A 57,372-nucleotide genomic window follows, 5' to 3' on the forward strand; every position below is an offset into this window, starting at 1 on the left:
TGCTTGGAGGAGAAATTCCTCCTCTCCTTTCTCTTCCTCTACTTCTACCTCTTGCATAACTGCATACAACTTAATGCCGTTGTAGGCTGAACACAAAAATGTGTCTCTACATGAGCAAGCAATAGGGGACACAGAAAACAAAGGGACTAGAAAACAAGGTATTCACAGCTCTAATTTGAGTCAAAACAATTCTTGCTATTGAAGGCAAAAAAGTAATGAAAAAGTCATAGGTATGCTCTACCAGGATGCAGCAGGTTGCCAATGCTCTGCAGAAAAATGAATCTAAGGTGGAAGAATGAAATAGAAATGCAGAAAACAAAATAAGGTGGAAAAGAGAGAGGGGTGAAGCTAGTGTGATTCTTACAGGATAAGAATTATCATACAGAGCCAGATCAAAGATTTTTTATCTTACTGATAGGTGTCTAGCTGTGGGCAATAGTAGATGTTGGAAGAGAATGCAAAAACACATATTACTACCTCTCCCAGACCATCTCTCAGATCAAAAAAAATAGTCAGAGGAGAGAGGTGGTTTTTAAGCATGTTTGCCTTCTTTTGTCTCCAACTAATTTTTCTTCCATTACTTTCTTCAGTCACTTTTTAAACTCATGTAGACCCTTATATTCCCAATACTCCATGTCAGGGAGTTGAATAGCTTAACCACAAGGACTGTTTTCTAGGTTTTTGGAATGTAACACCTGCTTATTTCTTTCCTTCACATTTGTATCTCTGCACCATTTGTGTGGGAAGATACTGTGAGTAACAGTGCACCTTTTACACTTGTTTACCTTCCTTACTAAAGATTGTAGGGACTTGCATCACATTTGTCCTCGGTCACCCTGTCTCCAATCTGAAGACTTCTACCATACCTCATCATTCCTTGAGCAGAGACACTTCAGGCCCTGGCCACCCTCCTCTGAACCTTACTCCTCTCCACCATGCCTGGTTTGAGACGGGGAACCAGAACTGTTCTCGGTAATCAAAATTTCTAGTATTCTATTTCCATTGTTTTCCCTGACATTTGAGCCAGTGTATTTGTACAGCTGTTGTGTACCGTGTCAGTGTTTAATTTCTGAATGACAATAGTCAGCTGAGATTCCCTTGTTTTCTGTGTGAAGTTAAGACCTTTCCTTCTGTGTACTATTTCAATCCACAGGTTTTTAGAGAATCTACAATAAAATTTGCTCATAAATGGATTTTTTTGCTGTATTAATTTGTATATATGGGTCTCTTCATACTGCACTTTCTCAAGGGTAGATATAATTATTGTATCTTTTATATCATGATCTGTTAGTAATAGAAAATGCCCACAGAGATCTGGCAAGAAATTTCCTAGTGGAAATAGCAATAGGGGGAAAGTAGCGATTTTCTAATATATTGAATAGAATATTCAATATATTAGAAAAAGAGTACTTTAACTTGTATTGATTTTATCCATTTCTCCCAGAAAAGTAAATTATATGAGTAGAATATTTTTGTGCCCATGTCAATTTTTATAACTCTGTCACTTATGTTTAGACAGAATGGAAATTTTGAGAATTAAGTCAACTGTACCAAACCACACTGAGAAACTGGCAATTCTTACCACCATAAATTGATCTTTATTATCAGACATATGGCCTGACAATGTAGGTGAAGATAATCTAATGACCTGGTTTTCATTTGGACACTACTATGAGAAAATAAGAATCTGTACCTTTCAAAAATATGATCAAACTTGCTGTAGGTGGTATGAGATGCCATCACATTACATAATTGTTTTCTGTAGAAAGTTCATCCAGGCAACTCACCCACCAAGGGAGCAGAAAGGATGGTAAATAATGTCCAGTGCTTAAAAGTAGGGACTGCTGTGCTTGTCCTTCTGAATGATATTGTGTAAATGAAATGTTATGTTGTTGTGATGTCCTTAATACTTCATTTCTGTATATTCACTGAGATCAGAACCTAGATGTTCTAGCAGAATCTATCTAGTGCTTTCATAGAAAATTTTCACAGCTTCAATTCCGGAAATATTTTTTATTCATTCCTCATGTTTTCATCCAGTTATTCTCTTTACTTGGTATGATTGCAGTTGTTTTTTATGAGTTTCAAAGGCCTAAAAAATAATTAAATATTGGTAATTTTAAAAGTAGCTTTTCATCGTCCCAGTGATTTTCTTATTCAGCATTAATGTTCCATTTCCTATTTTCTGATTGCCCTCAACTCATCACATCTATATATATCCTGTCCATGCAGTCCCAGGGCTTGAGTCTGGAGGACACGCACCTGCATGGGGGGAGCACCTTTCTGCATGCCAGATATGCTGGTTTAGATGTGTCGAGTCCTGCTTGGCATATCAGCAGAGGTGGAGAGTAAATTAACAACTAAAATGTCCAGTCATCATACACAAAATCCATTAAGACATAGAAATGAATAAAGCTCATTCAGAAGAAGAGGAGCTGGAAAGGGGGCAACTCATTCTCCCCTGAGCTTGCCCTTGCCCAAGGACAGCACAAGAACCTCAGAGATAAGTGTATATGTGTATTCAATGTACAAACCCATGCATATGTATGGATATTTGTAGGCATGCTAGAACATGCGTGTGCACACACATTTGTGTACATATGTATGCACAGCGTATATGTTTACATACAGTTTATATATAGACGTATGCATGCATGTACATGCTGGTATACCTATGGCCACGAAATCACCACTTAATTATCCTTCGGGAGGAGTTTCTAGCCGGAAACCCAGTCTCCCCACGGCCGGAGGGAAGTGTCCGCCGCCCCTCCCGCCGCGAAGGCGCTGCCGGGGCTGAGGAAGAGCCCAGGAGTTCCCCGATCTCCGAGGTGCTTCAGGAGAAGGGAGAGGGACCCCGAAAGGAGCACTGCTGCCCCTGGGGCTATTCTTGCTGGGTGTTCACACAGACACAGGTGTGTCAGGGACACTCCCACACATAGCCATCACAAGGCAAGGGTCCCTCCTAGGAGGGAGGGGAAAGACAGCAAGCCTTTCCCCCGTTTTTCTTTGTTTGTAATTGGGAAAGACTTCAAGCGCAAAGTCTTAAGAGCCTCCTGAGGTGCTTCAGAGCAAAGGTAAAGTCGTCTCACGATAGAACAGAGAGGTAAAACAGATTTGCTCGCGACACGAGTAAAGAAAGGGTCAGTGACCCGTTGGTCCCTGTGTTGATGTGTTGAGGCGCGTAAATAACCCCAGGGAATGGTCTCCACCAGCCCAGAGACGGGGCTGCCTTTGTCTCTGCCCCTCCGGGCGGCAGCGGGCTCTCGCCGAAGTGGCACAGGCAAGGGCGGCGAACAAAGGAAAGAAAGCTCTGTCACCGCAGCCCTGCCCGTACAGAAGATGCCCGACATCCCTGCCCGGCCCGAGCAGGCTCCCCTGAAGGGGACGCTAAATAATTGATTATCATCGATTGCCTGCATGCATTGGGTACCGAAAGCGGGCGCATCCCTTGCTTGCAGCCTGCTCCTTTCCCCATTTGCGCTGTAATCCTATTCCACCATGTGCAGATAGATGAAGGGACGTAATTCAGCCTTCAGGCCTGGGCGGGGTTCTCGCCGTTTAATCTTTTCCTTTCTCTTCCCTTCGCTGCTTTCTTCCCTTCCCCCCCCCCCCCCTCCCCCCCCCCCCCCCCCACCCCTTCCGTCTCCCAGGCCCAGTGAGGTCAGCTCATGAATATTGCTTCATTTTCCTGAGAGGCTCTGGCAGCGGCGGGTACCTCGTGTGCGGTGCCCGGCTCTCCGTGCATGCATTTCGCCAGCCGGGCAGCGGACAAAGTGGTGGTGAGTAATGCAGATGCTTTACATCCAAGCCTTTTTTTTTCCTTCTACTTTTTTTTTTTTTTTCCTTCTCCCCCAAAAGGAAATATTGTTCCTAATGCAGATGTAACAAACCCGCCAGGTATGATAGGGGGACCTTCAAAAATCCCCTCCGCTCCTTTAAACCAGGACAAAAGGCAGAAGCACTCCCAAATCTTAAGCCGCGTTTGCGAATTCTCGGTGGGGCAGAGGTGGGCGCCCGGTAGGACGAAAGGGCCAGGGCCAGGGGGATGCCCTGCCCGAAGTTCGGGGCACGGGAGAGTCCCGCGCTGGCCCGTGGAGCCCCCGGACTTGTCCCTTTTATTGCTTCCATTTATTTACCCTTTTCCGCCTGGACTGCTGTTCCCGACAGGAAAACCTGCGGAGACGCCGCGTCCCGGCGCCACGTGGGTTTGCCTCTTGGGAGAAGGTCGAGCTGTGGAGTTTTGTGAGGACAGATTTCGGACTTGGTCTCAAACAGGGCTTTCGTTGTGCCAGTTAAAAATGTATATAAATACATATACATATATATATATATATATATATATATATATATATATATATATATATATATATATATATATATGTAAAATCAGCCAGTTTAACCCCAGGCAGTAGCAGATCTTAGATTTTGGGGCATGCAGGGTAGGGGGTTGTGTTCTCGCAGGTCACAGTTGAGTATGATGTCTTAGTTGCAGTGAAAGTTCCCTAAAAGATTCAACATGGGGCTCCCGATTATTAATTTGAATTACCTCTTTTATATTTCATACCTGTATAGCTCCAAACAATGATAGGGTGGGAATTCTATTTGTGGTGGCTAATAGAAATGCAAGGAAATCTCTTATAAAGTCTTGTCATACAAGTTTTATAGCTCTATATGCCCGTGCTTTCTTTTTACTAATTAATGCTTGGAAAATGTCTGCCAAATTGTGTGATTTTGAGCATTAATTTCCAGAATATTGGTTTAAATCAGGTTATTAATGACAGTGCATTTGATGTCCTCCTGCCAGTGACAGCACAGCAAACACAGCCTCATTGTCTAGTATGAGAGGGAGTAAACCAATTGTCAGGGCACGTTACAGTCTCTACATTGATTTTGCCAGTGGTGTTTCTTTCTTTATTCCCTGCTCTAGCAGGGAATGATTAAGCCATGTTCTAGGAGGGAATGGGCAGGCCATGTTAGGAATTCTGTCATTTCTGCTGTTGCCCATGTTTTTTCCCTAAGGAGAGTTGAAAAAAGCCTGTGTGAAAACATTTTGTGGATCATAGACTATTATTTTCAGAATATACTGGGGACATTAGCAGCATGATATGGCTTTTAACAGCCTTTTTCATAATCTGTTGTTGTCATGAAAACTCTGGTTGTGTCATTATAGGGGCAAATTGTCAAGTGAGCATCCTTCAGAGAATGCCACATAACATTTTGTTCTGGGTGAGGGTGTATTCCTTGCTTCCTCTGTTTTGAAAATCTGCTGGAGTGATTATGTCTGAGTCCTCTATAACCTATCAATATGCATAACTGATAACAAATATGAATCGGTCTTACGTCTTGACAGCACCTCTGGATAACAAACTGGGGCAAATGTGTGTTTAGAAGCTGACTGCAAAACCCCTTTCCTTTATGACCCTCGATTCCCGAGTCACCTTGCCCCGGAAGAGTCGCTGTCAAAGCCGAAGGGAAATCTATAGTTGCTTCCACGTGTGCAGCCCTTTGTATGGTAGCTTTCCCCCACCCGGCTGTGATATAGACACTGGGACGAGGCCTTTTAGCAGGCAGACAGGTGCATTAGCAACCCAGGCTTAGTGGTGAGGACAAGGGAGAGGGAAGTTCGCGTGTGGGAGAAAATTCATCACTGGTGGGGAAGTCCGGCGAGGGAAGGCTCGGCATCGGGGCTGGGGAAACGCCCCTAGGTGCGGGCGGAGTGGGAACAGGTCTCAGCCTCAGCCGAGCCATTCGGACCCTTCCATGAGCCGCTCCGGTTGGCTCTGGGCTGCGGCCTCGGCTGGATTCTCCCCGGCCGCTCCGGGGGACCGCTCCGCCTGCAGGTGGGCGCGGGTCAGGGATGGGGGCCGGCGGGGCGCCGCGACGGCGGGGAGCGGGCAGGCTGGTCGCCGCCGTGGCCAGAAAGTCCGTGTCCCCGTCCTCCCCGTCCCCACCCCGACCGCTTCTCTGGTTCTCCTCCCCCAGCTCTCGGGGCGGCGGCGGCGGAGGAGGCGGAGGACACCGCCGGTGATGGACGCGTCCCCGAGATAGCCGCCGCCATGAGCCAGCCGCCTGCAGGGGGCGCCGCCGCCGAGCCGCGCCTGCATCCCGAGGGCAGCAGCGGCAGGAAGCAGCCGCGGGCATCCTCGCCGGCCCGGGCCCGCGACACCGCCCCGCGCCCGCCGCCCAACGCCGCCAAAGCCGCGCCCGCCGCCGCCAAAGCCACCTCGGCGCGGCCGCCGCCCGGCCAGGCCCCCCGAGCCGCCCGCGGCCGCGCCGCCGAGAAGCCGGCGCGGGGAGCTGTCCAGCCCGGTGCCGGTGCTGAACCGCCGCCCAGCGCCGCCGCCGGGAGAGGAGGAGCCGCTGCCGCCGCCGCCGCCGAGGAGCCGCTGCCGCCGCCGGGCGCCGCTGAGGAGGCGCCCCCTGCAGGGGGCAGCGGGGGCGAGCGGGAGGGGGCGGCGGCGCCGCCGCCCAAGCAGTGGCGGGGGAAAGCGGGGCGGTCCCCGCTGAAGGGCGCGGGGGAGGCGGCCCCGGCGCCTCCATCTTCCTCGGGCGCGGGGAAGGGCCGCGGTGCGGCGGCGGGCGGCGGCGGGTACTGGAAGGAGGGATGTCTGCAAAGTGAGCTCATCCAGTTCCACCTCAGGAAAGGGCTGGCGGCGGCCGCCCAGATGCAAACCAAGGGCACCAACCACAGCAGCAGCAGCGGCAGCGCTGCCTCCGCCGCCTCCGCGGCCGCCGCCCCGGCCGAGCCTCCCCCAGCCGCCTCCTCCTCCTCGCCCGCTGCCATGGCGGCGGCCGGGGCGGAGGAGCTGCGGCAGGGCGAGGCAGAAGGCGACGGCAGGAGCTGCGGCCCCGAAATCGCCCTGAGCCCCCACCTGCAGGAGGAGATGCAGGAAGAGATGGAGAAACTGCGGGAGGAGAACGAGAGCCTCAAGGTGAGGGGCCGGGGCGGCGGCGGGGGTGGGGGAGAACCAGGGCCGGGCGGGGACCGGGCTGCCTCCCGACGGGAGGACCTTCCCGGCCTCCCTCTCTTGCCGCAGGAGCGCTGGAAGCAGCGTTAAGATGGCTCTGTTGTGGGATGTGCGGGCAGTGCCTCTTCCCTGCTTCGTTGCGGGGCTTATAATGAGCTGGATTGTATTTACCTGCCCTCCCTGTGGGGCGGAGCTCCACTTTGGCTGCTTTCCCCTGTACGTGCTGACATTTGTGCTTTTGACCCACCTGTTGCATCCCTGTCCCCTTCTTGCCCCTGTGCCAGAATGAAATAGATGAGCTGAGGACAGAGATGGACGAGATGAGGGACAGTTTCTTTGAGGAGGATGCTTGTCAGCTTCAAGAAATGCGCCATGAACTGGAGCGAGCCAACAAGAACTGCCGGATCCTTCAGTACCGGCTGCGCAAGGCTGAGCGCAAGAGGCTGCGCTACGCCCAGACTGGCGAGATCGACAACGAGCTCATACGCAGCATGGAGCAGGACCTCAAGGTACAGACATGAGCAGGTGTCAAGGGGAAGGGAGCATCTCAGATGGAGACACAACACTGTGCTCTTGGTCCTCATGACTCAGGCATTTCCATCCATTCCACTGTGCACCCAGTACAGCTTGTGGAATAGCAGTGGCCAAGCTCTTCTTGGTAATAGGAGCCCTTGCTGTATGTAGATAGGCTATTTTCAGCTTCAGTCCTATCATTTTTTTATAAAGGTAATGTGCAAGCAGTTACTCAAAAGCAAATTAGATGCAAAAGGTTTTGGATGAATGCAAAACGTACCCTTCCACTGCAAAATTAAACTACCCTTCCATTTCCACTGCAAAATTAAACCAACCTCACCAAACAGCCCCATTGACTTTGACAGGATTTTGTTATTCTTTAGTGAAAGATTTTAGATGCTTATTGGTAAGCAGATTGAATACTTGCAGTCACAACACTAAATCCTTACTCTGTTTCTGTCAGTAAAAAAACTGCTGTCATATTCAATCAATCCGGGGTTTTTCACATCCACCTGAAACCGTAGACAAGACCCATCAAATTTCAGTGTGTCATCAACTGCATTTCATCCATAGGATCTGAATGAACCACAGCCTCTTGCTAAGGAAAAGTTTCAGTCCTTGTTTAAAGACTGTCATTGGTAAAATAGCCATCATCTCCATTCTAAATTGGTCCAATTACAGAGAAAACAACCTTTCTTGACACAGTTCAAAGTTTAATTTCTGCTTCCATTCACTAGATATTGAAGGACTCCTGCTGAATCAGGACACCTAAACATTTTCCAGTTTCCAGTTTTGACTAGTCTCCCAGACAACTGACCTTTTCTCATGGAAGTGCAGACCTCTGTATAACAAATGTGAGCTTATTGGCCACACTTCTGCCTAGGATTACCTATGGCACAATGGCTCTGTGGGCTGCAGTTTAAAATGTGAATTTAATTCACGATTACGAACAAGGTTATTTTTTAACTTCTTTCTGATAAATGTGATGGATTGAGAGTATGTTATTCTCAGGCCTGGTTTGGATCATCTTTTCTGAAAGTTTTCAAGCTTGTCATCACTATTATTAACATTTCTATTTGATATTCCTTTTCTGTGCATATTCGAAACCCACATTTTCTGTTGTGGCTGTGACAGCTCTATAAATACAGCTGCCCATGTGGTTCTTGGCAAAATAGTCTTCCTGATCAGAAGCAAAATCACCCCCTTCTCATGGGGATTTCTGTTTGAAACAAGGGGCATTTTGCACACGCAGAATGATGCTTAGGTGATCAGTTGAGACGCACATGTTTGCAGGTAGAATTTGAAGGTGGACCTTCATATCCCAAATGAATAGTGATTCCAGTTTATAGAGTTGGCTTCTTTGTTGGCTCGGTGTTACTTTTATTAGCAAGTCATGCACATGCAGACTGGGGAGGGAATTGTTAAGGGCACCTCTGCTGAGGTGCTTGTCTGCCAATACAGGAGATAGAAGCTAAGGCCTTGGATTTAGCTGGACAAAGAGCATGCTTTAATTAGTATTTGTCCCATGTGTTTCCCAGTGTGACTGACTCATTGGAAAGGAGCGGTGTTCTCACCCTTCATGAATGTGTTCTGCTTTGGAATAGGGATGAATGTCTAATGCCAAATTTCTGCCTAATAGAGTTCTGGGTGCTGGCTAACCATAATTATAACTCGTGTGGTTTTCTGTAGTGTTTTCAAGTCCTCTTCTGAAGAAAGACCATTTTGCATTGTTCATATTGCAATTACTAGGGAACTTGATCCTTCAGAGATACAGTCTTGCAGATAGCTGTGCTAAAACGTATCTTGCATATGACTGGATTAAAATGTATCTTGCATAAGTGAGTCCCATTTCCCATGTTATCTAGAATGCTCTGTATTTTTTCCTGCATTAATGGCAGGAAAATGGCATCAATTTTTGTGTCAAAAAATTAGCTACCAGTAATTATATTATGAATTGTTTTTATTTACTGATCCAGACTGTATCTATTGACTATAGGTTCCATTAGGGTGCTGTTTTAAGTATCCCCCATGATTTTCCATTTACTTTGGTTGGACAACAAGATGAGTAGTTTAATACTAAGTGTAGGAAAAGACATCAATCTAAAGCCCTGTGGTGTGTTTCTCAGCTCATTCTGCAGTCTCTTTGGACTATGGTTATAATTGAAATTCCCCTCCACTCACTCTTTCTGTTGGGCATTATGTGTCTTGAGTGCATGTGCAGTGGGGGAGGTTATTGAATGATCTTGTGCTACACTGCAGTGTTGTATCTGTAATTCACACACACTGGGTTTCTTGTCAAGGGAGGCTGAGTCACTAGCTGCTGCTGATTTCTGATACATTGGATCTTTCTAGATGCTTGCTTACCATTATTATTTCTTCTCTCGAATTTTAGTATGTCAAAGAACTTCTGACATACTAATGTAAAGATGGTTTGAGTGAAAGCCATGAAGGACAGCTCGCTGAACTCCCCTAGCTAATGCTAAGTTGGATTAATTATGCTTTCCAGTGTTCTAAATAAAGCAGGAAATGAGGCTTTTCAAACTATGTGTCTGTGTGTCTAAATCACCATCAACACAGTGATTAGTTTATATTTAAATATTATAGATGTGTGATTATAATTTCTGGTGGTTTCACAAAATATAGTGCAAGTGGCTTGCAGGGCAAGATTCTCATTACTTTTCCTGAGGAAGAGGAATTAGATCTTTTCATATGCCTTTTAACTCTATTAGTGTGAAAATGCATAAAGAACCCCCCAAACAACCAAAAAAACCTTAGTGTACATTTTAATTGAAAATATCAGGCATCATTTGTGTGAACCCAACATCAGTAATAATATTGTTTGTATTTTAATCTTCAAATGAGCTAATAAAATATTTTCATTAATTGTCCACCAAGGAGAGAGAATCTAGCAGAGTCAAAATAAACATGTATCCATGTGTGGTCACAGGTAGACACAGGTAGGGAAGGCCTGGAGAAGATGGGTCCTGCTTTTAGATGATGTTGCATGCCAAGTATTTGAAGGGCGTGTGTTTTAGTGCATTGAAAAGTATAAGCTAGCTATGGTTGAGAGAAGATAGATGATGCATTGTCTCCAGGAACAGTGAAATTCCTGTTTAACTGTTGATGAGACAGAACCTAAGAAGGAGCTGGGGTTTAATGTCTGATGTGGTTTCCAGTGAAGTCCGCAGGGATAATGTACCATTTATTGGAAGGAGTTGGCTTGAATTTGGAATTATTTAGAATTCTGTCTGTGTATGTTCTTGTCTACCTGGTTCCTTACATACCTCTTCCATCAAAACACCCAGAATTAACCTCTAAATGTTTGCTTAGGCACTAAGCACTACGGCAGTATTTTTTTTTTTAACCTTTCTTTTGATATACTATTTCATTTAGGTTGCAAAAGATGTATCGGTGAGACTTCATCACGAGTTGGAAAATGTGGAAGAAAAACGTACTATAACAGAAGATGAAAATGAAAAATTAAGACAGCAGCTTATAGAAGTTGAAATTGCCAAACAAGCACTACAGAATGAACTGGAAAAAATGAAAGAGGTTAGTATTGCTATTTATTTCTACATCAATTATTTGAAGATCTTAGATTCTTACTGATGAACTGTTTTTTTCTACAATTTGGTTTGTGGGCAAACAATATGGCAGTCAAAAGTTGAAAGTTGCAAGGAGTACTGAAGTACAGCTTGATGATTGTGAAGCTGAGAAGAAACTAAAATATTTGGTGTTTTCTAGGCAAAATAGGAACCAAGTGGTACCTTTTTTTTCTCTCTCTGCTAGGAGGGAAATGTGAAATTAGTGGTAACAAGAGTTCAGAGGCTTTGATACATTGTACTTAAATAAATATTCATATAGGAAGTGTGCTTAAGTGTGTTGGAGGCATCTAACTTTACAGATGATGTTTCCCACGAGCTTTTACAAAGACCAGTAGTTCTTCCCATGCTAACTCCTACTAGGGACTAGCAGGCACACTGAGACTGGGGATCTAGCCACGTCTCCTTCTTGTTCAGTCATGCTCTTTGGAGTACTGGAAAGTGAGAGACTCTACCTGGCTTTTAAATCTAAGCATAATTTTTCATTGTATCTAATTAATCTTCAAAATTACTCCAGCTGCCATTATATAGATGCAAGATACAGTGCCATTAAGTAAGCAGAAAATTGCATTACAGCAGTATTAGCCAGGCTGACAGAGATAACAAAGCAGCAGTAAAAGGAGAAGCTGTTGACTAAGAATGACTTCTCAGAAGAGATTTTAAAAACAGCTCTCCTATTTCCTCTTTAAGATTTAAAATTCAATGAATGCCCCTGATTTTCACTTTTAGGAATATACCCTAGTAGGAACACCAGTTTCTTCTTTGATCTTGTATGAAGCAGTTGTCAAAAAAGGCAGAAAATTTTCAGCTGTATGATGATAGGGTATTTTTAGGAACTGCAAATGAGTCCTTTAAGTGATGTAGTATTAAATATATTAAAATGTTTTCTTTACAGGAACTGAATTTCAAACATGTTAGTAGAGGTTAAACATGTGGTTTGTTCCACCTTCTGCTGCTTTTCCAGATAACTGCTAATTTTAAAAGGGCATGAAAAAAATCTGAGCCTTAGTCAGGTTTCCCCTCATCTCCCTGAAACTTTCCCCTTCTTTTTTCTCTCTGGTTACTGCCATTAAGTAGAGCTTGGTTTCTTGGACTAGCCTCTTGATAAGAGCGTGATCTTTCTGTAATTCTCCTTATAACTTGTCCTTAAGATTGGTTTTACTCCAAAGTTTTTGTTATTCTTGTCCATTCAGACTCTACTTTCTTTTATGTTCTCATCTCTGGTTCCCCCTTCTCTCTAATAGGTTATACTGCTGTAAAATTCTTTTGTCTTGCTTTTTTGAAGCATCCTCAGATTACAGTGATGTTTGGTGGCAATTTTATAGTTTGTGTTCTTTGATATTAAGCCAGTTAATGGACTTCTTCATCCCTGTCATCACTAGTCACTTTCTCCTTATTGTGGTTCTTCCCTCTGGCCCGCTATGTGGAACTATGATTCTGTTGCTCCCATACTGCTCTCCACTCCTTTCTTTGGCTTAAGTGTTTAGCCCTTTCTGGTTTTGCTCTTGGTATCAATGAAAGGGTGCTGGAGACTCCAGAAGAGATGGTGTCATGTTTAGGGTCTCTTGTTACACAATAATGGTTTTCATGAAGCTGAAGCAGATGGATGTTTCCCAGTGGCACAGAATGGGGGCACTGAGCCAGAATGAAAACATGAAATAAAACTTGACACCATAGTAGGGTTGGAGTGGACAAAGAGTCAGAAATACATCCTTATACTGAAGCAGGGAGAACTGTCTTGCACAGTCATTATATGTGTCATCATAATCGGCAGAATTTATGTATTTCAAATAGGCTGCTGAGTTGTTTTGAGCAGGTGAATGCTGATTTTCAGGCCAGGATTTTCAGCACAGAATGGGAGAATTTGGAGGATAGGTGAGGAGGTGCAAGTTAGAGGAAAAACAAGTTTGAAGCAAAGCCAAAATACTATACACTTTGCAAATATACCATGACTTGGGCAACCCATGGAAACATGCTTATAAATTACAGTAAATCTTACAGAATTGAAATTTAGAATCTGTGAAGAAGCTATTGAAATGTTAATTAAAAAAAAAAAAAGAAAACAACAGAAAGCGGTCTGCATTAGAATTTTTCTGTGACAAATAATTTTTCTTCTTCTCTGGCAATTGAAGGTTTCATGCATTTTAAATGTCATTGTCAGGTAGTCGTAATGTTAATTTTCTGTTTGCTTGTGAGTTATTTCCTCTAATTTCATGGATTTACAGCCCTTTCCATTTCAATGCAGCCATTATAACCTCCTGCTTAAGGGAGTTCTACTCAGCTTAAATTGAAATATGGATTTGTCTGGATTGTGATCTTTGCTTCATTGTGCGTAGAATAAGGGAAAGTATCTCTCTAAAGACAAAGAAATATTTTTGTTTCACAACATAGTAAAAAATGTAATGACTGATTTCTGTGCTTTGATAATTTATTTCTGTACTTCTGCATATGTACTGCAGACACTCCAACCTTTCCATTCTTAAAATCTATTTTAATAGATGCCATGTGAAATTTCTTGTTCTTTAATAATGAACAGTGTGAGATATCAGAGAATTAAAATACGACTTAATAGAAAATGTAAGAAAGAAAGCATAATGTTTTGGTAGGTAGTCTCTAGGGCAGGACCAAAGCCAAAGTTCTCTCTTTGTGGATTCTCTGTTGTTTCAAAAAGCATGGAGACTTGACTGAAAATATGTAGAAAAGATAAAAGCTAGCAGATGTGTTGGTTTAGAGTAAAATCTTGAGTTCTCCAGTGAACATTAGGGTGAATATAGACATGTGAATGTATTTGTCCATTAATATAAAGAGGTTATTGCAGTTTGCATTCTTGATTTGGAGCTTTTGGAGAAAATGAATTATAATAAATTCCACAACAAGTTAGAAATTATTGTTGATGGCAGCAGAAGCTTGCAAGCATCCAGGATTTGGAAGGTGTTCCAGCAATGCATACATTTTCTATCAGTTACTTTTGCTTTTAGTCCTCCAAACTGCAGCTATTTGATTGAAAGTTATTCCTGCATATATCCACAGAGACACACAAGATTTTTAATCTGTGTTGGTTTTATTTGTAGCAACGGCTGCTGATTTCTTCTTTAATATTGATTTCTATCAACTGTAATCCTTTTTGGGAAGCCAAAAACAAAGTAGAGAAATTGTTTCCTAGTAGGAAAGAGAAACCAACGGTAGCTAGATGTAATTTTTCAGATATTAAAAAAAAAAAAAAACATGTTAATAATAATGAACTTGTTGTTCATTCATTAATTAATTAAACTTTCATTAATTTGTTGTTAACAAGTAAAGCCTAGCTAATGCTTGTAGACCTTTCTGATATTGTGAACTAAAAATGAATTTGTTTGCTGTAGCTATGTAGCAAACACCCAATTAGCTGAGGTTTAGTGGTTTGTTGTGAGACAAATGAAATAGGAGGAAAATATGATCGATATACTGGACCCTGGGCTTTACAAACCTTCGTTGCAATGCAGACATGCAATGGCAAGAAACACAGTGTTTTTTGGGGACATGTCTCTCTGGATAGGTGTAGATTGCTCTGCTACTGCTCCAAGCTGGGCAGATGCAAGGCAGCTCAGTTCTTACAGCTGCTTTAGGGTGGTGTTGTCAAGCCACCATTTTCTTCTTCTAAGCATAGACTTTTAGTTCAGATACAGAACCTGTGAAAACCATGGCACATGAACCAGAGATGTCTTTTGTCCTTCAGTTCAGACTGCAGCCAGAGGAGTCTATGTCTCCCTTCATGGGTCTGTATTTTGCTGTAGTGGTGCCTGTCTTGTCAATCTGGTTCATACACTGCATGGAAATGGAAGGCAACAGGATCTGGGGAACTGGAGCTGGGAGGAAGAATCTGAATTCTGTTCCTTATTTTGACACTAACCTGCTGTGGGACCACAGGAATGTAATTACACTTTTCTGCTTACACTTGCAACCTTTGCCTGCCCTGTTTAAGCACAGATTAGCTCTTTATACACCTCTGAGTGTTCAAGCTGCATAGACATCAGAAGGATAGCTGGAAATTTCACTACAAAAGCTGCTATTAAAAACCCCCAAGCAACTCCAACTTTGACTCCCCCACCCCTGTAAAAGAAAAAAAAAAAAAAAAAAACCACAAAGAACACTTCAAACCAACAAACAAACCCACACTGCAAAAGATCTGTTAAGATGCTGTCCCAGTCCCCTTGATCACCAATACCAGCTTGCCTCGCTTTTCTAGGATGAAAATCCAGTATCTCTTCTTTCTCGTAAACCTTTCTTTCTTTAAGCCCCTTCTCCTGCCATTTAACCACAACCACTTATTTCAAGTCTTTCTTCTATAACTCACGAAGTCTCACATTCTCCAGATTCTTTCACTCAGTCTCGATCCTGTCTCTTTCTCTTTTCTCTTTCTCTTTTCTTTTTAATTTTCTCTTTCTCCTTTTCTTTCTTTTTCTCTTTTTAATTTTCTCTTTTCCTTTTATGTCTGGTAGTAGTTGTTTTGCTGTCTTCTGATTTCTAAGTCCCTGTCTTGTCCTTGTCTCCCACCATTCCTTCCTTCCCTGCATCCTTCCAGCTCTTCATGAGTGTCCAATATCCTCTCTAGATTTCAAGAATTTTCTAGTTAATTTTGTTCTCATTCTGCTTCAGATATATTATCCCCATTTCTTAGCTGCAACTTCTATTTACTGTGAAATTTTTACTTTTCCCCTGGTTCCTCCACCCCCTCATGCAAATCTGTCAGCTTCCTTGGTTTGTTCTGTTCCTTTCCTTGTTTCCAAGCTTTAGCTTGTCATTTTTGCATCTGGATTGAGCGCAGTGGAGGATCACTCTGTGCTAGGAAACAGCAACTGTATCACTGTGAGCACCTGAAGGAAGGTTTCTGGTTCTAATGCCTGGCTTCAGCTTTATCCAGATCCTCGTGGAGCAACAATTGCAGGACTAGTTGGCTTTGCCTTCTGGCCCTGGAGCTGGAACATAATCTGTCAGCTGGAGAAAACGTGCACATTGATAGCTGGCAGTGGGAGAGGGTGAGGTAATTTATAAATACTGAATTTTCAGCAATTCAAACTGGTAAGCTCCAATGAATAATTACCTGGTAATATATAGGAATGGAAAATTTCTAAAAGGTTATGTCATCCTTTTGATGAGTTAGAAAAGTATGAGATATACATTGTATATAAACACAAAAATGTTCTGGAACACAGACATATTGGAATGTCTCAAGAGAACAGTTGCTAGAATAATTTACTATGAGCAAACAAGAATATTGTCATCTTGAAAAGAGCTGAATAATTTGCTTAAATTTCTCAAAATATTAACAGTGTTGGTAACTTAGGACAGATACTTGGTGTGGAAAATCTGCAATGCTTAAAATGTAATGAGGTTGCAAGAAACTGGAAACAAGTCTCATAAAGAGTGGTGGTTTGCAGCATTTCCAACAGGCGAGGCAGCCGTATCCAACAGTAACATTACATTTTTGGATGCTTTCAGAACTTCCTCGCCCGGTACTCTTCTTGATCCCTTCTCTCAGGACCATAAACTTCACCATCTCACAGTCAGTGCTACCAGTGACCATCAAACCTCTGACCACTGATTTCTTGTTTGCAAGAGGTCCATCAAAGTAATTGCTACAGCTGACTTATTAATCACTGTGGCAAAAATTGTCTTCAATTCATTGCAGAAATCATGTGACTGCTAGCTGTCTGAAAAATGCTTAATCTATTTCGTCTTACGCATCAGTTGATCAGTAGGAGACACTTCAGAGGGTGCTCCTCTGTCCTCTGATTGTTGCTGTAGCTGACAGCTGGCCCATCACCTGTCACAGGACAGCACCAAATGCAATTACTGCTCTTTTGTGTAGAGCCAAACCCTTCTTCCTCACCTTTAGAGTTTTCTTTAATCCATTGCTGCACTCCAGGCATGTGAGCTATCCTGACTGGTCTTTGTGATTCCAGTGAGGTCATAACTATGTGGGTGTTCATGGATTTCTAGTTTCTGTTTGTTGCCCATGCTGCATGCCTATGAATCACTGGAGATTGACACTTGGTTGTTCTGGCTTGAAGGAGAAAGCTTAAGTCTCCTCCATCATGCTGTCTCCCAAGCACATAATAATTGCACCTCATATTTTCATTTTTCCTCAGAGTTAGAGCCTCATTTCAAACAGCTGGTAATGGAGGGAGCAAGGTTAAGCAGAGTGAGATGAGAGGCTGCTGTAGCTGCTCATCCTCACAGGCTCAGTGCAGTAAGTGGAACTCTTGGCAGAGTTACAGTAATTTACTTGCTCCCGGCACCAGATGGCAGCAGGGGAGGATTTAATATGGCCCTCACAAGACCAGCTCCTTCCTGTGTCTTTTGGAATTTCCAATACTAAGTCTATCAGCAACACTTTTACCAGCAGTACCTGTAAGCAGAGAGTTTCTGTGATCTGGAATTTCAGTTTGTTTTCTCAAAAAAAAAGGAAACTTGTTTTGATGAAGAGAACCACAGGATAATTGGAAGACTTTTCTAAGAGAGATGAGAAACAAATGTCTGCCTGGGTTTGTACAGGAAAAAGAGAGAAAAAGTCCTCTATCTCCAAGCACAGCTCAGTGATTTCTAAGCACCACATCCCAGCAGATGTGTAGCCCCCAGTCAGAGTTGCTTGTGTGGTATTCTGTTACCTTTGGTGTCTTGCCCAAGTATTTTGTTCCTTTAAAAACAGTACTCAGCAGGGATGCTATTCATAACCTGTGAGGATGTGATTCTGACAAACTTGCTCAGAGCACCCTGCGATTTCACAGGGACTGGGATAAGCAGAGTTTGCTTCAGTTTGCTTCTTTGAATATGAGAAAAGAATCATAATGGAGAAAGAAATTAATCTCTGTAACAGAATCTGTTGTAGTGATTCTCTGAAAATGTCATGCCATAAGCAGGAAAAAAAAAGTGTATTTGAGAAGCAGCTGACAATTAAATTTTGTAAAATTAGATTTTAATTATCTATCATGCATCAACAATTCACATGAGCCATTTGCTTCAAGAGAGTTACTCTAAATTGAATATAAACAGCCTGATGGTCAATAATAATGTATTCCAAAACATAGGTAATAAATAGGGAATGATTTCAAAGGAATAAAGCTCCATAAATATCTAATTGTGAAGAGATTTTGTGAGTAAAGATGCCTGGAAGGGATATTTTTCAGTCGTTGAAGTTGGTGTGCTGCTTTGTGAATTTCTATTGAATGGTCTGAAAATTGACAAGGATGTGTAAAAGAAGTGGCAGGATTGATGGCTGATTGGGAAGTAATGATGGAGTGGCAGCTGTAGTAAAAAAAGAGTATATCTGGATTAGGTTTAAAACAGAAACTAATTTATCCATCACAAAATGAAGACTGTTCAGTTCTTTTGAATCTCTAAACATAATCCTGCTACTCTGATTTCATGGGTATGTGAGAGTTCTTTCCTTCTGTCAGAATCTTATTTTATTTTCCTTCATCTCTGTGGTATATAGCAGCAGCCTTAGATTTGCAAGCTGTCTTGTCAAAGGAGTTACTGATATTATATACAGTCTCCAGGTAAAATTAGAGTCTCTTTGCAGTAAGGTGTATTTTAAAGGAAAAAAAAAATAATGACCATCTTAAAAAAACCCACAAAAACCCTAACTGAAATGGAAACATAGAATAAAACCTGAGCTTCCAAACACATAGAAACTATGTTTTACAGAAAGGACATCAGTCCCAACATTCTGATCTCAATCACCTGAAACCTTTTTTTTTTTTTTTTATTTTTTTTTTGCTTGGATCATTCTTTTCAAAGTTGTTCTTTGCTACAGAATTGCTTCCAGCAGTCAAAATCTATATATATAAAGTAAATCAAGCTAAGGAAGGGCCCACAAACTGACAAGCAGTTACTAAAATGTCCCTTAGATGGTTTTGACCTGGGTCAGCTACCACTGCTTCAGTACTTGGGCGTGATTTAGGGTCTAGCCTCGGTCAGAGCTTGTTACTGATTGACAATTTGGATGTGTTCCTGTTTGTTTGAAAGGAAGCTGTAGGGAAGTTCAGCTGTATTGTCATCACTTTTGAAAGGAGGCTGAATTGTGAAGAGCCAGTTGGCATCAGGTCCTGAGAATAGTCTCTGACCATTTCATTTACTAGTGCAAAAACTAGGCAAAGGTTCTGTGACTTGGTATGGAGCCAGATGAGATGGCAAACGAGATGCAGAACAGCAAGTCCAGCCTGTTGCTGCCATGTGATTTCCTACTGCTGGGAATTACTTGGCAGGGGGCAATCACCTGGCATGCCCAGTTGTCCGTGGAAGTAATGGACAGGGTGGGAACTGTGGAGCAGGTAGTAGATGGTAACTGGTTATCAGAGAAAATGGTTTGTGAGCATGAACTCACCATAGGGCAGGCAGTAAAAGATGTATTTCTCTTGATACAGACTTTGGGGTATGACCTCTTCGAGATATAAAGGAGAAAGAAAACCTTTTTTATCTCTTTGCTGAGTAGGCAGCCTCACTACTGACTTCACTAAGGCTGCCAAAATATGATACCACATTAACAAATGGAGGAACATCTGGGAAATACAATATTAGATGGCTCTTTAATGGTCCTCAGTCACAGAAAAAAGTTCTTATTTTTGTACTTCCCAATTTCAGTATTGCTTTACTCAAATGGACATTCAAGTGTCCCTATATGCAATTTTAGGATACCAACTTGGCTGCTCAATTGAAACAAAAAGTTGCCAGGTCACTTAAAAGTGTAAAAATGAGCTCCCTTGTTTAGGTGATTCTTAATTAGTTCTATTATGTTACTTTTCACAGTATCAGAGACAGCATATAATCCACCCTGGTTCTTTTGTCGTTGTTTTGCCTAAGTTGTTTTTGTTTTGTTTGTTTGTTAATAATACATTGTGTTTTTTAAATTCCATTTCACATTTTGTTTTTGCTCATTTTTTCATTTTTGGCAGGTGGATTTTTTTTTTTTTTTTTTTTTTTTTTTTTTTTTTTTTTTTTTTGTAAGACACTATGTAGAATTTATTTAGATTTTAAAGAAAGATATTGCATGATAGGACAAATTCAGTATCTTTGTACTGGTACAAAAGCATGAATGGGAAAATAGATGTAGGCTAGGATTCTCTAGATTTAGAGGATTTTGCAAAATTGCTTTCTCTTACTTGGAAGGCTTTATAGAGAGAGAACAGAGACATTTTCTAGGTGCTGAACCAGAGGTCTAGATCCATGTTTTTGTATGGAATCAACGTACACCAAATGTCATCATATTACTGGAAGTCCCACCAAGGCTTTGATGAGTAAGAGTTATACATGCTTTCTGTCTCTTACACTACTGTATTTAGTCCTGCTTAAGTGCACCTGTCCTTCAATGAAACACCTGAAATAACAAAGTATTTGCAATGTGCTGATACAGGTCAAATATGAGTGTGTTTTAGATTGAAAGAAAAGTTGCCATTTCTCTGTTATTGTTTAGTGTGTGTGGTTATTGCTGGTTTCAGGGCTACCTTTCTCATAGTATTAAACTGAGCTTTTCAGCAACCCCATATGTAAAGAATTTTCTGTCTTTACATTCTCTGGATGTTCTAGCAAATCCACAGTTTCAGCAACCTCCAGAGAACTCTATAGCCTGATAGATTTTTCAGTTATTCTGCACATGGAATTTCCCAATGCATCCTTCAGGTGCTCCTGACAGGAGTTTGGCAGAGCCTCACAGCTGTAGGTAGTTTGTGCTGGCTTTAGGAGAGTAAATATGAAGTAGCACCATGGAGGTACGTGCTGCTCTGCATTTTGGCTGAACTCAGCTGTCAGTGTAAGGAAGGGAACCTTGTCCTGTCACAGTACAGATGGCTGTTCTGGAACATGTCATGGGCCCTCAGGGTGTGACCTCAGTGCAGTTTCCAGTGTAAAAACAGGTGAAACAAATTGGCAGGACCTCAAATGGAACATGGTCAGCAAAGACATATACAATAAAGCTATCACAAGAATTTCTAAATTTGCTATTCAGTAGTAATTGTTCATCACTGTTTTCAGAATAATGGTTCTGAGAATTGAGGTGGCTGGCATAAATCACCCAGTGCTTCCAGAATCAGAAAAGCCTAGTGAAGCCAGCATAGCTTTTTTGTGCGCTGCCCTGACTATTATGTAGTTCCTGAAGTAGAAGTGATACTGTTTGTTAACTAGTATCCTAAGGGCACATAGTAGGATACAAAAGATCTAGTGTGATGCTCTGGCCTTTGGATGGGGCTTGGTCCTTCTCCTTTAAAAACATCTTCCTGTGTCCTTCTCCCTGCCATCACCCTCACTCAACCCCCAAAAAATCAACCAAACTTAATGTTTTGTTGCAAGTGCTTTATAATGTCACTATATCACTTGTTTTTGCCTGCAGTCCACTTAGAAATGAAAGGTTATGAAGTCCAGATTACCAGTCAGGTTCAAGGTGATGAATCAGGTCTAAGGTTCAGCTGGAAAACCAGTGCACAGGTGTCCATGACTGGTGACAGGAGCAACTGTGCTGAGCTAAAGACAGACTCACTGCATCTCACACAGCTCAAGCAGGATCTGAAGCATGGACTGAGCTGAAATGGGGCTCCTGGGCCTGCGGGCACGGTGTCTGGGGAGGCCCCAGATCTGTGTTTCTATGAAATATCTGACAGGATGTAAAGAAGAAGGAGGCAGACTCTTTTCAGTGGCATTCAGTGACAGGACAAGAACAAACTTTTGTGTGAAGGTGCTCAAACACTGAACTCATTGCCTATAGAGGAAGGAGATTCCATCTCTGGAGAAGTTCAAGACTGCACAGGACATGGCCCTGAGAAGCCTGCCTCAGTTGTCTTTGCTCTGAGCAGGGGACACTGGACTAGATCTTCAGAGGTTGTGAGAGACTGGACTTATTAAATGATTAATGACTCAAAACATTTGTCCATTTGAGGAGGCGCCAGGGTGCTTTGCTGAGGTCAGTTGTGGGGGCTGGTCATAACAGAGGTCTCTTTCAGCCTCCACTGTTCTGATCTGTTCTTGTTAATTACAAGCAGAATCTATTTTCCCATTTTGCAGTGGAGTGTATGAGGGGTAGAAAACGTCACATCTGAATAGGGAAAAAGGAAATGGTTTCCAGGTTACTTCTGCTAAACAGGAGAGCTCAGGGTGTGTCCAAGCAGACTTTTTTCCCGAGGCAAAACACAGGGAATGAACAGGAGATCTGAGGCAGCTACATGCTGCCAAGCAGGGCATTTTCCCTGCAGTACTGATATTGCACAGAGGTTTGTGCTTCTACTTGTGTTCTGTGTCACACAGCTGCACATGAGTGTGTCTGCGTGCAAAGCGCTGAACTCTCCATCAGGCACATACCTCATGTGCAGTGAGGAGCGAGGTGGGAAGAACAAAGTACAACAAGGGAAGTATTGTACACATACAGTGCTGGGGAACGCTGCCCAGCAAATGGCTTCTGTGTGCCACTGTTCAAGGCAGCCAGCTGATTCTTCATAAACTGGCAATGTGCTGGTTGTGCCTTACCTCTGAACTGCCCTGGAAGAATATGACACTTCAGGGAGCAGGATGGTGTCTTCTGACCCTCTTCTTTTAGACCCTGTCATCTTTTAGACCCTCTCATTCGCACACATTTATAGCTGTATGCTGTAATGTGTATCACTTGATAGGGGCAGTACCCAGCTATAGGTGTGCTGGGTTCTGGGATCAGCTCAGCAGCCCTCCTGAATCATGTAGAATCAATGCTAGCCAGGAACAAGAGCACCAGGCTTTTGATGTTTTGGGATTTTTTTTTTTTTCACTTCAGTGTTCATAGTATCAAGAAATGCATAGTCCTGGTATTAGAAAAATTCAGATTTTGATAATGTTTCATAGCTAAGAGTTCCAAGTATTGGATTTCTTATTTTGAAGTAAATGGCAATGGATTGACCTCTTAGATGTGCAGGTGTACTTTTTTAAAGTGTTTTTTTCTGCTTATATTTTTTGACATATGATGTGATTTCCCCCCTTTCCCCCTCATTGCTAGTATTAACAACTGCATATATCAAGATGTGTAGAATAAAACCTGCAGGTATCAAGTCCTCTTTGCTTTGCTTGATCCTGGTTGCATGATTGTTTTAATTGACTTTGGCTAGCTTTGCAATGAATCCAGGCTAGGATAACAGCAAAGCCCTTTGCTTGGGTCACAGATGAATAATTGCACTTAGAAGGTCTTTGTCATGCATCTGTTTCCATCAGTGCTGTCTGTAATGAGAGGACTCTACCTCCTTGCAAGGCATGACTGATGATGACATCCAACTACCCTGATTACCAGCAGTCTTTTAAATTACACGCTGGTCTAAATTATTTTAAATTTACAGATGCTAGCAGTTTAAATCATTGATTAAATGATTAATTAGAAGCACCAGTAGCAGTCCTCCAGAATGACTTTTGAAATGGATTATTGCCTTGCTGATACATATAAATGCATTCAGTGGTTTATTTTTCTTGGGATGGGCTTCTAGGAGTATTGTTGCTCAGTTTCCAAATTTTGGTCAAGTTTCATGTGTTCTGAAATTACGAGGACAGAACTGTCTTATACAGTAAACCAGTCTGGTCTTCTGAATAACGCAGGTCATAAAATACCCCAGCTATTTTATTCAAGCTGGTGCCTACTTTTCAGAAAAGGGTGCTGGTCTGTGTTAAAAATTAACTGCTGAGAACAGTCTACCACAGCTCTTCCTGAACTGTCCCAGGAACAGGTAAAAATTTGCACTTCCCTTCTCATCTGAATTTGCTGAAAGTTAGTTACCAGACAGGAAACATACTTTCTTTATGCCTTGCTAAATTCAAGAGTCTGGCATCAATGTTTTGGTGGGTTTTTTTTTTTTTGTTTGTTTGTTTGTTTGTTTTGGGGGGGGTTTTTTTGGTTTTTTTTTGTTTTGTTTTGGTTTTATTTGTTTGCTATTTTGTTTGGGTTTTTTTTGGGTTTTTTGTTTTTTTTTTTTTTAATCTTCATGCTTAGGGTTGATATCATTTACCCACGTGAAAACGAAGCATTTAACCTAGGTTAGGAATTTGACCTCTTTCAAAAGAGAAAGGTAGACACTACTTGGATATGAATCTTTCCATTTGCCTGAGGCTGGTTTGATTCTGTGGAGAAGCACACCCTTTCTAGTTACACAGCGAGCCTCAGTTTTGATGTCTACATCCCATATTAATAAACCTTTTGGTCACAAAATTACACCTCAATATAATTTCAGCTGATTATTGTCTATGACCCTGCAGGTTTTTTTCAGAGATGTGGCTTTTCAAGAGCTCTTCTCTATTCTCTAGGCAGTTTTCCTGTTGTCTTAGCATAGCTTTTATTCCTCCTTCTTACATCTGTATCTTCATATTTAGTCATACTAAAACCAATATTATTTGATTGCACAAAGGTTTGTATCAGTGAGCTTCCTTTTCAATATTTAGTGTTTCTCCAACCTTTACTCTGCAGTTTTTGTCCTGTTGTTATTTTATGGGTCTTCTTTCCAGTTATTAAGAAAAAAATGTTAATTAGAGTAGGGCCTAGAATTGATTCTTGCATAACCCCATTAGGGCTGCTGTGGTATTAATTTGCAGGTGATTTGCTGGTTCAGTGACATTTATGATAAATGATGAAGAGTCAAATATTTGTTCATGATAGGTAATTAAAAATACATTCCAGTGATCAAATATTTATAACGAGTGGAAGACTGTCAAGCTTCCTTTCAGAATGAGATTTTCACATTTCTAGCAAAGGGATCATTTAAATAATAGTTTTAGGTCATCCTCTATGTTGAGGTTTTAAGTCAGCCTAAGGGTCACAGCTCCTTCCCTTGCGGGATAAGCATTTCCCATAAGAACCTGAGCAAGTTTCAGTTAGGAGGAAGAGTCATTATTTAGGAGGACAGGACATGGGGATCAAGTGACGGGTCTTACAAGCTTCTTAAAGTTAGTGAAGCAGCTGGACATTCTGCTCTAGCCAGGGCTGCAATATCCTCCCTCCCCTCATCTCCAACTTTGCATTGTTGAAATACCAGGAAAAGTATTGGATGCAGGCTTAGGTTATATCAAATCAAACTGGTACCAGAGTGAGAAAAGTAGGTGTGGGGCTGTCCAAACTTATAAAACACCTTCCTTCCATTTCAGCTCTTAGTCTCCATGGTTTGTTTTTACTAGAGCACCTCCTTTACATTAGCTGCTCATCAAAATGTATTTAATTTGTGGCTGGGTCACACTGGTGTAACTTCAGATGTGCAGTCTGATCCTCTGTTTTCAATGACCAAACTTTCCTAACACCTTTGAAACTTCCCCATATGTCGCATTACAGAAAATACTTTTCAGCCAATTTACAAAGAGTTAGCTTTACAAAAGCACTTCCCCAAGTAAACACAGACAAAAGAAGAGACTAAGAGTAACAGAATACTCCTCCTCATAGTCAGAGGACAGAGTAGTGATTGCTGAAAAGTAATAGCTGGATTTCTTCCTCGTGTTACCAGAAAATCTTCTGGTCACTCTCAGGCTTCAAGACCAAATGCTGATTTCAGAATTTTTTCTACCTGAATTCATCTTCCATTTTTACATCCTTTCAAATGAATGCTAAAATCTGATTTTTTAATGAGATGTTCCTGTAAGTGGAAGTTGTCACAAATGCAGTCTCAGAGGGTGAGCTTCAAAGCTGCTTTCTCTGCTGTGTGCCTACAGATGCACATGGATGTGCCTGTGTTTGATGTTGTCCCACCTTGTGAATCCAGGTGAGGGACTGTAAGTGTTGTCTGTGCATTTAGTGCAACTCTTGGACATGTATGATCAGCCCAACACCTTGAAGAACTGGCTTCTCTGTACATTTCCAATGAGCAGTGTAGAGGTACACACTACATGCAGAATCATTCTTATTTTTCTTCTCACTACTTTTCATTTTTGACACAAATCTTTTTTGTTGGGATATTGTAACTACACTTTGGATAATATATATGCATTTGTGTAACCAAGGCAATGAACCTCATCTGGTTGCTGGCACTTTCCCATTCTCATGAAAATCTATTTGGAATCTCTTCTGAGATATCCTTCTAAGAAGACTGAAAAATTATGCATGTGGTACTAGGTGTGAGAAAAAACACTCTACATTTGATGAAATCTCTTATGTATTTAATTCATAATTGCCATATACATATCTGTGCCTGTGATTTTTGCTATTGTTATGTGGTAGTGGTTTTAACTATGTTGATGTGCTGTCTTGTCGTGCTGTCAGTCCCAGATAAAGGCTGGAGCTGTGCATTGTACTAGGCATTGTGCAAACCCTGTCAAAAAGACTGAATCTCTCCTCTCAGAATAGACAAATAGCAGAGCTGGCAAATAAACACCAACTTAGGAAGCCCTAGGAAAAGTATGCAGTACAATAACTTATTCCTGCACTTGCACTTCAAAATATTCAGCATATTGTGATATCTTCTTTTGCATTTCAAGATTAGGGAGCCAAGTGTAAGATGATTGTGATTTCTGCATCTATAACAAAGCCTGATTGGATAGCACTGGGGAAATAACCATGTATAGCTCTTCCATGTTTTGAAAGGTTCAAATAGCAGAAGACCTCTTCCTCCTCAGAGAAATTGCTTTCACTGTTTTGTGATATCCTGCTGGATGAAGGAGTATGTAATCACAGAAAGCAAAGTATCAGTTTGGATGGCTATTTGACCGGGATGTAGTGAGAGCTTTGAAAAGGCAGTCTTTCATCTTCTGTCTTTTTTTTTTTTTTTTTTTTTTGAATAAGGAAAAGAAGCAAGCAAATGTCATGTAAGCATAAATATGCTGCTTCAGTTATGCACTGCAAAGAACGCTTTTACTTAGTTATACCACAAGAGTTACTATGATATGCTCTAACAATGTGGTTTTAGTTCAAACTACAAAACATTTCTCCAGATAAAGTGCAAATATTGTATCTATTTTTCCCTTCTTTTGTATTTTTTCTTATTTAATTGATAAATAATAGTAAAGGATCTAAAAGTGGTAACTAAAATAACTCCTAAATAAATGTAAATGAAATAATACAAATATTGGAGGCCAGCTCATCTTTTTACTTCTACAATATGAAGTCATTCAACTGCATGAGAACTAATTTTCTCTCTCTAGCCAAGTAGTAAACATTGTTTTAATTTTGTATTGTTCCTCAGCAGTGTTTTTGAAATAAACTAGTTGAAATATGAAGACCCTAATAGGCATATGCTTAGTGTTTGCTTTGTGGACAGGTAGGCTGTGTTTTTTGCATCTCAGTTATCCTCTGCTTTTTCATTTGTGGCTTAATTTTGCAAGCAAGTAGAATACAGAAATACTCAAGACTTTTGCTCTTTAATGGTGGTGGAAGGAGTAAAGTATTGTATCATTCTGTGTACTTGTGCTAATGACAGACAAAGCCAAGGTCTTCAGCTGGCAAATTGCACTATGAGTTGTAGAATAAGGAAGACATTTTAAAAACAAAGATTTTATTTTTTTGTTGGAGAATATGAATTTTCAATTTGCCAACATGGATAGTGTCAATTTAGTTTTTACTACATTAGACCCAGTGGCAGAAAACTGAAAAATCTGTCTTGTGTCTGATTTGATCCAGCTCTATGAGTTACACAGCCATATTGATTAAAGGGAAAATGCAGAGAGAGGCTTAGGGCAAATTTACATTTCCCTGGTCATAGTCACTCTGTGCCACACATAGGCAAGTTTATGCAGCCTATGTTCAATATTCATCAAATTTCAAGACTCTAAAGTGTAAAGTGTTGAGTTTACTCTGATTTTCGAAAGCATTGCAGATGTGTCACAGCAGTTGAGAGTCAGCTAACCATAGCCAAATACAGCACAATTTTGTGCAGATGAGAAGGTTTGTGGTAGCTGTGGAGATTCGAGGAGCTGCACACCCTTTGCCCTGTTCTGTGAGGAAGGATAAAGGCTGTTATGGGGCCTCTGCAGGCATAAATCCCTTGATATGTCAGGAATTCCTCCCATGGTTGCTATGGTTGGTAGGTTTTGCTTAAGGATTCTTTATTAATTGCTGAGCTATTTATTGTAACTTAGAATAAGGCTGGAAGGTTTTGAGTTCAATTTATGGCTTTACTACTCAGTAGAGTTTGATGAAATTATCTCTGTATTTTGTGTTATTCTCTGAGTAGATTTCAGGTCTCTTTCTACCTGAGAAGCACTGAGCATGACAGGTGATGTTAGGACTGCACATTTGGCTTGCAATTTAGGGCTGGCAAGAGAAGGATTATGCCATCTTGAGAAGTGCTTAGCATCTCCAGCAAGACATTGGATAAACTCCAGAGAAGGTCACTGGAGAATTGATGCTGCTGAGCACTGCAGCAGAATTGCCCTTTGTGTGTGATCTGGTTTGCATCTAATACAGGCCTTATCTGCAGTCTTATCTAGGCTGTGGATACTTCTGAATAGGATTTTTTAAATTATATGGAAAAAAACTATCTGAGCCCACAAACTCTCCTTCACAATAAACTCCCAAAACCAATTCCAGCATATGAAGGGCAGATTTTTAGCTACAGTTGAGAAAGCAGCAGAGGTGACTTTTAGTGACAAACAATGTACAGGCAATTTTAGTAGTGTCCAGTCTTGGTTTAGTATGAAGATTTGCAAGCAGGAGCCTGAGCTGCTATTTTTTTGATCTGCCATATGTTAGTTTGAACATTTTTTTTATTTTTTCCATTTTGCTGTGATGAATTTCATTGCTTATTTCATTAGCAGCAATAATTTTTTTTCATGTTGAAAATTGAACTGAAAGACTGCAGTAGTACAAGACGTGAGAGAATTGATAGAAAGAGTAGCCACTGTAAATTCTGAAATGCACATCTGGAAGAAACTCTCAAAAATTTAGTATTTATAGCAAAAATTTAATATTTATAGCAGAATGCACCTCTTGATATGTGACATTCTTTGTTTAGTGTGATATTGCCATTGCCTCAGTATCCTGACGTGATGTTGTAGGACACTATGATTGTGAGGATATTTTCTGTCAGCTGAGATGTGTGAGATCTTAACCTCTAGTGATCAGAAATTGTCTCATGGTGTTTTTCATATGAAAAGAGATCATGCCAATTCCAGCTGGGCCTAATCTGCTTACCCACATCATCCTGCTAATTGAATTGTGCATGTTCTTCATTGCTTTCTGCTATAAAATATTTGCTAAATGCTGGGATTTTTTCTGTGAACAATACCAGCTCTGGAGAGTTGGTTGTAATTCAAGTAGAGCAGAATAGAAAGTAGTGCCTAATCATTGCATAGCCACAACTGTTGCAATTAGAATGTTGCTATCCTGACTACTAAAAGGAACACAAAAAAAAAAAAAAAAAAAAAAAGAGCAAGAAAGGAGAAAAACAAGGGGATTTTGTTTCACATCAAACCTAGAAAAGTACTTTTTCTTATATCTCTTATCTTCTGAAAAGTCATAGGATACAAAAGAAGTTTCAGCCCAGCATTCCAGAACTTCATTATTTCTGGAGAGATGCTGAGTTCAACAAGGTGAGCAAAAGGCAGGTAATAAAGCAGAAATCTAGCTTAGCTATAGCTTATTTATTTATTTATTTAATATTATTATCAGTGGGTGGTATTGGCATAAATACAGGGCAAGGAAAAGTTTGCAGTGTAAACTGATTTGAAAAAAAATCTTTTTTTCAAAGTGGTGATACATAGTGGTATAAGTAATGGTAATACAGAGGAGGATCCTACTCCTTTGAAAGTCTAGGGCTTTATAAAATTGCCAATTCTAAAAGAAAACAACAAAAAAACCCTTTCAAAAATCCATGTACCATTTCTACAACAGGATAACTTGTGGGTGATTCTGGAAAAGAGCCATTTTGTTTGTAGACTGGATTCCAAAGTTGCTGGGTAATACTTAAAGGGATAAATGAGTTAATTTAACTATTTTCATATCTTTTCTGGATTCCATTAGAAACCTGTATTTTACAGCTATCCAGCTATCTAGCTATGATCTTTGATTTGTTTTATTGTTTGATCTACTGAGAGCCTTCAATGTTTCCACAAGAGACATAAAATTTTGATTTACATGTGAATCTTTCTATGCCATTAACTTTTCCTTTTTAGTGAGCAGTCCATGAGTGTAGGAATTTTTAATAGAATTGATCTGCAGAAGGAAGAGGATGATTAGTACCAGCAGGCAAATAGTGCACAGGATTGTTATGTGCAGCATACCCACCCACTGTACTCTGTTTCTTGAGAATTATGAATATATTTTAATTCCCAGTCTGTGGAACTGGATGGCTTTTAGATGGAGATGGATTCTCCCCCGGCTGGTGCAGGGAAGATTATGTTTCTCACAGGATGTTTCTACTACAGCACAGTCTCAGAAGGAGATGGTGTTTGTTATCACTGTCCTGCCTTGGGACCTACAGTTTACCTGGGGAACACAGAAACTGGGAACAGCTGCAAGTGGGGTGTTACATATGAACATATTCTCTCATTTGTGTACCTCTCTCCTGATGTTTTGTTGGTGATCAGTATTGAGTGTTGCCAGTGGGATGGTGGCAGTTGTTTTCCACTGCTGCTGCTTTTCCATAAAGAGTTTCTGCTGTCAGCAGCTACAAGATTTTTGCTAGATACGCTAGCTGGCTTCAATCCCAGTGCATCCTACTCTGAAAGGAGGAGTTTCTTTTCTACTCTCTTGGGCTACATAGCAGATGAGAGGACACCAAAGAATCTCACTCATATGTTTGTGCCAATCTGTGTTTCTGTTTCTGTGCTTGTATGTTTCTGTTCATGAGCTGGTATGATTTGTTTCTCTTTAGAATTTTGTAGTCCAAGCAGTTTTAAATGGCATTTACTTGAATATGATCTGAAAACAGAACAAACCTAGTGACCAGAGCTATGTCTGAGTATGACTTTGTCTCTAGTGTACACTTAGGGAGGTGTGACTGCAGTACACTGCAAGCTTGAAGCCTGAGGGTGGAACACAGAGAAAGGTGTGCTTGTAGATGCACACTGGAGTCAGCTACAGATCTCAGTGACACTGTTTTATGTAGCTGTCCTACCATGAAGTCCAAGACTAAGGCTTTTTTAGAGTGCCCTGGCCCCACCAGAGTTAATATCAAATGGGCGAGCTGGGTTTCACTGCTTGTCTCAGCTTTCCCACCTGCAAGTTACCACTTGGGATGCCCGTTTTCTTACCACTCTTGTCGTGTGTTAAACATTTGTAATGCACTAGTCTTAAAATGTGTTGAATAAAAAAGGTAGGTAACAGGCTGATTAAACTAAAACCTTATTTGTGTGCCATTGCTGTTTCATTTTTGGGCTATAGCATCTTTCCTCTGTATTTGGTGTCTCAAAATTACAAGAAATTAATTCCTTTATAGTTGTGTTTGATTTGCTATATTTTAAAATTAATGACATACAAATTATATACATCTTTAGTATATAATTTAGAAAAAATCAGTGCATGTCCGTTTGTTGTAATTGCAGCAATCACTGAAGAGGAGAGGAAGCAAAGACCTACCAAAATCAGAAAAAAAGTCACAACAGACACCAACAGAGGTATGTTGCAAGTAACTGTAGCCTTGATTCCTATGTGGAGACTTCAAGGAGCTATGGAAATGGGGTACATGGTTTACATATTTGCACTTGGCTTGCTTTTTGCTTTGTCCTTTGTTTTCCTGCATGCTGTGAAATGGAAGAGCTCTTACCCCAGATCTGCAGTCAGACACTAATCTCAAGGATCATCTAAACAAACTTGGTGCTGCAACAGAACCCACCAGCTTTCACCTACTCTCTATTTTAGGCAAAGTAAATGGCAGCAGCAGTGGAACAAGATTTATAGGCTCTATTTGTGCTGACTTCAGGGTTTTTGAACACTGTAAAGTCTGATAATGTTGCAAGCCATAGAAAATATAAGGTTTTTTACAAGCCCCCTTTTACCATCCCCCAAGGTGCTTCTGGGGACTGTGTAAATTTTAGTCACAAGTAAAATAGTATTTTCCCCTCCTTTTAATTTATTGATGAGTGAAAAAAAATATTGCAGGAAAATATCTTATTATCTAAAGCTATGTACCTGTGATTGTTAATCACAATTAATTACAATTGTAATTGTAAGTTAAGGCAATCCACTGGAAGTCTTCTGTTTGACTTCAAGTTTCTTCAAATACTCCTTTTTTTTTCCCTAAGGATGACAGTGAAGACCTGAAATGCCAGCTACAGTTTGTTAAAGAAGAAGCAGCCTTGATGAGGAAGAAAATGGCTAAAATTGATAAAGAGAAAGATAGATTTGAACATGAGCTGCAAAAATACAGATCGTTTTATGGGGATTTGGACAGTCCCTTGCCAAAAGGCGAAGCAGGTGGGCCACCTACCACAAGAGAAGCTGAACTCAAGCTTCGATTGAGGCTTGTGGAGGAGGAAGCTAACATTCTCGGGAGGAAAATAGTGGAACTAGAAGTAGAAAACAGAGGACTGAAAGCAGAGCTTGATGATTTAAGAGGAGATGATTTTTCAGGGACCACTAACCCACTCCTGGGAGAGCAGAATGAATCCCTGTCAGAATTACGACAGCATTTGCAGCTAGTAGAAGATGAAACAGAATTGCTGAGGAGAAATGTAGCTGATTTAGAAGAACAAAATAAACGCATAACAGCTGAGCTGAACAAATACAAGTACAAGTCTGGGGCCCATGAGAGCTCCAGGCACCATGATAACGCCAAGACAGAAGCATTACAGGAGGAGCTAAAAGCTGCACGAATGCAGATCAATGAGCTGAGTGGCAAAGTCATGCAGCTCCAGTATGAGAACAGAGTCCTAATGTCCAACATGCAGCGCTACGACTTGGCCTCCCATCTGGGTATCCGTGGCAGCCCTAGAGACAGCGATGCGGAAAGCGATGCAGGAAAAAAGGAGAGTGATGATGATTCCCGCCCCCCTCACCGCAAAAGGGAAGGTCCCATTGGGGGGGAAAGTGACTCTGAAGAGGTGCGCAACATTCGGTGCCTGACACCCACAAGGTCTTTTTATCCAACGCCGTCTGGGTGGCAGAAAAGCTTCACTGACAGGCAGCAGATGAAGGACATTCGCTCTGAAGCAGAGCGGCTGGGCAAGACAATAGATCGCTTAATTTCCGACACGAGCACCATCATCACAGAGGCAAGGATTTATGTGGCTAATGGGGACCTCTTTGGACTGATGGACGAGGAAGATGATGGAAGCAGAATACGTGAGCACGAGCTCCTGTACCGGATCAATGCGCAGATGAAGGCCTTCAGGAAAGAGCTCCAGGCTTTCATTGACAGACTTGAAGTTCCAAAGTCTTCGGACGATCGAAGTGCAGATGAACCTTTGTCAGTGAGTCAGGTAGACTTTTACTTATTACGGCCTACAGGTAAAAAGGCTCTGCCAAGCAAATTAAACCTCAAATTCGATCTATGGCACAAAAAGAAAATTCTTTATTCTAGGCAGTGGACAAAAATCACTGTTTCTTATATTACTTGAAATCCTCATTTGGCCATATGGAAACATATTCTACCAATAGAGTTGTTTGTGAACAGTGAATAAATCTGGTCTCCTGAAAATGAAAATTATGCTCTAGGAGGTAGACCATTTTACTCCTTTCTGGCTTTGCAATTGCATCTGACAGAGTTGGGCCTTCATTGCCACTAAAGGCAGTGCAAACAGTATTTTTGGTACAGATGAACATGATTCATAAATGGACATGATTGTTTTCTTAGTGGATGGGTTCCTATTAAATGAATAAAAGGAAAAAATTATTAATTTTAAGCAAGAGGAAATACTAAATTTCAAAAACTGTAGAGAATATGGCAAACCACAGATTAAAAGAAACCATACAAATCTACTTTATGGAGTCACAGAGCCACATAGTAATATGAATATTGTAATTGTTATAATGATTACATCTTGTTGAAGGCCTGTTAATCACTGCTTGCATGCAGCAGTAACAAGCATCTTTGTTGTGGTTTGTTTTTGCACAGAATTGTTTCAGAGAGGTTTTGGGGAGCAAACTCCTTGCTGACTCAAGACCTTTTGCCATGAAAAATGAGAATTACCTACCCTTATTTTATCATGCAATCCTATAGTTGGCATATCTTGTTATTGCTAATGAAGTTATCCAATGTTTTGTAAGTCTCTTGCTGTGTTAATTTACTTTGTGCTCTCATGCTAGTTTACAGTTGAAATAGTTGCCAGGTGAAGCCGAAAGCTATTCTTATTCCTATGCTGACTAATTAGTCTTTTGTTTCCTTGTATCAGAAAGTCACAGACGCAGTGAGTTTAAAGCTAATCAATTACTATACATGTATTGCATGAAATCGAACAGAGACGGCATTTAGCATGCTCACTTTCTGATCTAGCAGTAGTTCTGAGCTTGTGGAGCTCCCATTAGCTTAAAGGCAGAGCACTGCATGGACCTACACAAGTTGAAAACAAACTAATTAGTGTTTTCTCTAAAAAAATAACAACAATTGAATATTAAACAATTGGACATTTCAGGGCTTGACCATGCAGAACTCCTACTGAAGTAAATGGGAGATGGGCACTTGGTCCCTCCACAAGCATAGTCTGATTCACTATTTATTTGGTTGAAACTTTGGACTTGCTATTCCATTAACTGACTGTTCTCTTTGTCTTTGTATTTACTTTCCCAGATGTTCCAGCCTATCATTTTACTTATTCTCATCCTTGTATTATTTTCATCCCTTTCATACACAACAATATTTAAACTTGTCTTTCTTTTTACACTGTTTTTTGTACTGTAAGTCATTCATCATTTACTGTTCATTGTAGTGTTATTTTCAGTTTGTTTATTTTGTCCACCCTCCAAGATAAGAAGTGCAAGAGACATAGTTTCTGTAATAGCCACTGCTGTAAAAACACTGAAGACTACTTGTTTGCCAAAACCAAAGCCAAACCAAAAGAACTGCAAAAAAACATACCAAAAAGTCACCCAGTCGAATAGGAAACCTGCTCACCACAGTATTCCAGGTAAGCAAACAGAAAATGGAATTTTTCACTTTGTCTGGTTTTATAACTTTTGAATAAAAATTTCCTGAGGACTGGAACCAATTTAATATTCATTCATTTGCACCAAATCAGAAACAAAATAGAAAAATGCAGAGTGGGTATGAGGACTCTTGTTACTTTTCTCTTCCCACTCCTAGAAAAAGAATTTGTATCCTAGCCACGTATGAATAGTAAAGCCACATTCTGTGTGTATTCTGCAGTTTTATATCAGAGCTTGTATGTATATTTTGCATAAATGTGATGATAATGTTTTTCAACACTGCATTATGTGCATTAGACCCCAGTCAAAATAGTTGGTATATAGAGCACTATATCTGGAACAGAGGCCAGGAGCTGGAGCCTCTGAGAATGAGATGCATGAGGAGAAGGTATCAGAGTAGCTGAGGAGTCTTCTGAGAGATAAAGGCTGGCTGCATTCTCTCTGTGCTCTAGAAAAATGGCCATGCTACAGTCTGACTTGAACTGATGGGCTTGGTGTAAGTCACCTTGACTGGTGTCGAGTTTGTCAGGTAACATTTCCCAGTTTGTAACCACCACAGCTCTATGTTCTCTCCCCAGATTTCAGCAGGAGTTTTGAATGGACATGGTAACTCTTGCTTTGCTGAGTGACCCCTGTCTAACTGTGCCATTGGTAGCCAGTGACCATAGTGAACGGGTGTGCATCAATAGTCACTGAATATTCCTTTCCTGCCTGGGAGAGGCTGAAGTAAGGGCACAGGTGACTCATTTCTTTCTTTCACACTTAATAGCAGTTCCTACAAGCAGTAGATCTCCCACTATGAAAACCTCATCTGAAATGCCTGATGGAGCTCACTTTTCTGTTTTATTCAACCCATGCTGAAACCACCGAGTTCCACAAATACGAATTCTTGAAAGGTGAACAAGTATGTGTATTAATGACACTTCTTTTTCTGCAGTTTCCCTGTTGAATAATGTAGTAGTATAGAGTGGTAATAAATAAAGCAGCTGTTTTTCTAGCTAGTGGTAAGGATTCCCTTTGATTTATCATGTTAGCTCTCTGTTCACTTCATTCATTCCCCATTGAGAGCAGTTCATCTCCATGCCTAGGTTGTGCTCTGCTACTTGAAATAGTTGAAACACCATTTTGAGGGAAAATCCTCAGAGAGCAGCAAGAGATGGGACAATAAAATTTTTGTTATGTGAATGAAAAAAATAGTAAAAATATTCATTATTAAACAATACAGTATTTTTCTCTTTGTCTAGCTTTCCCTCAACATACTCTGCAGGTGCAGTAACCTTGATCAGCTAAATCACTCAACTCCTTGATTTAATCCAAATACTTATTCCTACTAGGGGGTGTTGTCATCATTATCCATTTTATAGTTAGTGAGATGTCTAAAGGAAATTATAATCAATATATGTGAGATTAATAGATAGCTTTGACTGGTTTCCCAGTAAAGGATAAAGTCAGGCCCAAAGTGATTCTGAGGAGTTTCTAAGATGCTCTAATTTAGGCAGTTACCTAAAATTAAGTTCCACATATTAAAAACTATTATGGCAAGATATGATCAAGTCATAATTCACAGTGAATTTCTGTAACTGGAAAAGGCCTCTTGTTTTTCAGCAGCTGCTGGAAATACTAGGAGTTTTTTCCCCCATGGATTTGCAATTTGGACATTAAAAATACAACAATTTGAGGCTAAAAATTGTCATACCAAATCTTAGCACAAGACTGACTTTTTCAGTTTCTTTCTGCTTTAGTATCTTCTGTGGGGGTAAAACCAATCCTTTGTGTTTTCTTAAATGTTACTGACTCCATTTCCGTAAGAGAGAAAAAGTCAGACTTAATCTATGATCTGTAGTTCTGGGCTTCTAGTTTTTAACCCACACTTACTTATACCTTTCTTGGTGTTGTATGTAATAAAAATGAGTAGAGAAGGTTTGATTTAAAGAGACCACAACAGTAACAGTAATACTCTAAAGTAGTAACACACTGAATTCATACATTGAATAAATCCTGAAAAATTATTGGGAAAGATATATTTCTTTCTCAGACATCAGAAAAGGTAAGAATGAATTTCTGAGATGAGAATGGAGATAATGTCTGCACAGCACTGGCAATTACAACCCCATTGATTTCCCACTGTATTTTTTCTTGCATAAAAGCTGGAGCTTTCCACCAGGCATCAACAAAGCAAAATCAAGGCTGAGACCTTTTGGGACATTCAGGGAGCTATTGCACAAGCAGCAGTCTGAAACTAAAGCACGCTAAAGCATGCAAAATTATTTTAGAAGCTCCACACAGTCTTTGAATCTCTCATGAGCAAGGAGAATGGTGAGGAGCCTCACAGAGAAATCTCAGTGAGGAATGAGATGTGTTTTTCTTGTATTTTTGCATTAAGGTTGAAGGGAGCGATTTGAGCTGCTGATCTGTTTCATGCCAGATATTGCACAACTTTAAAAGATGCTGAGAAAGCTAATAGAATGAGTATGGACATTTATCCATAGCCAAAAGATAAGATCTAGCCAAAGAAATAAGTGTTCCATGTCTTGCTAAATTGAAATAACTTGGTATTACGAAATGCAGCAATTATACTTGCCAAGAAAGGAAGCAGGGTCTCCCCACACAGTAACTGGCCTGGTGGGTGAAGACCATCTCACAGTGAGTGAGCAAATGCAGCTGAACACATCAGCATCCTCTAGCAGGAGTGCATTAGAGTCAGGCATGGCAGAGACAGCCAGAACACTGCTGATTCACTGATTCTGCCTGCTGCACAGCTCGGAGTTCTGAAGACAAATAGTAAGAAGAATACAGATTTTGTTTGCATGTGGCAAGGAGCTGGATATGCCAGGTTACCTATCAGTTGAAATCTCATTTAACAGATTCACAGTTCCCATTTTGGAATATTCTGGTGAAATATTAATGTTCCAGGGGAAAAAAGTAATTGAATTTGAACCGTGAAATTACCTTCATTTAGCACTTCCCTGAAATATTAAATTTCTGTTTCCTATTTCCCAGGGGATTTATTCTGTATTCTTTCAAAGGGAAAAGATCTTGCTTCTGTAGAACTCATTATGATATTTTTGCAGTTGTGGAAATTGGCACTATCTCCAATGAACTCTTATGTAATTTATGGAATAGGTACATTTTTTTCTTTTAATGCTACCAGAAAAAATCAATTAAATTTGTTTCCTGTTTATAGATGGTTTTGAATGCCCTGACAAAATCCCTTTACAGATATTCTCTTTTACTGCTACTGAAAAATTCCCATTATGTTAGAATGACCATTTTCTCCAGGCTCAAAGATACTTCTTTCAACCAAAAATATCCATGCCCGAAGCTCCAGTTGAGAGATAGAATAAGTGTCTGCTGACACATGTCACCAGTGCTTCAGAATCAAAACTAGAAGAGAGCAGGTGCTATAGTGCAGAAATATGCCTGGCAGTTGGAAAATAGAAAATTGCCAAAAACATGGCTGTCTAGATATGTGTTATAAAAAGAGATGAACTGCACATGAACTTCAGGGGTTGTTTACAAAAACAAGCAGAGCTTCAGGGTATTACATGCCCTTCTCCTTAATCACCCCAGAAGCTGATAGGTGAGTAGGGGACTTCTAAATGCATCAGTATCAGGGATGTAGTTCCCATTGGCTTACATTTCTGTCTCTGATTTAATGCCAGGGGAAGTGATATTCAAATACAACTTTTGCCATTACACATGCAGTTGCCTATGGGGAAAATTACGGTGGCTCTATTTAAAGTAAACATCTAAAATATCTGCCACTGATTTCCAATGTAACCTTGGAGCAGCAACATGACATAACACTTAGTTTGGCTCTGTTTCTCCACTGAGTTATATCCTATTGCAGAAGCATACAACAGTAAGAGGAGACAGAGTTTGTATTCTCTTCTGCCTATTTCTTGTTGTATATAGCCACTCCCAAAGTGTATATACCAGGATTATCAAGGTGTACATCATTCAGGAATCTAATGGTGAGGTTGGGTTGATTGCAGTGGCAGCAGTGCTCTTCTTCCTTCTTATCACTAGCTTTTGTGGCCATAGTAGAATGGGTATGCCATAACCAAGGTGGTGCAGCACAGATAAAGATGGCCTGAAGTGGTCTTCAGTATGTTTAATTAGCCACTGCCCTGAGTATATGATCAGATTATAGCTTATGCTGAAACTCATGCTGCTTTGTCTCCAGCCTTGCATGATGAAGAGAAATTTAGCAGAGGTCTTGTTTAAAATGCCTTTGCACCTTTTTTTTTTTGTTGAAGTGCTGACTTTTGACCCAAGTGATGCTGGTACCAGATATGGACAAAAGATACTTTTCCTGTGGAAGCAATATAATGGATGTAATAAGCCTACAGTAGTCTTCCTGCTTATTTTGTCTGTGCCAGATACCAAGAAGCCACATTTGCTGCTTTGTCTGCTGATGCTGGAGGAGGGACAGTAGGGACAGTCTCTGTTGAATAATTTCTTTTCCTCAAAAGCAGAATTCTCTACTGCTACACTTAAGGGTATATAGAACAATGATCCCATGTTTTTACAACTCACTTCATGTTTTCTTTGTCTCAGCTTTTCTATATAAGGATAAATTTAACATTTTCCTTGGACCTATGAGGTGGGTCCAGTGCTTGTCTCCTAATGAACCCCTGAGTCTCACACATTTCTAATTCCTCACACTGACAGAAATGTAGGGTTTTGCCTGATTGAGAACTCAAGCCTGAGATTTAGCCTTTTGTTTTATTTATTTTTACTGTTTTTACTTCAAAGAGTCCTCATAGCAAGACAAGAGGCATGGAGTTAACAATATTAAAGACACAAGAATAATAGCCTATGTTGATGGATAAGAGTAAAAAAACATGTCTGAAGAGTCTGCCTTCATGTGCAGTAGTGCAGCTGTGCTGGCTTCAAGGAGGAGGCAGTGCGCTGATGCCTGGCCTCCAGCTGTGGGCTCAGTTTTGCTCTCAAGCACTCAGGCTTCACTCCCAGCCATGTCAGCTGGCACTTGAGACCTAACCTCACAAAAGAAAGTCATACTGTTTCTTTAGATTTAAATCCTCAGTTTAGAGTCTGGTGATTTTCTTCAGGAACATTCAGTTGTGTATTTGGAGCACATTTTTTCAGTTTTTAGATCATCTTTACAATTTTTACAAATAACCGAAGTCCCATTATTTAAGTTACATGGGAGCAGAATAAGCACCCAATTAATGTATTTGCTGAGACTTACAGCTACACCATATAAGGAGAAAAAATGTGTTTTCCCTGAAACCTGGTTTGGTATTTACTATAAAATGCACCCAGATTTATACTGGATTTTATAATGGATTTTACTAGATAAAACCTTACTCTTCTAACAAGGAGAGTGCTGACTAAGCAAAGGATGTGTGAATCCTCATATCATGCCCTTTTTCTCACTGATCTTCTTGTAATCAGCTGCACTGCCCACAAAAATATCTTCCTGCTTAAGGCATTCCAAGACATCTGCCTGACAGCACGATGTGTCCAGTTTTGTGCTGCCCGAATCAAGTATTTTGTGGCCCTTCTCCAGGCACACATGGGGCAAAATGTTCCCTGAAAGGTGAATTTGCCGCCTGTCTCAGTTTCTGTCTGCAGACACACCCAAGCAAGAGTACCCAGCAGGGCGGTGCATGTGAGCCTTTCCCCTGAGGGTCTCTCTCGGGCTGCCAAAAAATGGGAGCAGTTTAACCCACGGTGCAGCAGGAGAGTTACCGTGGTGGTCAGAGACCTGAGGAGCAAGCTGGGCTTCTCCTGCCTGCGGCTCAGCAGGGGGAGCAGCTGAATTTTTCTGCTCTGGCTTCAGGGTCTCCTGTGGACTTTCACTTGCTGGATTGCTTTTGTCACACTCCCTTCCCTCATCCCATGCCAACACTTGCTGTGGACACTCCTAGGAATTTATATCCAGCCCAAGGTGTTTTTGGACCTTCTTTACCAGCCTTGTGCCAGAGATGAGTTTCCCTGTTCAAGGGAGATTCTTCATCGAATTTCAAGTGTTTTGCTTTGCTGAGATACAAAGTGAATTAACAGACTGTAGAATCTGATCCAGAAACATTATAAAGTATCAAGAATATTTGGGTATATCCCAAAGAAACCGTTGCTGCCATTCCCAGAATGCAAGACAGTAGGATTACACAGTGCCCAATAATTCTGCATTTCATAAGTGAGAGCATATTTAGAATACAGAAAGGGATTTTAGGGAGGAGTACTTTGCTTTTAGCTCTTTAGGATAGCTGTTAACCAACAAAACCACTGCTTTAAACAAAACTCCTTTTACAAAGCAGTTAAGGAGGATCAAGTTGCAAAGCTCAAAATGATCATACTAAAGCATATAACCCTGAAAACTGGGTCTGAAAGACAGCAAAAAAATCTTCCTTTACAGCATAGGCAACAATAAAAGAAACCTACAATTGCCTATTGTCACAGCTTTGATATTAACACTAGCTGCTTGGGCAAGCTTTAAAGACTGGACTGCACTATAAAACCTAAAAATGTCCTGGACTTGGAGTTGTTTACACAAAATATGAGGAGATATAAAGTTACAAAGCTGGGGGTTGGAAGAGATGGCTTTAAAACCATCCTCCGTGCACTGACGTCACGTGGAAGCCAGCTGCGGGGATGATGCTGAACGGAACTGTTTTCCAGTTTGCAAAAGTTGAGCATTTATTCAAAGAGAGTTGCAAATGCTGCCCCAGTTGAAAGGTTGTGTCTTGCTTAGCTTTCTTACTTCTTTTAAAGATCAAGATTCACAGAACAGGATCCCTGCTAGCTGCGTGTTTCATTGCTTTCTCTGCTGCCTGGAAATGGACTGAAAAACTCCTAAAGGATTTCTTATTCCATGAAAGGTATGGTTGCAGTTTATTTTAAATCAATGTTTTTGAACAGTTAGAAGTAAAAAAGAAGGCAAATTTTGGATGTGGCAAACAGTTATTTAAACATCCCTCTTAATGTTATTTATAGGTAATGTGAAGTTCATATATGCTATATGTAGTCTTTATTCTTAAAGTTCACTTAGTTTTTTCAGTGCAGGCAGAGATATATTAAGAGAACAGGGATGACAGAATCCTTTCTTTCTTTCTTTCTTTCTTTCTTTTTCTTTCTTTCTTTCTTTCTTTCTTTCTTTCTTTCTTTTCTTTCTTTTCTTTCTTTTCTTTCTTTTCTTTCTTTTCTTTTCTTTCTTTTCTTTCTTTCTTTTCTTTTTCTTTCTCTCTCTCTTTCTCTCTTTCTCTCTTTCTCTCTTTTTTTTTCCCATTTCTTTTTTCTTTTTCCCTTTTCTTCTTTCTCTTTCTTTCACTCTAATTTCTTCCTTTTTTCTTTCCCTTCTCTCACTCAACTGTACTTTCTTTTAATGTATAAAGTGCATGTTATTGTGACACATGGCACACATTTATAATAGAGCAAATACATATGTTTACAATTTTCTCAGTCATCCAAAATACAGCACTTATTTGGAAATATAATTTGATTGCATTTTTTTCTGTAAAAACAAGGGAAGATTTGTGTATCTGAGTGGTTATGCACATCCAATGTGATTAAACTCTGGTGAAAAATAACATCTCAGCTGATGTCAAGCTGATTATTTTCAGAAGTTGCTAGAGGTTGTTTGCAAACTATCTTGCATTTTTAATATCTGGCTAGAAAGGGTAAGATATGGAGGAGTAATGACTAACATTAAATAGTGGCTTAAAACATTTTTTGCTTGAGAGGAGGAAGGGCTAAAGGAAAAGTTAAGGCAAAATGCAGCTGATGCAGACAGAATTGATCATTTGCTTAATTTGATTGCTGTAATGAGCTTCTGACCTTGTCTAGGACATGGAGAAATTGCCAATACTGCAAGAGCACAGATATTGTTCTGATCCACAGAGCAAATGATAATGTGACATTTTACATGCCTTGGGTTGCTTTAGCCATGTGAAATACCCATGGGGAAATCTCGGTGCACTATGCACACAGAGGGTGTATTACCAGGACTGCACACCAAGATAATCCCAAACAAACCCAAAGGAAACACCAAGAAAAAGAGAAAGTGGGGGAAAAGAGAAGTAGAAATGGGAGTCAAAGTCTCTGAGGAACTGATCCACTGTACAATAGCAGCAAAGCTGTATAGTCATCCAGCTGCTAACATCAATACACATGAGTTTTTTTCTCAGAATTGATGTCAAGACGAAATCAGAGAAGTCTAAGAAACAATACAAGCCTTTTGTGATCTTAGAGCTAAAAGTAACCATCTGTAACTTCTGTAACCGCTTTCAAGACTTGATTTCCTCTGACTATCTTCAGTCTTTTTTTATAATCAGAGTTCCATATGAAACAATTTGAAAATTGTTAAGATAAATGCCAACATGGCAGTAGTAGTTTCCAGCACTAAGGAAACACCAGAGGCCTTTTCAATGCTATATTCATGCTTGAAAGGAGTACATATTATATCTGCTCTTACATGTGTAAAAACAAATATGCTATACAATATTGACCTTTCTAGTAATATATGGCTGACTAAAGCATGGTCATTATTACTAATAGTGCACTAGCAAAATCACCATTTGTGCAAGTTGTTGACAGATTATGTCTGCTTCTCTTGTTCATGACTGTACAGCATTTACATATGGGGTTTTTTCTTTTCTTTTTTTTTTTTTTCTGACGTGTATTAGTATAAGGATTATAGTGAAGCAGAGAGTTGACTTTTGTTTATTTCTCAGAGGTACCCTGAAAGGTTATAAAGACATAAATGTAGCAAAAAAAAAAAAAAAAAATCAAATGGCAGTGCTAAAAATTGCAACCTTTGAATTATCAAGGTGAGAAAGTACTGCAATATTCTTAAAGTTCATTAGCAATAGATGTTTAGATTGCAATAGAACTTAAGTGTAATAGAATTTTTTTGAAAGTTGTTTTTGGTCAGCGCTTACTGGAGTCTGGCACAAAGCTGAAACACTGGCCTGGAGAGATGCAGTCTCTGTAGCCTGGCTGCATTCCCTAAGAGGCCGTGAGCAAACCAGTACTTGGCTTCTTTTTTGATGAGAATTCTGTGCTGTCTTTCAGCAGCTCCTAGTTTCAAGGTGTTTTGTGGTTTTATGAAGTTGCTTTGTATGTTTTTAGGCAGGGGAAAGAAGGGTTTGAAATCTTTTTGTAGGTAGTTGAGGGACAGATTGTCCTTTTAGAGCTCCAAGGCAGGTGCTGTTCTGCAAGCCCTGAGTCAAGGCTGGGCCCATGATGGATTGGGAGATCCTGAGGGAGGACTTCCTATGACCCAAAGACCTAAGTAACCTGTTGGGTTTCATCTGAGCTCTTCTGTTTACTTGCACATGAAAGAAGATGACTCCAAGTTTGACACTGTCTTCCCAGTCAGCTGAAATAAAGCAGACACTGGTAAATGGTGATTACATGGTAACCACAGCTAAATCAACAAGACTTGCCATAGGGGATGGGGAAGAACTTTGCTCAAGAATTAATTTTTACTACATCATAGAAAATGTGGGCAGTAAAATCAGCAGTTCCTGTGAGTTTGCAATCACTGATCATCACTCAGGGAAATTAAGAAATTGCAGAAAGATAAACTAGGCTTACTCCTAGGTAACTCTCTGAAAATTCAATTGCCTACCTATGTGATTTCTGGCAGGAGAAGAAAGCAATGCAGAGGCATTTTATTACTAGAACTAGATTCCATGACCACCTAGGTAACACAACAACTGGCTTTGAGAGCTGAAGTTAACAAACTCAAGTATCAACACCTGTGTACCAGGCACTATATCACAGGAGCCATCATAACTGAATGAAATGAGTGTTATTTCAGACTTGCTGGCATAGTAAATGTGTTGATGGTAATGGGGTTTCTGGTGTAAAGCGTAAGAAAGCAAGAGGAACACCAGGCCTATAAGATTTGTAACTGCTTTGCTCCAAAGTCAGACAAGCAGATCTAAAATATTTCCCTTAAAACTTGCCAATTTAGTGGTTCAATTAATATTTTTTTCATTTAAAAACACTAAGTTGCTAAAGACTTCTGAAGGGGAAGAAGAAACTGAAGAATTAATTAGTCAAATATTCTGAGAAAGGTTTTGAACTAGCTTGGAGTTTGTGCTAATGGAGAATATTTTCTAGTTTTCCCTGTGCTGGTCCGGAAACTAACATTTATAGATCTAGATCTGTAAATCCAAAATTCTTGAACCCTTTTTGGTGACCTTCTGTCCCTTCTATATAAATGATTTCTACTGTATATGTGTTTGTACCTGTTATTAGCTTTCCTGTCCTGTCTTCCTTCAGGAATTCCAAAGCATTCATGTAGCCATGAGAATTCCCTGAGTATATCAAGTTTGCAGTCCTCAATTGCCAGAAGAATGTACCAGTCCTTGTCATGCTCCTTCCATGCGTGCAGGAGTGCATGAGCAAACATGATACTTTTACATTGGCAGTTGTCTTTTGAACAAATATAAAAATAGCTTTCATCCTCAAGGGCAGATATTGCAGGATTCCAAGATCCTGAAGTGCCATTCAATACTATACAGACTCAGATTCATTGAAAACACATTTATAGTGAAGAGTAATGGCAGAGATGCAAAGTGATCATGGTACAGAGCCTACTGTGGCAGATGTTACTGAATTCTGTGATGCTGAATGTGTTCCACCTCCCTTTTTCAGACTGGGCATCTCTGACTTTGCATTTATGTCCTATAATGCTTAGTTCATCTATATTTGATTCACACTCTAGACAAATATCAATAATACTGTCTCCTGCAAGCTCATTTCAGTTATTATTTTTGGGAATTTTCTTGGCCGTTTTTGTTCGCTGAAAGCTAGAATAAAACATAAGACTTATTCCCTTAAACTTCTAGGAAACATTCAGGGAAGAAAGAAAAAAAAGAGAGCTGTCTTTGCTATTGCACAGACTTTAGCCATGGACCTGCATGAACAACTGAAGAATACAGAGAGGAACTGGAATAAAGAAAAAATGGAATTGCTGGAGAGATTTGACAATGAAAGGAAAGAATGGGAATGTCAATGGAAGGTCATGCAGAAGAAAATAGAAGAGGTACTTTTAAACAAAAATCTGAACACTACCATTTTCGCTTGGAGTGCAGTGACATTGAGTTGCTTCAATTTTTTTTTTTTTTTTTTTTTTTTTTTTTTTTTTTTTTTTTTTTTTTTTGTATTTTATCCTATTTCTTTTGTGTCACTGGAAGTTTCTAACAGCTGGTGGAAGGGTAAAAATCCAGGGATTAAGCAGTATTTGCAATTGCTCATTTAATAGTCACAAATACAAGGTAGGAGGTGAATGTGGCTTTGTGATCTATGACATTATTGGCTCTATGGACAGCTGACAATTTAACTGGGCATGAGACATGTTGCCTATATTACACATGTTTTTTTCAAGTAAATACTGAACAATATGGGGTTTAGAAAATACATATTTAATAACAAAAAATTTAGGTATCATAATTATCTAGTAAAAAGGCTTTAGATGACACAGGTCTGCTGGGGCAAATGGTAATATTAAAAATAATATGTATATGAAATACTGCATGATACAGAATTATTCTGGCTAGAATCTGTTCCTTTTATGGATGACCCTTGGGAGAGAAAACAGGTACAGTAAATAGCATGAAAGTTCTGAAACCACTTGTGTTTACACGTACTAGCAAACATTTGCAGTGCTATTTGCAATGCATCTCCTTCCAGAAATATTCACAGCAATTATTTATTATTCTTTTATCCCCAAATTGTCCCTGCAGCCAAACTCTCTGACACTCTCTAATGCATTAACTGAGTCTGCTTGGCAGCCTATAGAGGCAAGATCTTTCATTAGTGAGCTTTCCACATTTTTCATCTAATATACACATAGAGTAGTTTCACTTGCTCTCTGCCAGCACTGTCGTGTGGCTGAGCAACACAGGAATTTATGGCAGAGATTGCTCACATGAAACTGAGAAGGAAATGGTTAGAACCAAAGGAAGAGCAGCCATGCACTGCCCATTAAACCAGCCTGCAGCAGAACTCCATAATGTCAACTCTCTTATATTTTACCCACAATTCTTGCAGACTTTGGTATGATGGTCTTTGCCACATTTTGTCTTTTGTGTTAAGACTTTTCTGTGCAGTCTTCCCTAATTTCACTGCCAAGCTGAGAATGCTTCAAAAGTTAGTAATGTGATCTGTATATGTAGTCGAATTTCATTTTCTTAGGTATAAGAGCTGATTTGGAATGACAGTAATGAAAAGGACCGTTTTCATTGTGTTCTTTATTAGCACAGAGATTAGGAAAGCAAGACAGAGACAGAAAAAGTGATAGAGAATGGAATGGGGCTAAGAGGAAGAGAATGAAGCAATTTGCTGGATACTGCAGGACCAAACAAAACTACAGATTATATCTCAAGGTTATTGGAATCCTAAGATCCCCTCTTAAGCTGTGGCTATAGCTGCTGCTGATTTCAGATGCCTGACATTTCTTCTCCACAAGCCACATGGCTGGAGAAAAGGAGATATATATACCTTTTAAATGCGATTATTTGTAGAAGGATTTCCTCAATAAAACTTGTACTTACTTATCAGCTTGTATTTTAATTTGGCAGTTTTCTCTAACCCACCAAACTTAATTCCTCTAGAAAAATTTGTGGTGTTTAGGAGATATTATGGAGTGGTATCCTTCCTTCTTATTGGTATGCTGAATACATATGAGGCTCTTATTTCTTGGAAATGGCAAAGTTCAGCCCTCAGTTTCCATGAGCAGCTGGGCTTTGGGAGTGAAATCTGAAAACCCAGGATGAGGTCAAGTGTTAAGTCTCTGAACGTGAGAATACTTCTAATCCACAGCACTACCCATGAAATGGCCACATGTTCTGCATGTTGTTATTCTTTTCCACTGTCCTTCCAAAAGCTGTTGTGATGGCCTTGTGCACCGTGAGAGGGCAGGCAGATGGCTGTTCAGAGGTGCCTGTGTGCTTTCTTCATGAGAGCAAGTTAAGAATGAATGTTTGTACAGAGCTGTGGGATTCTTGGCACTGGAAATTATACTGTAAGCAGAAGAGATTTTTATGATGTTGCCATTTTTTCTAATTTATAATTTACCACAGTTCCTAGTTTGAATGTGCTGTGTAACCAGAATTAACACCATTTACTAATGAAGCCACTGGATCTCAGCAGATAACATAAAAGAAGAGGGTGACAGCACATTGTCAAATAATACCATTCTGCAGTACTGATTTATCACTCCAGTCATAGGAAAGAATTTCACTTGTCTGAGAACTGAAAGAGTCTGCTCTAATGTAGATGGCATTGTATTTTATGAGAATTCACTTCCTCTCCTTCAAATAATATGCTTTAATAGGCTGTAACATAGCCAGAACACTCTCTCTCTGTCACATTCCCCCACATTCCCTATCCATCAGATAACAGTTGTGTCCACCACATAGTGTGCTGATATTACTTGGAAAACAACCATGCAGCTTTCTGCCCAAGACAGGGCCAGTTATCTCGTGACATCTCTTCCAGTCCCAGCCAGAGGTGGAAGCCATACATTAAAATTATGGCAGAGTTTGAGAATGGTAACAGCCTTATCCTGTGGCAATCATGGTGTTTGAATTGTCACACTAGGTGACTCAGCACTTTCCTACTAACACATCTAGAATCTTTCTAATCAGTGCTGCTGAGTGAAGCATCATTCAAAACAGAAGATAAATATGGGGGCTTTGACATAAAGTTTATTACAATACCATGATTTAATAGAAGGTTCTGTTGCTTTTTCAGCTTTACCAGGAGGTAAAACTCAGAAGGGAGAGCAATATGACCATCCATGATAGCAAGGCCATTCAGAGCAAGATGCTGCAACTGTCCATGCATTCCCCTACTTTGCAAGAGAGTGACACAGCAGAGCTGAACCATCAATACAATGTGGCAAACAACAGAATGGAGAAAGGGAGTCTGCTTGGTATAACAGGACACGAATGGAAGGAACCCAGAGACAAGAGCAGAAACAATACTCTGTTAGTGGATAATCTGGCCTTTGAGAACCACGAAGAACCTGAAGACAGCCTCACCATTAAAACTTCAGAGCAAAATACCAAGAATTATATTGGTGATCTCAATATAGTAAGTAAAGTATGAGCATTTTTCAGTTACAAGGAGGAAGAAAACACTGAGGACTTTGGCCTGCCAGGTTAAGCTAAAGAACTGATCTCCCTGATTTTAGCTTTCCACAAGTCACTGTTTCTACTTGCCCCTAGGTTTGCTATCAATGAGTGTTTTGCCACTGTTTGAATGTGTTAACAGTATGCTCTTTACGTCTGCTCATAGGGTGGGGGCATTTTTGTGTCTTTCCTCATAATACTTCCCTCTGCTGTGAATCTTAAATGCAAATAACCACAAATTTCAAATTAATTCTGGAGATATAGTTTTAAATGTATATATTAAAGGACTGTTTTTATATTTATAAAGGCTCTTAAAGAACTTGCCAGAGTCAGTGAAGAATTGTGCAGCTATCAAGAGGAAATTCGAAAGAAGTCCAATCACAGAAGGTAAAAACATCTTTGGACTTCTTATGTTAGAGGAAGGAAATTAATAATTCTCCTTATGTTTTTCACTTTGAAGGCAGGTTTGCTGTTGGATTTATTAGTTGGGCAGTTCCTATCCTCCTAGTGTTTCAGTGCTCAGCATAGACCACTCAAATGAAATGAAATATGCTGAAATATGATACAAAGGCAGGCTTTATTAGCAAAATGGATTTTATATACAGAACACACAAATTCAGATTAGTATTTATATGAGATGAAATTGTATTTGTTTCTAATGGCTGTACAGAGGATTGGGAAAGTGAACAGATGTTTCTGTCTACTCTGGCCCCATTTCCATGTAGTTTTATACAACACTGTATGGGTTTGTCAGGCTGGGAATTTCTTAGTTAAAGCCCAAATCTAGCCTTAAGCATGGGACATGTGTCAGGAACTGATGATCCAAGAGCAGAAAGAAAGCAAGAGAGGGAAGGACTACCATACATTTGTACTAATGGAAAGATGGCAAGTCAGACCCTGAAAAGTATGGCAAGTGAACATTCCATCATCTGTTAAAAATTCAGTGTTCATTGTCTTCTCTAGCAAGCTAAACACCAGACTGCCTCTTGAGTTGAGCAGAAATTCTCAGGTAAAACTGAACCTTCTCAGATGCTCCCAAAGGTCAGAGGGATTTCTCACACTCCACCATGTGATCAGTTAAAAGTCTGTCACTAATTCATTATTTTAGCTGGGCTACTCTTTGTATCTTTGGAGCAAATGGATTCATAGCTGATGCATAACTTTTAAAGATTCTTTTTTATCATATATCAAAAGACAGATCTCATGTGTAAGGTTATGAACCTAAACAAGGGATACACTGTGTCCTACAGCTTTCTTCATTCAGTTCATAGTGAACTATGAACTCCTATGAGTCATTAGAACAAGATCCTACTGTACTTACTGTAGCAGAGATAAGAAAACAGTCATCATCTAAAAAACTCAGAAAAAGAATTTTAGTGGCAAAGGAAAGGAATGCAAATTCCTTTTGTTGACCTTTCTTCAATTTTTTTGTGTGTACTTCAATTGTGCTGGGTATATCAGCTGCAGTGAAACTGCTCCCAAACCTTTTTAAATAGCTGGGGTTAAAACACCTGCTTCTGAGAGAATTAATCCATGCTGAGGTCCTCTGGAATGTTCCTTATTGCTCATCCCTAAAAGACCTCTTCTGTTATTTCCAGAATGAAGTCACTTCCTTTCCTGGGGGAATTTGAAGAAACCCAAAACACAGTTATTTTGCCTGAGATGAACCATGTGTCCAGCAATGAATCACAGACTTCAGTTGCTTTTGAAACAGAGGAACATAATAATAGGAAGAATCTGATGAGCTCTACCAAGGCTTTGAAGGACATTTCTTATGGTAGTCTTACTGGTGACACAGGAACAGATTTCAGACCTTGGCAAAAGAAAGAAGCTCCACCAGTTCCTCCACGGAGCACTTCTCGGCACCTAACAAACTCACTTTCTGCAGTTGTACAGCTTTCAGAAGCACCAGTAAGAGATCCAGGTATCAATAGCAATTGCAAGTCTCAGGATTGCTGGAATGGGGGGAAACTCAGGAATCTTTCACCTGTAAACAAAAATAAATCTGCAATAGCCTGTGCAAATGAAGGGCAGGCTGTGAAAGTCCCTGGGATGATAATTGCTGCAATACCTGTAACCAAAATTGAGTGCAATGTTCCAACAAGTTTCTGCCACAACACATGGGCATATGATATGGGCAAGCTTGGAAAAGACAATAAAAATGAGCCTTCCCCACTGTCAGCCCAAAAGAGTTGCTCAGATGGAAATATGGTCCAAAGCAACAAGATGCATCAGAAACAAAACACCAAGTCTCACAGCAGCCCTTTTTACAGTAATGATTTTTATGCCCCTGCTACCTCGCACAATGATCTTTTGGATGACACCAGGTATCCTTTGGGAAAGACCCAAAGAAATGAAATGCTAGCAGCAAAGATTGATGAGTTTAATCGGACTGTATTTCACACAGATAAGCGTAACAATGCTTTGCAGGAAAACCAGGTGCCTCAAACAGCATCAGAAGATCACAAACCCTGTGGTCCACTGTGTGACTCTGCTACTAGCAGGGCAGAAACTGTAAATACGTCTTGTGTTTCAAATCACAAGCTCTCTGTAGCAAAGGAGCAAGAAACTAACAACCCCAGCAAAGCTGTCAGGACAGCAGGGCAACAAAAACACATTAATGGACTTCCAAATACTAGTGGTTATAGGCACATGCTTCACGAGCATGACTGGAGACCAAGTAATTTATCCGGCCGCCCGCGTTCAGCTGACTCAAGGTCGAACTATGGTGTTGTTGAAAAGCTTTTGAAAACCTATGAAAAATCAACTGCAACTTCTCCGTGTAATGCAAAATGCTGCAAAGATAAGAGGACACAGGCAAATTCTGAATTCACCAATGGGGGTTGTGAGACACTGAGCCAGTATTTAGAAATTCTCCAGATTGAGCAAGAAAAACAAGACTTTCCAAGGAATTCAGCCAGGCATACTGGGCAGCAACTCAAGCAAGGAAAAGAGAGACAGAAGTTACCAGAGGTAAGGTTCATAAGAATGACAAAAGCAAAACAATTCCATTTCATAGCAAGCCTCAGACTCTTAAATGGGGCAGACTAACATTTTATTGTAACTAATTATGTAAAAATAGATACTTTAGGCCAGGATCTGGATTCAGGAGCATTTCCTCTGCAGATTAAGAGCTGTGGGAGGGCAGGAGCATGTAAGTAAGAATGAGCAGTGAAGATGTGCCAGATTCTTATCCCTACTCCTATTCTGCAAAGCTAGTTTTTTACTACAGTGCAGTTATGCTAAGACTGAACTAGTGGGAGCTTCAACCAGGTTTTAACACCCTCTCTTCCTTCCTTTAGTTGATGTGTTATGTCATAAGACTTCCCATAGGGCTTAAGCAGACTTGGCCATGCCCCAAACCCTAGAGGTCTTAGATAATGTTTTTCAGTATCCAGGGTGCCACTTGGATCAGGATTTCCTTGGAACTGCCTATGACAAGGGGTATTGTGACTCCATAAAATTTCCAGTAATAAAGTAACCATCTCTAACTCATTTCTCAGTTCCAGCTTCTCCTATATATTCAAGCATAGGCTCACAGAAACAGAAGAGGATGGCATGACTAATTAATTTATATTTGGCTGAAGTTTATTTTCAGAAGTTTAGAAATACTGCCTTTGCCAACATTCTTTCTTAATGAAAAGACAAACAGATGGTTTGGAAAACACTGTAAAGTTGCAGGTTCTGTAAAAGGCCACAAAGAACACAAAGAGATATGCCTCTTGGAATCTCAAAAAAGATAAGGCAGGTATGTTTTGAGCTGGGAAACTTAAATGGGTTCAGGCTGTCAGCTGGTATGCCTTAAACTGGCACAAATACACAGACTTCAGTGGAGCTATATAGATTTAAGCAGCTGAGAATCTGACCATGCAGACTTTCTTCTGCATGTCTTTCTGACAGCCTTGCTGTGATGCAATGTCTTGCTTAACAGGCACATCTTTCCTTCAGCACAGAAAGAAAAAAGCTATGAAGATTCTGATTTCTTTTTCATCCAATAAACTTTTGACAGGCAAACAAATTTTCATCAATTAATATGGAGGAAAGGAATAATGACTTTTTCCACGGGCTCACATTTTATATTGTCATTTCCATCTGTAGAAATTAAGTGTAGAATACTGCCTGACCAGGAGTTACCATTTTATGTCTAGCAGAATTAATATTTCAGAGATGTAAAGAACTATATGTGGCTTGAGGCACTGGGTTTATTTTCATTATTTCAAATTTAAATCAGTGTAGCTATGATCAAAATCTGTTGAATTTCCTCTGCATCTCTATGGCTCTGCTGGTAGACATGACACTGTATTAACACATAACCATTCTGAATTAGTTACCAAGTTAAACAGCTTCACACAGAACTGATGGAAACAGAGTTTCCTGAAATAGAATCTATCAAAAAATACCTAAGAAGTATGTAGATCCTACTTCAGTAATATCAGATGGTGTTCTGAGTTCTACACTTGGAAATTTTACATCATTCATTGACAAATAAACTTCTAGAAACTAAAAGACAAGAGGAAATGTCAATTTTGTCTTGCACTATCATTTTATACGTTTCCTTGTGTCTGCCACTTGTCTTCATATATTTTAAACCACAACTGATATGAGAATCCCTGTACATAGAAATAGCTGTTCTTTTGCATTCTGTGCATTGCTGCACTCCTTTTAATAGCTTCCAACCACCTGTTCTGAGGTCACCACAAATGTCTTCCTGCATTCCCGCTGCATTCCACAAAAGCTGTAACTTGTTAAAGCGAGGACTTGCCTCTTTGTTCTAGATATGTGTGCCAGCTAAATGTTCAAGTGAGAAGGGCTTCTCCCGTCCTGCTCGGCCAGCAAATCGACGCCTACCTTCCAGATGGGCATCCAGATCCCCATCAGCACCGCCTGCTGTGAGAAGAACAGTGTACAACTCTGTCTCCTTTCGGTCAGAGACCTCAGTAGTCTGAACCCAGAGCTGGGTTGGAAGGTGTTGTGAAAGCTCTATGCCTTCACTATAACTGTGTTTGGTATGTGTTGTGGCAACCAGTTCCACACTGTTGTGTTTTGTCCAAGAGTGACCTCCACCACATGCCGGACAAAGCGTTCTGAATCTTAGGTCATCATCACCATGGTCTTCAGTGTTTTTATTGAGATGAAATAGAGATATCCCTGGTTTTCTCTGTTTTTTGGGGTTTTTTTTAATAGTTCACAAGGAATTTCTTTTGAACGGCATCTTTCTTAATTTGTCAATCAATTTTGAGTTGAAAAATGTATAGTGCTGTATATTCTGACTTTTCTGCAAACAGCAGAATGTAAAGCTGTATGCATGATCATGTGTTTGTAGGTGCATGTGTTGGACTAGGAAGTATACAGGCCTGTATTTAGAAGAGACAAACTGTGCTAGTGTTGACATTGAAATTACAACCTATATGCCTACATATATATAGATATACTTTGTGTTTATTTTAAAAAGTTTGAAATATACAGTCCTGATGACATTTATATTTTGTATATCTTTTACATAGGTTCAAAGGTGTAGTATTTAATGTAAAAAAACTAAATATGCATTTTTGTGACTGATCGCAGTGATAATGCCTTGCACAATATGTATCTGAAGCAGACTAGCTTGACTGATTTGTCAGTCATGCTTCATGGCATCCTCGTTCAGTTTCCTAACCCTAATGCTAGGTCAAAATTCCCAAACATATTTTTTTCTGAATTAAAATATTATATGATTTGTAATACATTAGCCTTTTTCAGCGCCAGAGACATTTCTGAAATGTTCCAAACCCTTTACAAAGCTTAAATGTGCCATTATATATATATAGCATACTGTAAACACTTTGGTAGATTCAGCTACTCTAACATACAATTTATGAAGGGAAGAAGAGAGTTGAACATGCTCAATTCTGTAAAACTTATTTTTCCTTCTAGCATTATACTTTGAGGTTTGGCAAAGTAAGATAACAATGGACTTGTTTATTTTTACTTAAGGCAGGAGAACAAGCACTGTTGCTCCCAGTGCTGCAGCTACACTCCTTTTTTACTCTTCTCCGAGACTAGAGTGCCTGAGCTATTTAATTCCTTGCTCCTGGACTGACTCGTGGTAGTCAGTTACGAAGTTTACTTGCACTCTGGCAACAAGCTGCATCTAGTAGGGAAATATTGCATCGAGCTATGATGCCTGAAATGGTGCCCGAAATCCTGACACCTGGCATTGTGACTCTGGTGTTGCCATCACTTGACTTGGTATTATTTGCCATCTGAATGACATGCACTGAGCCTGGCTTGTTCCTTCTCACAGAGTGAAAAGTATGGATGCTGTCCAGGCTCTGAACTTTCAGAAAGACAGTGACCTTCATCCTGGAATTTTTGCACCTTTCGTTAGGCTGCTGCTGGATACACAGTGCAGTAACGATGATAAAGGTTACCTTTAAACAGCATGTCTAGGTCAGAAGGAGTAAAAAGGCACTTCTTCAACATCAACCTGATCTTGTCTGGCAACTTTTCTTCTTCTTCTGGAGAATCATAGTGTGTTCTAAGAAATTTCAAAAATCATCCCAGGATCCACTAATGTGCACATCTTCTTATGTGAATGTAAAAAGGATTTCAGAGAGAGTATAGGCTTTTGTCCTAGTGAATTGTATATGTGGAATATTGGGAAAAATTAATGTGCTTAATTTGGTAGTGATCTGTTTTTCTATTCCAGTCATGTTGAGAATTCATACCTTTATCCTTACTTTAAGGACCTTATTCTTCTTTCCTTTGCACAACTTTGATTTTGAAGAGAGAGAAAACAGGAGGTCCTGTGTTCTGAGCAATAGCCTGTGTGGTAGTATTGGTAACAGTTCAGGTTTGCAAATATTGGAGTGAGCAGGCATTAGAGCCACAAATCCCAATTTATCATGCCATTGTGGCTGTCTGCTTGGCAAAAAATACACTCAGAATAATTTGCTCTATCTAAACTTCTGGTCCTTTCTAGGTCTATCCCACAATACATGAAGACATCAAGCAAATCAACAATTCATCAAAATTTACTCAGACATTATTGCAAAGTTATTGCTGGAAAAGATACAAGGACAGAAAATCTTGAAGAAAATTCATACAGTTTGGATAGAGACAAAAATCTGTGTGCTCAAGTGAAAAATCAAAGGTTCTATAAATTTGACTGTGTGCCCTAATTCAGAAATTGCACTCCATTAACTTCCTCAGAACTAGAAAAATTAGACATAATACATGGTAAATTTGGAACATGGTTTAATATTCTATCTAACTATGAAAATTGGCAAATCAAAATACCTTGCAAATTGACCTTTTAAACACCTAAGTAGCTGACCAGCTTTGAATGCCTAATGCTGAGGAAAGGGTAATATGAGAGAATTGTAAAAAAAATGTGGTGGTTAACTTCAGTCACTGTTGACTGCAAAAACACTTCTTTAAATTACCTTTATGGTGAAGTTAAGCAGTTTTGTTCTGAGAAATTGTGATGCAATTTTGTTGAAGTATGTAACTCCAAAAGCATTTCCCTTGATTAGTCAGTGAAGGTGTTTTTTTAGTTCCCTTCAGTTTCTTTGGTTGCCTTTGACATAGACCACATTGTTGAATCACAGAAAAGGATCAAATACCGACAACATTCCCTGATGTATGTAAGTTAAATGAACAGAAGGTTTTTGAAATAAACTAATAGGATGAGTCCATTTTGTCAAGATTTTCTGTGTCCATCTAATTTTAGACATTGGTTCTGATGCCTAAAAGTATCAAAACTGGTGATTTTGGTCTGCAGACGGCTAGATGGAAAGCCTTACTTTAGAAAATTGCCACTGTCACTGTTTAAATACTCTCTTCAACTGCCCTTTTAATGGGGCCAGTGGACTGTGGTGATTTTTCTAGTTCCCATAACTGTGGTTATTGAACCACAGTAAAGGCTTTATTCACTTATTTGCTGTAGGGGGAAAAGCTCCTTTGGGCTTTCAAGTTCCCCTGTGTTGTTTCTGACAAGGAAATCTACACATATGCACAGACTTGTGCAAGAAACACAAATGATCTAAGCCTAACTTGACCTTCCTATTAATCCTTGTGTCACCAATGGAAGTGGTGAGCTTTGTAAGCCTGTTTCTGAAATAGGTTTTAATAATTTTACTCCTCCATACCCTGTCTGAAGTCTTAATGCAGACATATGTTATTCTTACTTGCACTCTGAATTAGTCTCTCTTTATTGCATGTCTTAG

The 57,372-nt window shown here is 40.1% G+C and overlaps 2 protein-coding genes and 1 long non-coding RNA gene across 5 annotated transcripts; 2 read left to right on the top strand and 1 right to left on the bottom strand.

Moving 5' to 3' along the window:
• Positions 1–6,056: 6,056 nt before the first annotated feature.
• Positions 6,057–34,128, top strand: SOGA3 (SOGA family member 3). Its single transcript, XM_053938875.1, has 6 exons — positions 6,057–6,932; positions 7,253–7,477; positions 10,875–11,033; positions 31,514–31,585; positions 32,213–33,388; positions 34,024–34,128. Exons 1-6 carry the CDS (start codon positions 6,057–6,059, stop codon positions 34,126–34,128), a joined length of 2,613 nt encoding a protein of 870 aa, XP_053794850.1.
• On the bottom strand, positions 14,144–16,975 carry LOC128785968 (uncharacterized). Of its 3 annotated transcripts, XR_008430125.1 has the most exons (5): positions 16,804–16,905; positions 15,937–16,057; positions 14,973–15,035; positions 14,752–14,887; positions 14,144–14,242 (listed from the first exon to the last, which is right to left on the bottom strand). It is a non-coding gene; the product is annotated as an uncharacterized LOC128785968 (long non-coding RNA). The 3 variants fall into 3 exon arrangements; XR_008430126.1 differs by lacking the exons at positions 14,144–14,242; positions 16,804–16,905 and adding an exon at positions 16,953–16,975 and having other exon boundaries at positions 14,285–14,887; XR_008430124.1 differs by lacking the exon at positions 14,144–14,242 and having other exon boundaries at positions 14,285–14,887.
• Positions 34,129–34,817: 689 nt separating the features above from the next.
• On the top strand, positions 34,818–56,852 carry KIAA0408 (KIAA0408 ortholog). Its single transcript, XM_053938876.1, has 7 exons — positions 34,818–35,032; positions 41,793–41,899; positions 45,878–46,074; positions 48,786–49,127; positions 49,473–49,552; positions 50,764–52,138; positions 53,941–56,852. The coding sequence occupies exons 2-7, from the start codon at positions 41,893–41,895 to the stop codon at positions 54,109–54,111; spliced, it is 2,172 nt and encodes a 723-aa protein (XP_053794851.1). The 5' UTR covers positions 34,818–35,032; positions 41,793–41,892; the 3' UTR covers positions 54,112–56,852.
• Positions 56,853–57,372: the final 520 nt, after the last annotated feature.

The sequence above is a fragment of the Vidua chalybeata genome, chromosome 3 (assembly GCF_026979565.1).
Source record: "Vidua chalybeata isolate OUT-0048 chromosome 3, bVidCha1 merged haplotype, whole genome shotgun sequence".
Classification (NCBI taxonomy): Eukaryota; Metazoa; Chordata; class Aves; order Passeriformes; family Viduidae; genus Vidua; species Vidua chalybeata.

Excerpts from the sequence above, each read along its gene's own strand:
- SOGA3 (XM_053938875.1), top strand. The coding sequence starts at position 6,057 with ATGAGCCAGCCGCCTGCAGGGGGCGCCGCCGCCGAGCCGCGCCTGCAT. Across the intron at positions 6,933-7,252 it reads AGGAGAACGAGAGCCTCAAG|AATGAAATAGATGAGCTGAG; the intron begins GTGAGGGGCCGG and ends CCCCTGTGCCAG. Across the intron at positions 33,389-34,023 it reads AACCTTTGTCAGTGAGTCAG|AATTGTTTCAGAGAGGTTTT; the intron begins GTAGACTTTTAC and ends GTTTTTGCACAG.
- KIAA0408 (XM_053938876.1), top strand. Across the intron at positions 46,075-48,785 it reads TGCAGAAGAAAATAGAAGAG|CTTTACCAGGAGGTAAAACT; the intron begins GTACTTTTAAAC and ends TTGCTTTTTCAG. Across the intron at positions 52,139-53,940 it reads AGAGACAGAAGTTACCAGAG|ATATGTGTGCCAGCTAAATG; the intron begins GTAAGGTTCATA and ends TCTTTGTTCTAG.